Here is a 72089-nt window from a genome sequence, read left to right as displayed (position 1 = left end):
AGATTCTTACTAGGAAAGCATATCAGAATAAACTGAAACAAATAAGAATCTGAGAATCCCTGCCTCCAGGCCAATTATTTCTTATTTTCAAATTGAGTAAATGTAGCACTTACACATCAGCTTTATGATTTTTGTAATCATAGTTTGCCACTGAAAGATGAATCAATTCGTAGAGGATACAGAGAACATCATGTGTCTGATTATATGAACTGGAAGCAAAAAGCAGCAAATAAAGTCTACCTTTCAAGGCTTTTGAAAACATATAGTCTTTCTCTTGAAGATCCTCAACCCTGTCTGACACCATCCCATTCCTCTGTATGTTTTTCACTGGAAGGGTAAGGATTTTTCAATATATTATCTTTTCAAGTTATTCAATATTATTTTTTTTAACTTTTCAACTTTCTCATTCAGAATTCACAGGCAATTTTAATGGCAAGTAGCATTCGTAACATTCACCAAATTCAATCGGATCTTCAATAATATGGGATATTTTTCTAGCATAGTTTCAAACATTTAGACAATAAACAATATTTCGGTATTTTGGACATAGCTAAATGGAATTCGCAAACATTAATACTCATACTACTATTTCAGTAGAAAACTTTTAAATCATAAACATCAAAACAATGCAAAGCCCTTAGAAGCTGCATTAAAATTCTCCACTAGGACACACCTATAGTGTCATGATAGGGGAAAATATTTACTCTTTAAATCACTTAGGAGCTCCTTACATCCTGGAAATAGAAAAGCAAATAGGAGGAAAATGCTGATCTTCAAAAAATTTACATAATGGAGATAAAAACATAAAATAATTGAAGAAGATTGATTCCAGTACTAAAATAGGAGTAAAAAATATAGACTGTTGTCTTAGAAGAGAGTGCAAGTAGGAACTGCTTGAGGGAAGCAGGAAAGGCTCGTTCAGTTTTCGGGCAACAACGTGTTGTTTTTTTTAAAAAAAGGAAAGAAAAGGGTGTGTAGTTTACAAGATACAAAAGGCCTTCAACAAGTTTGTGGAAAAGTGGAATTGAAAGGTAATGAAAATACTCCACCAATTCTTTGAAGACCCTCTGTAGATAGATTGTTGTGGTTATTGGGCACATCCATGTTGATTCCAACTAACCACGACTGTAAAACAGAGCAGAGCACTGCCGGAACCGGTGTCTTCCTCCCAGCTGTACGTGGGAGTTCAGTGTGGAGCTACTGTATCAGTCCAGCCCAGCAAGAGTCGTCCTCTTTGTTTGCTGCCCTCTATTTTAACCTAGCATGATGCTCCTTTGCAGGGTCCAATCTCTCCACGTTGACACATCCAATGCTTCAAAGGCAAATTATTATAATCCCTGCTTCTAAGAAACACGTAGACTTGGGGACAGTGAAACCTGTAAGAGTCAGAACTCAGTGAGACTGCCTTCTTATGAGGTCTTAAAACATTTCACCTTTGACATAGTGCAGTCTTATTTTCCATAGTTCCTTTAAAGGGAAAACATCCGAGTTTCATTCTCTGAATGACTTCAACACTCTATAGGTTCTAGCTTTTACAGGCTTTACTCTCTAAATTTTTTACTCATTTAGGTAAATCAATATTAATATTGTCTTTTGAATAAATGTTTTATAGATTCATATTTTTAATTAAAATGTAAGTTTTTAAAATTCCAGTTAATATAGTAAGGCACATCTTTTCTCTAGTCAACACTATGAAATCACCAGCCAAGATATGGGAGAAAGACAGGAAGGACTTTCTCCTCCCCTAAATAGCTACTGTCCTTGGAAACTCGTGGGGAGTTCTACCCTGTCCCATCATTCCCCCAGAAAACTCCTAGTAACGCTGTATTTAGGTCATCACCAAACGTGTTTTCCCCTGAATACATATGGTGCAAATGTCAATAACTTTTTCAAGCTCGCTCAAGTTGGTGCTGATTCATAGCAACTGTGTTAGGCAGGGTTCACTAGAGAAACAAAACCAGGACACCTATGATTATAGATAAATGATAAATAGATAGATAGATAGATAGATAGATAGATAGATAGATAGATAGATAGATAGATAGATAGATAGATAGATAGTATACAGCAGGAAGGAACACAACAGGTAATTAGTCCACACAGCAGTACAGGGGGCTCAGTTCAACTCACTTCCATGGAGCATTTAATATACTGGAAGTCCTTCAACTCACCAGGGCTGCTGGGTCCAAGGTCAAGGAAGCAGACAGCTGAGTCTTCCCTCGGGCAATACAGGCACTCTGTCCACAAGCAGCATACAGCAGGCGGATCACCAACCATCAGCAGCTTAGAGAAGCAGACCCATTTGGATACTGAACTCAAGCAATGCAAGATCCACCAACCTCACGCTAAAGCGATGTAGACACCAGAAGCATAGCAAAGCAGGTCTTGAAGGAACCTCGAGCTCTAGCGACATGATCCATGGGTTGGCTATCACACAGGTAGTGTAGAGAACTTGCCAATGCAGCTACATGCTGGTCTAATCACCAGAGAGCAAGAGAGAGAGGTATGGGCCTGGTCAAGCCATTTATCTCTTTGCCCTCGAATCAAATGCCACCTGATTAATCTCACATTTTCCTATTGGCTAGGTTGGCACAATAAACCTACCAATCATAGCAACCCGATAAGACTTTGCTGAGTAGGCCCTATGAATTCCCTAGAGTAACTTTTCAGGACAATAGAATACCGCATCTTTCTCTAGTGGAGCAGATGGTAGTTTCAAACTGCCGACTTGCAGTTAGCAGCCCAATTCATAACTATGATACTACCAGGAATCTGAAGTATAGCTAAAGGAAAAAAAGTTGGAAACAAACAAGAGATTTTGGTGTTTACTTCCAGTATAAATACTTGGCATTTACCATAGGTATATAAGTAAAGTGGTGACCAAACTGGAATAAATAATTTTTTTGTTTGCCTTTATCAAACAAAAATTTGAAGGTATATTTTTGTCTCACAGCCTGGTGGAAGAGATAACTACAGAGGACTATAGATATCTACTTACTTGCAGTCGAAGCAGTTGGAATCAAACACTAATTCTTGTGGTTGTTGTTAGGTTTATGGAGTTGATTCCAACCCATAGTGAGCCTATGTACAGTAGAACTAAATACTGTCCAATGTTGTGCCATCCTCACAATGGTTGTTATGCTTCAATGCACTGTTACAGCGCTGTGTAAAGTGCATGATATGAAGCTTTGCCATCCTGGTTGTGCATCCTCCAAGGAACATCCTGGTTGTGCATCCTCCAAGAGAGATATGTTTGTTCTTTGTGGTAGTTATATAACCTCATGTCAACGTGAAGGTATATAAAGATGTAGGAGTGGTATTCAACTTGCCAATCTGGCTACAGCCTGATGGTACCTCTTTGTGGACATGGCCTTCTCATAAGGAATCCTGGGAACCTCCTGCTGGCTGACTCTGCTGCCAGAGCCACCGCCATTGGATGCATATGACTTTGTACCCATGGGCCTGTGTTCTTCCTGCACCCTGCATCATTACATGTGACTGTGTGAGTCTGAAGAAGGAATTATAAAACTCGTATCACACTTATGGCCTTGAGCTGAACAGGACTGGGATGTTTTCATGATATATCACTATGCTTGATATAAAGTTTTCTCTTTTTTTGTTTGTTTTTTAAAATAAATTTATTTTGTAGTTTCAAGCTTGTTATTTGATTCATATTTTATACTTTCTAAATCTCTCATAACATATTTTACATTTATGTCCATTTTACCATTTTCCTGTATTTTCTTTAAAGTGGTACTAGTAGTTTAAAATGCCAGACTTTATCAAATATACAGGCTACTTATGAGTCTTTTGCTGTTACCTGTTCTTTTGTTGTTGCTTTATTTTCTCTGTCCTCTGCCATCTCCTTTCCTGCAGTCATTTTTTTATTGCCTCTTCTATATTTAATATGAACATGTCTAAAATTTCTTATGCTGGTTATTTTCCACTCTAGAAAGTTCACTATTTATTCTGCTAAGAAGATAGAATGAGAGGATGATCTTTTAATCCAATAAATTTGTAAGCTATTTAAACCTGGATTGCCTTGTTTTTATTAAATACTTTTGTTGGGGGCTCTTATATCTCTTACTACAATCCAAGCATTCACCCATTATGTCAAGAACATTTGTACATATGTTGCCATCATCACTTCCAAAGTATTGTCTTTCTACTTGAGCCTTTGATATCAGCTCACTTTCCCCCTCCACCCCCCACCCTCCCTTCCTCATGAACCCTTGATAAATTATAGATTATTATTTTCATATCTTGCATCATCCTGTCACCTTTCACCCACTTTTCAGTTGTTCATCCCCCTAGGAGGAGGTTATATGTTGACCCTATGATTGATTCGCCTTTCTCCCCCCACCTTCCCTTTATCCTCCTGGTATCTCTATTCTCATTGTTAGTCCTGAGGGGTTTATCTATCCTGGATTCCCTGTGTTGTGGGCTCTTATATGTAGCACTGTACATATTGTGGTCTAGTATGATTTGTAAGGCAGAATTGAAGTCATGATAGTAGGGAGGGGGTGGAGGAAAACATTAAAGAACTAGAGGAAAGTTGTATGTTAATCGGTGCTATACTGCACCTTGACTGCCTTGTCTCTTCCTTGTGACCCTTCTGCAATGGGATGTACAATTGTCTACAGATGAGCTTTGGGTCTCTACCACCCCCCACCCCATTCACATTGGGTATGATTTTTGTTCTGGGTCTTAGATGCCTGACATCTGATCCAATTGACACCTCACAGAGGCTGATGTGAGCTTTGTTGCTTTCAGCTAGATGACCACTTGTTTATCTTTAAGCCTTTAGGAACTCAGATGCCATATCTTTTGATAGCTAGGCACCATCAACTTTCTTCACCACATTTGCTTATGCACCAATTTTGTCTTCAGGGTCATGCTGGATTATTAGAACAAAGTGTTCTTGTGTTGAAGGAGTACTTGAGTCAAGGCCCCAAATCCATATGCAACTTTAATTCTTAATATATATATATATCAAGATCTATGTTCCTATATATATTATATATAAATATATTTTATATAACTATATACAAATATATGTAAATATATTTACATATGTACATGCTTGTATTTTGACCTCTATAAATGTGCTTTGTCTCCTGTTTCTTTCCTCTATTTCCTTTTACTTTTCTCTTGTCCTACCATCATGTTCAGCTTTCATTCGGGCCTAGTAATTCCTTGCCGTTACATTGCTCTTGATTAAGCCCCACTTGGCATCCTATACCCTTCTCTCCATTAATTTTAGTTCACTTGTTGTACCCTTTTCCCTGGGTTGGTTGACCCCACCTTCGTTTCTCCCACCTCTCCTTCTCCCGTGTCCCCCAGTACCATTGGTCCATTGTTTTCATCTCCAAATTGTTTATCTTATCCTGCCTATCTTATCTAGGTAGACATGCAGAGACATTAATAAGCACAAAAACCAGGCAAAGCCAAACAAAACAATAAAGGAAGACACAACCAACAAAACAACAACAAAAAATGGAATACAAACATATGTCACTGGTTTGTTTCTCTAGTCAACCCAGCCTGACACATTATTTTAGTCTATTGTACTTTCAATATTCTTCCTGGATGCAATAATTTAAATGCCTAAATTCTGCATTGATTTTCATTACCCATTGTTCAGCTTTCACGTGCATATGAAGATTGAAAATTGCCCAATTCTGGTCAGGAGCATCTTAAGACTCAACTTCACACCTTTACTCTTTAACACTTTAAGGAGGTCTTGTGCAGCTTGTTTGATTTCCTGACTCTTTTTTGTAAGAATGAGGATAGTAAAATTAAACCTTTGATAATTTTCTCCATTTAAAAATTATGTCTTCTATTGGCCCAGTTGTAAAGATTTTTTTTTCTTGACAATAAATTTTAATCCATACTAAAGCTGTAGTCTTTGACCTTAATCAGTAAGACCAACAAATCCTGCTCCAGATCTGCAAGGTTGGGTCATCTGCGTATCATTCATATTTAATGAGCCTCACGTGCACAATGAAATGTTCTGCAATTATTCTTCTTCTCAATATTACCCAAACATAATTTGTTATGATCCACATAGTCAAATACCTTCCAATAGTCAAGGAAACACAAATAAAAATCCTTCTGACAGTCTCTGATTTCAACCAAGATACATATGGTATTAATGATTTTACTTGTTCTATATTTTTTTCAGAATATAGCTTAAATATCTGGCAGCTCCTCTTGATAATGTTGTAAATATTGTTTCAATTTTCTTGAGCAAATTTGACATACCTTATATGAATGATTTATTAATTAATCTCTGAGTTAAGTTGGATCCCCTTTCTTTGGAACAAGTACACAGATGCATCTTTTCCAGTCAATTGGCCAAGTAGCATCAAGTGCAGATGGTTTCCCTGGTAAGTTTCATCAGACATTTAAGGGAGAAATAAATCCAGTTTGCCAAATTCCTTTCCGAAAATGAAAGCAAACTAACTTCCCAATTTGCTCTACAAGTGTGTGCTACCCTAATACCAAAACCAGGTAAAGACTTTACAACAAAGAAAAGTTACAGACTAATATCTCCCATAAACATTGAATACACAAGTTTGAATAAAATGTTAGTAAATCAACTCTAATAATGCATGTAAAAGTTCTACCTGAAAAACAAGTGGTAGGTAGGCTATAAGTAGACAGGGATGCTTCAACATTCAAAAACAAGTTCATATAATCTACCATATCAACATTCCAAAGGAGAAGAATAAACGAATTATACTAATTTTAGAACAAGCATTAGACAACATCCACCAGTACTTAAAATTAAAAACTCTAAGGGAATAAAAAGCAAATAGAAGGATAGAGGGTTCCTCAACTTTATAAAGAGCATTTGCAAAACACATGTACACGACAGCCCCCACCCCCCAAAAAAAATCTGCAGCTAACATTATATAGTAATGAAAATCTTGGTGTTTTGCTTAAGGTAAGGAATAAATAATAATTTCTCGGTTTACCCTTCAATTTGACATCATACTGAAAATTTTAGCAGTAATACAAGAAAAGTAAACAAAATGTTTTACATGAGAAAGTAAAAATACTGTTAGTGCAGTTCCGGTTCAAACATGCATGGCTTTATTCCTTAAACATGCATTATTTTATTCCATATCACACTAATAAGTGCATCACTACAGACAAGTCCTCACAGTTAGACACTTGCCTCAGTTCCATTAAGTTGCCTTCAAAAAAATTCAAATACAGCCATCTAGAGGAATCCGTTGAGCCAGTTGAATTCAAGGCAAGAGGTCAGCTCAGCAGGTTATGAAAATTTTGTTTGGAAATTACAAAGGTAATCTTCATAGATTTTCTTAAAAGACACAGGGAAATCATGGGATCTTAATAGGAAGAAGTTTTAAGAAAATTGAAAACCTCATTGTTGAGAAAAATACCAGATTGGTTCCAAGATGTTTTGGATTCCTTCATCACAGTGCACCTGCTTATTTGTCCAGGGCAGCAAGAGCTGTGCTTTAAGAAAAGTAGGGGACCTTAACTCATCTACCCTAATGTCCTGATCTTACCCCTTCGGATATATTTCTGTATTCATAACTCAAAAGACATTCAACTGGAGCATGATCTGAGTCCCTTGAGGATGCCAATATTGCCATTTTGATGTGGAATAAATCAAAGAATGCAGAATTCTTTGAGGTAGGGCTAGAGAGATTGAAAAATTCACTTCAAAAGTGTATAGACTTATAGGGAGGTTATGTTGAAAGTTTCACATTCTGATATGTTTATTAATAGAGTTTCTTTGACTTTGTAGATGCCCTGGTGGTGTTGTGATTGTGAATTGGTCTGCTAAACACAAAGTCAGCGGCTCAAAACCTCCAGTCACTCCAAGAGAAAAGGAACTTTTACTCCCATAAAGATGTAGAGTCTTGGAAACCCATAGGGGCAGTTCTACCTACAGGGCTGCTGTGAGTCCAGATTAAAATCAATGGATGTGTGTGTATGATTTTGTAGCAATACTCTGACTTGCCCTCATGAAGATTGAGAATGAAGAAATAAACTACCTTTGCTTGCAGATGACATGTTTGCCTTTGTATATAATCCCATGGAGTCAACAGTACCCCCCCCCAAAATCTGGAACTAATAAGCAATAAAAGAAAACCATAGAAAACAAAATTAGTAATCAAGATAGAGGGAAAATATGTGAAAAGCACATATTTGATTAAGGAGTATGTTTGAAAAACATTCAAAGAATTTTTAACTTTACAAGAAAAAAATATGTAATAGATTTGAATAGACACCTCACAAATAAGCCTATGTGGTTCACTGGATTAATTTTTATGGCTCTTATAACTTAGTCTTTATTGCATATCAAATTGGGTGGAACACAAATAGCATGTATGAAACTCTTTTGAAAGGATTGATCTGTTTTGCCATTCCACTAGGTTAGAAATTAGTCATCTGAAATGCGGAAACGGGGGTTTTATGACCATTGAGAAAGAAGAGCAAGAGCGGAAGTCATCCTTGTGTGCAGATGAGCTCAGTCATGCGCTCCTTTGATGCAGTAGACAGATCTGTGAGACTGTCAGAGAAGAGACGTGGCAGAGGAGCAGCCAAAGAACCAAGAGACAGAGTACAAGAGAGGGATGGGCCTCCCAGCCCCAGAGTAAGTGAGTAAAATAGAACACCCCCAGGCAGGAGATGGTTTTGGAATAGGGTGACTTCTAGGCATTTTTCAGCCGTGCTAAAGGAGTTTTGTGGCATATCCTAGAGCTGGACAGATGCCATGGACTGTGTGGGTGATAGGCCAAGAAGCAGACAGAGGCATACCTACAGGTAAAGCTGAGAAAAGGTGCTGTGGACCAAAGAACTGTATCTTTAGCATTTCTGCTCCTTAAATATAACTTGCTAATATTCCCCCCAAAATCTTATAATCTTGCGTATTATCTATGAGTTTTCAGTTGCTGTTACAATTGATTATTGACCAGAGTGCACAAGTAGTGAGTCCCTTGGGAGAGACAGTTGATGTAAAGGAGGAAAGTAGGAGGCATGCCTGACCTCGGCTTCATAGTGATTGGCCAAGAGCTGATGCTGATGGTGACTCTCTTTGCCTTCCTCCTTTGAGATATCATAATGAATCAGAGCCCCCCTCCACACCATTTGTATAACCTATGGAAGGTACTCAACATTGTTTGTCATTAGATAATTGCAAACCATACCAACTATGAAGTACCATTATATGCCTGTTAAAACAACTACAATTCAAAGCATTGACAATAACAATTTTGGGTTAGAAGGAAAAATAACAGTTTTCATCTATTGCTATTGAGAATACACAATGGTACATTCATTTTGGTTTCTGAAAAAGCTAACCTTGGACCTATGACATAATCTAGGAATAACACTCACAAGTATTTTCCCAGAGATCTGAAGACTTATGACTATAAAAATCTGCATGCAGATTTATAAGTATTTATAGCATCTTAATTCTTAATTGCCAAAATCTAGGAAATTGGCATGCCCTTCAAGGTCAGCTGTTTGAAACTGCCAGCTGCTCCTTGGGAGAAAGACATGGGGTTTTTACTCAAGTTAACAGGTACAGTCTCAAAAACTCATGTGAGCTGTTAAACCCTGTCATATAGAGTCAGCATCAACTAATGGCAGTGTTTGTTTTATAGTTTTTAGTAGTACAACAAACAAACGGGTAAATATAAACATTGGAATATTATGCAGCAATAAAAATAGATGAACTATGAAGCCATAACAAAACACAGAAAAAGTTTAAATGCTTATGTGGATATTAATAAGTGAATGAAGTAGTCTGCAACATCTACACATTATATACATTTAATGATATGACATTCTGTCGAAGGGAAAACCTTAGTAAGAGTGAAACATTATTGATTGTGCAGGTTCAAAAGTGGGATGGGTGAATACCCAAAATATCAAATTTTTATCAAGGTGAATCTATTTTCCACATGACCTGTTAGTGGATATATGTAATTACGAAATTTTCTTCAGTGCCTGTACAACTTTATAGCCAAAAAACAAGTTCTTTAGCATATTAAATTGAAGATGAAAGTCAAAGAAACTAGGAGATCCTAGAAAAGATTGTGCACCGTCTTAAGAGAAGTTCAATGTTTTAAATGGTATGAAACAACTTTCCTGAAAGAATTGGAGGGGAAATGCCAGCCTAAGTAATTAGGAATGAGTGGATTGTATAAGACTAAAGGCAAAAGAAATTATGTATGTGATAGCTAGGTTTTGTGTCAACGTGGCTGAGCCAGGATTCTCCTTGCTTTGTCAGCAAAGAGCAAGTAGTCTTCCTTGATGTGATTTGACAATATAATCACCTGCACAATGGGACCTGCTGAGCAGCCAATCCTTGTAAGATTAGGTGGGAATGCAACACCCTCACTCACAGCACATCCCTGACCCAAGGCTCCAGCCCAACAGCTCACCTATATAATCAGAACTTCTTTGTCTCAACCACGGTGTGAACTAATTCTTGGATATAAATGTCACCATATGTACACATATAAAACGTCTCTGATTTTGCCTCCTTAACCCAAAACAACCTAAGAAAACACAAACCTTTTTCACTGAACAGTTAAATAAGTATAGGAGGGGTGGTAGTGGCCATGATTTTTCACTATTGGGTTGAAGTTTGCAGGTGAGGAGGTGAAAATGATCAATGTTGAATTGAATAAAGTTAAAGACATCATTAGAAACTTATACTTAGCTTGATATACACACAGATTTTATACATTTATATATTCTAAAATCAATGACATTCTAGTAGCAAAGGTAGCCAATGATTACACCTTCCACACAGATATATACTACTCTTCAATAAAATAAACCTGAGCTGCTTGGAGAAATATCTGGATCTATTTAAAGGAAATATACAGAATGAGATTGGGGCACCTTGTGGAGTAAAAATGTAAGGAGATTTTCCAACAAAACCTCATAATTATGGCAGTTTAGAAAAGGTATACAGGTGCCGGCTAAAAGCACTCTCAAAGTCTATGTTTAGAATAGAAGGAGAAAAAACATATATTTTAAGTAACAATCTATTACAGTTCAGTGTGTACATATACACATATATTCATAAATGTATGCTGATATAATAAAAAGATAGAGTAAGTTATCAAGGATAGAGAAAAACAAATATTCCATACAGATGAATTAAGATAGACCTTTCTTTACCCTGAAGCGGAGGATCATAACTCCCTCTGCCTTTGAGTGTGGGGAACCCGTAGTGATGGACAGTGCGGAGTAACTCTGATGGAGAAAGCTAACAAACCATGCCTTGGCTAAAATGAACAATGTTCTACCAGCAGCATACTGATAGTACATACTTTTGCACTAATATGGTGTAAATGGCCCTTTTCTCCTGTGATCTTTACTCAAAAGTGCATATTAATATATAGCATGGAATAAAAAGACAATAGAAAGACATCCTAAAAAAACAACTGACGAATACTTCTCAAAGCTAACAGAATCACCAAACCCGAGGAACTTCTAGAAATGGTCAAAGTGAAGAAGAGTGGAAAACGGCGTGGCAACTAAACGGGATGCAGTGTCCAGGGGAGGATTCAAAAACAGAAAAATGGCATTAGGAGAGTGACACAAGAGCAGCAATCTGGATGAAATGGACATTAGTAATAATTATAATCGGTTCATCAGCATGTATCATACTACTGTAAATTAATAAGAAAAATGATAATAGAGTATATGGGAACTTTCTGCTTGCCTTAATTTTTATGTAAATCTAAGATGATTCTACAAGATAAACAGTGGGTAAAATCAAACAAGCAAGCATACAAACAAAAAAACATATATCCAAGAATGGGTTTGGGGATTGCACTAAATCCTAGGTCCAATTTAAGAGCAATCGGTTCTTACATCATGACCCTGCTCAATACTCCCCTCCGAAAGGGACTGCAGAATATATGGATGCGGTGTGGTGAAGAAATTAGGCGGTGTCCAGCTGTAAAATAGCCTCTGGGTTCTTAGAGGCTTGTCTCCAATGGAGCAGCCATCTAAGTGAGATGTTAACTAAGTCCATGTGGAAGAAGCACAGCATCATCAGTCACTGAAGGATTGTAAATCAAATAATCTGAAGTTAAAGAAGGGATTAGTAGCAGAACCTAAATTGTGAGAATTTGGTGTGCAGAAGGCTATGGGTGATCATGGAAGCCTAAAATATATCTGTGAGAACGCCATAGGACATAAGTCTCCAGTTAAATCCCTCTGTCCATAATTGAGGGACGGGAGGGAAGTGATGACTAAACAGAGTGCACTGGGGAGATGAGGATGACAGAAATCAAAGGGATAAACCTGACTCAAACAGTTAAAACTGTCAGGTGATCCCCCTCTGATGCACGCTGGACCTGATCTGGTTTTCAACATTTTCTGTATTTTGTGGGATGGGGGGTTGGTCATATTAGGGTTTATCTCCAAGGTGTAATGACATTAGGTGTCACCCTCTTTAAGTTGTGCATACATTTTTCTGTTTTTCAGTATATGAAACCCAGGATAGGACTGATGAACCTACAGGAACAGCAAGTAAAATGAGAGTTGTTTATTTTTTGTCTGTTTGTTTGGTTTGGTTTTCTGGGAGGCGGTTTATGGTGAGAAGGGTGTGGGGTAAAAAAAAGATGATGTCAAGGTGTCCAAGAAGGAAAAGAATGTTTGGAAACTGAATGTGGTAACAATTGTATAATACTGTTTGACGTGATTGACTGTTATGATATGGTTTATGTATTAACCCCCAATTAATAGTATATTAAAAGAAAGCAAACAATTATTTTAAAGAGTATGAAGAACACTACAGAGCATTATTACAAGAAGGCAAAGGGAAGCTTTACACATGGAAAAATATCCCATGCTCATGGATCAGAAGACAATACTGTAAGGATACCAGTCCTACCTAAGTCACTGTATAGGTTCAATAAAATCCCAATACAAATAGCAGCAGCATTTTTCAAAGAAATGGAAAAACTGACTACCAACTTCATATGCAAAGGGAAGAAGCCCAGAGATTTCTTTTCTTTTGTTTTTGTTTTTAGTTTCAATCAGACTGTATTTTTTAAAAAACATTTTATTAGGGACTCATACAACTCTTATCACAATCCATACATGTATCAATTGTGTAAAGCACATCTGTACATTATTTGCCCTCATCATTTTCAAAGCATTTGCTCTCCACTTAAGCCCTTTGCATCAGGTCCTCTATTTTTTCCACTCCCTCCCCGCTACACCCTCCCTCATGAGCCCTTGATAATTTATCAATTATTTTGTCATATCTTGCCCTGTCCGACGACTCCCTTCACCCCCTTTTCTGTTGTCTTTCCCTCAGGGAGTAGGTCACATGTAGATCCTTGTAATCAGTTCCCTCTTTCCAACCCACTCGCCCTCTTCCCTCCCAGTATCGCAACTCACATTCCTGGTCCTGAAGGGATCATCCGCCCTGGATTCCCTGTGCCTCCAGCTCTTATATATACCAATGTACATCCTCTGCTCTATCCAGACTTGCAAGGTAGAATTTGGATCATGATAGTTGCGGGGGGAGGAAGCATTCAGGAACTGGAGGAAAGCTGTATTCTTCATTGGTGCTACATCGCACCCTGACTGACTCATCTCCTCCCCTAGACCTCTCTGCAAGGGGATATCCAGTGGCCGACAAATGGGCCACTCTGCACTTCCCCCTTCATTCACTATGGTAAGATTTTTTTTTTTCTGATGATGCCTTATACCTGATCCCTTCTACACCTCGTGATCGCACAGGCTGGTGTGCTTCTTCCATGTGGGTTTTGTTGCTTCTGACCTAGATGGCCGCTTGTTTACGTTCAAGCCTTTAAGACCCCCGATCCTATCTCTTTTGATAGCTGGGCACCATCAGCTTTCTTCACCACATTTGCTTGTTCATCCGCTTTCTCTTCAGCAGTTGTGTCAGGAGGGTGAGCATCATAGGATTCCAATTTAATAGAAGAAAGTATTCAGGCATTGAGGGAGTGCTTGAGAAGAGGCCCAGAATTTTCAAAGATATCCTCAAGAAGAATAAGGTGGATAGGCTTGCATTACTGACTTTAAAACTTATTATACAGCCACAGTTGTCAGAAAGCATGGTACGGATATAATGATAGATGATTGGACCGATGGAAAATAATAGAAAATCCAGTAATAAAAACAACATAATTCAGGCAACTGATCTTTGATAAGGGGCCAAAAAATATCAAATGGAAGCAAATGCTCATTTTAACAAATGGTGCTGGAAAAATTGGACATCAGTCTGCAGAAAAACGAAGCAAAACCCTTACCTCACTCCACACACAAGCACAAATTCAAGGAGGGTCACAAGCCTTGAGGTAAAACCAAAAACTCTCAGGATCATCAATAAGAAGTTTGGGACAGAGTTAAGAACTTAGCACAGGGAATACATGGGCTATCAGAAATAAGAAAGAATATATACCCAGAGGAAGATGAAATAGATGAGTGGGACATACTAAAGATAGAATATTTGTGTACACCGAACACCGAAAGACTTTATCAAGAGAGTAATAAGAGAGCCCACAGACTGGGAAAGGTATTTAGCAATATCAAACAAAGGGTTAAGTATTCAAATCTGCAGAATCCTTCAAGCTTACAATAAGAAAAAGTTAATATCCCACTGAGAAAGTAGGCAAGACTTGAACAGAAGATTCACAAGGGAGGAAACCCAGATGGCCAATAAACAGATGAGAAAATGTTCCTAATCATTAGCCACATGGGAAATACAAATTAAAACAATTATGAGATAACATCTAATACCTAAAAAGATAGCTCAATTTAAAAAATCAGAAAGAAACAAATGTTGGAGGGGGTGTGGTGAGATAGGGGCTCTCATTCACTGCTGGCGGTCTTGCAAATACATGCAGCCACTGTGGAAAATGATTTAGCAATACCTAACAGAGATGGAAATTGAGTTACCTTATAAACCAACAATTCCAATAATGGGTGTATACCCAGAAGAAATAAGAAACAGATCACAACCATACATTTGCTCTCCAACATTTGTTGTTGTGCAGTTCACAATCATGAAAAAATTGGAAACAGCCAAAATTTCCATCAATATACAAGTGGATTAAAAAAAACCTAGTATATACATACAATGGAACCCTATGCATCCCTACAAAATAGTGATGAAAAGATGAAACACCTCATTTTGTGGAAAGAGTTGGAAGATAGGCTGAGTGAAGTGAGCCAAGTACAAAAGGTCAAGTACACATGCGTCCACTGAAGTAAGTTCAAACTGCAGAATAGGCATAAGGGAATATGCACTCAGCATACAACTCTGGGGCTGACGACCATGAGCCAGACCAAACCCAATGACTCACATTCATCAAAAGCATATGCAGATAGCATCTGTGCTGAAAGGTATCTTCCCCACCCCCTCTTATATGCCTACAGATGTGTGAGCTAGACAAACAAACGATGGCAATGGGGGGGCGGGGAGGGCAGGTCACTAATCCACCCAAGGGGAAGGTATTGCGTATACCTCCACAGGAAAGAGAGCAAGAGTAGACCTCATTATGGTGTGCCAATTTTTTAGGGTGATTTTCCTGTTCAGAGCAGCTCATTCTCAGGGATGACTGCAGGGCTGGCTTCTTTCCGAGACCTGGTATCCTCTCCCTAGATGATAGCACTACAGAGGACAGCCCTGAAGATACAGCTTGGGAAGAGTGGCTGGCCTGACCTGCCCATATGGAAGCAAACCAAGAGGGGAGTGCAACAAACTAGCGTTGGGAGCAAAGCCATGAAGTCCTCAAGAAAAACCAATTGAAGATTTTGACTTCGGGGTTAGGGGCAGCACTAGGGAGCCCATCTGAACTGGTTTGGGGTTACTCACAAGGGGGCCATACTGAAAGTCGAAAGGTGTAAGGGTGGAGGGGAGGCACAAGCCCACCCCATCCCTGACGTCAGGAATGGCAATGGGGACTTTTAGGATGCGTGCCTTTCAGACAGAAGGCTTAAGACCAAAAGTGTGTGTGTGTGTGTGTGTGTGTGTGTGTGTGTGTGTGTGTGTGTGTGTGTGTGTGTGTTGTTAGGTAAGTGGAACCTGGAATATGGAGTCCTGAAAGAAAAGGGGCCTGTAATGATGGATTATAACATGTCTTTCTCTATATTTAATAGAGAGATATGCATCTGATTTGTGTCAGGATCCCTTATAGACTTGTGACTATTGTATGTTCTTCTCTTTTCTCGTGTGTGTGTGTGTGTTTGTGCGCACGCGCACGTGCGCGCTCTATACAAGATAGGCAAGATAAGCAATCCTACAAAGACAGCAACTGGACCAGTGGCTCCTGGGTGTTGTGGGAGGGGAGAAGCTGCGATGTAGAGAGCAGTGAGCCGATAATGACAGGAGAATAGTAAGAGTCCAGGTCCAGGAGAATAGTAAGAGTTCTAAAATTGGTGATGGGAGGATGTAGCTTTGCTGGTTGTGTTTGATCAACAGAATTGTATTTGAGAGGAATTACTAGGAGGTCAATGATGAGTAAGCATGATAATGGAGCAGGAGGAAAGAAAAAGAGGAAAGGCCAAGAAACAAACACATACACACATGTGCATGTGTAAATACATACATATAAAAAATTTAAATATAGGTATTTTTGTTTATATATAGCTATATATGCAAATGTAACAAAGAAGCATATGGACTTTGGGCCTCTACTTAAATCTTACCTGAGTACAGGAACAGTTTGTTCTAATAATATGGCATTGTAGGATATTCACCTTCCTGAAATGATCACTGAAGACAAAATGATTGCATAAGCAAATGTGCTGAAGAAAGCTAATGGTACCTGGCTATTAAAAGATATAGCACCTGGCGTCTTAAAGCCTTGCAGTCAAGCAAGTGACCATCTACCAGGGAAGCAACAAAGCCTACATGGAAGAAGCGCACCAGTATGTGTGGCCATAAAGTGTCGATGGGAAAAGGTATCAGACTTTCAAAATCAAGCAACCAATTGGATGTGAAAGGGTTGGGATACATTGGAGACCCAAAACCCACCTGCAAGACAATTGGACACTCCCTCTCAGAAGGACCACATTGAAGCGATGATAAATTCAGGGTACAGTATAGCACTGATGAAACATATAACTATCCTCTAGTTCTTTAATATTTTCTCCCCTTACTATTATAGTTTTTATTTGTTTTACCTCATTAACCATGTTAGACTTGCTTATGTTCATTCTTATAATTAAGATAATTCAATACATGACAGCCAAGACAGACAAACCTTCAGAAACAGTAACACGAGTAATAGTTCCCTGAAAGTATGGTAAGGGCATGGGGGGTGGAGGCGTGGGGGAGGGAGGTGGTAGCATTGATGATTGGAGAGCAAACCACAGAATTGGATGTGAATGGATATATTGGATGGCATAAGATATGGCAAATAGATAAATAAATTAGGGTTCCTGGGGAGGGAGGGTGAAAGAGAGAGGGGATAAAGGGGAGCTGATATCTAAGAGTTCGAGAAGAAAGAATATGTTTTGAAACTGACTGTGGTAGCCATTGTACAATACTGATTAATGTGATTAATTATGTTATGATATCTGTAAGAGCTCCCAATAAAATGATTTTAAAAAGAAAAGAAGAAACCCACTCCTAATCCAAAGATAAGACTCTATAATTACTCTATTTAGGAACAAGAGTGAATCAAGCACTAAATCACTTCCATTTTTCTTTTCAATGCTTTCCTATTTTGGACTTTTTCCCCCTGAAAACACCTGAAATTCAAGGAGATGCTTTACATGAGTACTCAAGCGTTTTTGTCTAAAGCAATGGCTTCCAAGAAGAGTAGAAATCAGTCACCTTTGGTGAGCTTAACTGTCAACATAGCAAGAAAAACATACATTCTCTACCATCAATGTGTGAAAAATATTCTTTTTTATTTTCCATAGTAATCTTGAGGTATTTTTATCTAGGCATGTGCTAGTCCTACAAAATAAATAAAGGATGACAGAAGATAAACGATTTGATTTTAGTTTTGTTCCAGTACAAATTATCTCTACATAGTTCCATTAATTAACTTCCTCATTCATAACAGGAATACTTGAATTTTAATCCTCCTTAGGTTGCATTTGTATTTTATCTGTATTCGTTTATATTAAGGATAGTTTAAATACAATTTTCTTAGAAAAAGTAATAGGGAGTGAAATAATATACACAACTATTAAAAGAAATAAAAAGGAGACTTGAAAATGTGATTGATGGTTGTAGGCATAAAATTATTGGTGTAGTTATACCAAACCTTAATGTTATTATCAATAACAGATGGAATGACAAATGATCTTAAATGCATGTATTATTTAATAAAATTTGTATAGAATAAAATTTATCTTCATCAATCTGTTACACTTATGATTATTCAAGGAACACATGAGTTAAGGGGATTTTTAACAGACATAAATGCATAAATGGTCAATTAGACTATTTTTAAGAGGAATGTGAAGCAAATTACTCTTGATGTTCCCATTCTCTGAATATAACCTTTTCTGCTTGCTCTCATCGGAAGTCTACCTAGTTTTTGAGGCCCAATTCTCAATCCACTTAATCTATAACTATTTGTCTAAATGCTTAAGCATTAATTGAATTCATACAGTTTCTAAAGCTTGTAGCAATCATCCCAGTAATTGCTATGCACTATTAGGTAGTACATTGTCTGGCAATATTTTAATTTTTAGACATTATGTGACTTATCACTTTTAAATAACTATATTCACTGATAATCAGAAAAATGTCAAGTATTTCTTTGATCAAACTTCCATTACCTAATAAAATGCCAAACACATACTGGATCTTAAAAAAGATGCTTTTGACCTACAAAGAAACACTATTATATACTACATGTATGGAGACAAGAATTTGTAAATAGTAACATTAATTTATACATTGGTTTTATTTATAAACTTTAGTCTTAAGTATTTTCCTAATTTCTTTAATGGAATTTCTTCTTAAAATTTTTTTAGAAAAAGTCAAATTGTATTCAAATATTTACATTCTAATTTAGCATATAAAAACTTGTCACACAAATTAGATATTGTATTCAACAAATAATGTATTTCCTTTTGATGATCAAGTTAAATATTAACAAAAGTAAAAAAATGTATTAAACCAACATAATGCAGATTATGTTCTCTGGCCACAAGATGCAATAAAATTAGAAATCAATACCGACAGGCTCCTCAAAGAGTTAAAAAAAAATCTCTAATTTCTAGCTTCTGGTTGTATCAATATTTTTATTGATATTGTTATTGAAAGCAACTAAAACATAAGACTATCACGTTTATGAAGGTAGCATCAGTGTGATAAAAAATTAAAAGTATAAACAAATAACTGATGGATTTTGTTATCGATTTAATTGCACCCTCTCAAAATTTTGTGTCAATTTGGCTTGGTCATGATAGTCAGTATTATGTAAAAGCATACCAGTGGTTTATTTTGTTTTTGTATGTGTTGCTTTATTGCACTATGTAGATTTTGTGCTTTTTACACATTGAAGGTTTGTGGCAACCTTACAAATAACTATCTATCAGCACCATTTTCATAACAGCTTGAGCCAGTTTTATATTTCTATGTGAAATTTGTTGATTCCCACAATATTTCTAACTTTATCATTATTCTCTTGCACACATACCATTTCAGGAGGTGGGATATGTGCAAGAACTAATAATGCTAAGGAAGAAGGTCAAGATGTACTGATAGTATTAGCAAAAACAAGTCTCCAGGATTTGATGGAATACCAACTGACATGTTTCAACAAATTGATGAAGCACTAGAAGCACTTACTTATCTCTGGCCCAAATTTAAAAGAGAGCTACTTGGCCGACTAACTGGAAAAGATCTATATTTGTACCCATTCCAAATAAAAATGACCCAACAAATGTTCAAATTATAAAACAATATCATTAATATCACATACAAGTGACATTTTCATAAATATCATTTAACAATAGTTGTAGTCGTACACTGACAGGGAGGTCCTAGAGGTTCAAACTGGATTCACAGGAGGACTTGCAACAAGGGGTATCATAACTGATGACAGATGAATCTTGGTTGAAAGCAGAGAATACCAGAGATGTTTACTTGTCTTTTTGACAATGACAAGGCATTTGACTGTGTGATTCACAACAATCTAAGGCTCGCCTTGAGAAGAATGGGAATTCCAGAACACTTCATTGCACTCCTGTAGATCTTGTACATGGATCGAGAGGCAGTTGCACAAACAGGACGAGAGAACACTGCATGGTTTAAAGTCAGAAAATGTGTGAATCCAAAGGGTTGTATCCTCTCATCACAAATGTAGAAAAGTTAAAAATAAATAAATAATAGATAATAAACAAAGGAGAAAAGTTTGATGATATGAGAAGAATGGGGCCTCAGGATTAGAAGAAGGCTTACTAACAACCTTCAGTACACAGAGAGCTCACTGTGGCCTGATGAAAGTGAGGTACACTTGAGGCACTTGCTGCTGAAGATGAAGACATGCAGCCTTCAGTATGGATTGCAACTCAATGTCAGGAAAACCAGAATCCTCAGCCTGGACCCCTGGGAAACATAGTGATAAATGGAGAAAATATTTAAATTTTTGAGGATTGTGTCTCTTTTGACTCAACAGTCAATGCGCATGGAGGCAGCAGTTCAAAGATCAAAAGGTGTGTTGCCTTGGGTAGATTTGCTGCACAGGCCTCCTTAGGCTATTGAGAAGCACAGATCTTACGTGGAAGACGAAGGTGACCCTGATGACGTCATGGTATTTTCAATTGCCTCACAACAATTTTTCAATTGCATTTGAAAGTTAGACATGGAATAAGGCCAGTCCAAAAATAATGGAAACCCTTGGATTTGGGTGCTAGTGAAGAGCACTGAAACGAACAGATCTGTTTTGGAAGAAGTGCTGCCATTCAAAGAGGGAAAAGGCCAGCCACTTGATGCTGTACAACATGGAGACAATTCTGCAACCAATCAACAGGACCGCACAGAAATGAGAGGAGAACCTAACTGGAAAATCAAGTTAAGACTAAGGGAGGGGAGCATCTACATTTAAGAGGAGGCATGGCTATTTCTGTCAATAGGTAAATGTGTAGGAGTAAATTCATGTCAGGAAGGGATGCTGAACTACCTGATTTTATCATCCTGGGCAGACACTAGGAATATGTTCCAACCCTCAGGGACCCATGCCATTGACTAAGCACTGTGATGACCTTAGAATCTGGCCTTACAAAAAACATAATATCCCCCAATGGCCACACCGAAAGGATTCAACGTAGAAGCCCAACTGGGCCCTACCTCAAAACTACTTGTTGCCTTGAACTTAGGATAGAAATATCTGAGGGAAGAAAGTAAAGGAAGGTTACTCCAAGATTGTGGAAATGGTAGTCACTGAACCCTGAGTGGGACCCATGGCTAAGTGAGTGCCCAATGAAGGGACACCCAGAACCACCATATATTTAGTACTTCAATGATCCCTTTGCATTAATATGACAGGTTTTAATCTGATAGGTGAAGATTTTCACTTGTAAGAAATGACACAGGAAATTTTCACCCAGCCCCAACCCCCATTTTCAGTGTAAACAGAGCTCAATTGTGAAATAAATCTGTACAAAGTAACAACTAATGGATTTCAGCTCATAGTTACACTATACTCACATAACCTCCTCATGTCAACAGTTTTTTTAATTCTATGACATTGGATAAATTATTGATGTTATTAATGCAATTGCCTTATATCCCAGGAGATGATTGACAATGTTTTTCTTTTTTGTATCTTTGGGTTTGTTTGTTTGTGCCTTTCCTTTGTTTGTTTTTGTTTCTAGTGGTGGTGGTGGTGGTGGTGGTTTTTGTTTTGACATATGACCACCAAAGTAAACCAGAGTTGTTCAGAACCCATGGATAAGCAGATGGATTCTGGGCTCCAATCCAAGAAATGCTACTTCTTATAACATGGCCCTGCTCACTGCTCATGTTCATGAGGAGATCACTGAAGATAAGGGTTCTACAGCAAAATATGGTAGATGGTGCCCAGCTATCAATTGGAACACTGTCTGGGATATTAATAGTGAAACAAGTAGCCATCTGAGTGAGGCATCAACTAAGCCCATATCAAAGAGATACGCCAGCCTCTGTCTTCCGAAGACGATGATCCCAAAATGCAAATATGATGAAGGGAAAAGTATCAGAGCATAAATTGTGAACAGCCAATTTTTAGAAAGCTATGGAGGAAAGTGGGAGCCAAAAAAAACTTCCATCTGCAGAGTATCTAGTCAGTTAAGGCGCTGGCAGATCCCCTTTGACCACAGGAAAGGGACATAAGCACTTTTACTATTAGACAAATATTATTTTAAACTTTAATATAGTGGATCAAGCTATGGTGCAATACATTTTATCTGTTGACCCCACCTGAATTTTCTTTAAGATGAAGTATTTCTCACTTATTTCTAGACAGAAATCTCTTCTCTGGTTTTTTAAACATTGATGGTGGTCTTTTCCCCCTTGCTCTTTATTTTTATCTTTATATTATTATTATTTTCATCTAATTGTTTTGTTTTGTTTTAGTGTTTCCCTTGGGTTTCTCAGTTTGTGAAGCACAAAAGGAGGGGGCTCAGAGAGACAATAACTGGTACAATGGTTTATCAGGGTAGACCCAGGTGGCTTCTTCTTAGGGATGTCTCACAGGAAGTGAGCCTTGCCAGCTGAGGCAGAGAACTAGCTAAGGCAGCAGCACACTGGTCTGATCATCAGAGAACAAGAGGCAAGAGAACTAGAAAGGCAAGGCTCAAGGAGCCATTTATCTTTCCATCCTTCAATTAATCCCACATGTGTTTATCGGCCAGGTTGGCACAATAAACCTTAACTATCTCAATCCACTCCTTGCCAACTTGGCTCCTGTACACAATTCTTTAGCCTAACAATTGCAGTTAAGTAACACCTACACCTTAATCCCATAATCCTATGAATATATTTCCCCAACTATGAAAGTTTGTAAGCCAACCACTTCATGCATTTATCCCCACAATTTCGAGTATTCAGTTTCTATATTCCCACTTACATCAGCCCAGTGCTTTGAGGAGACAATCATATTTTTTGATGTTAAGAATCTTCATTCCAGTTGGAACCTTGTGAAGTCTGCATCGATAAGCAAAGTCAAATCAGGACAGGCCATCCATAAGTCAGCCACAATGTGCACCAGTTCACAGGCTCAAAAACCTCTTCATCTGGTCCAGTTCTGATCAACTCAATGTGGGGTGTCTCATTTAACCTCCTCAGTGTGCCCATTGGTCGCCTTGCCTTTAGACCAGTGGTTCTCAAACTTCCTAATGCCATGACCCTTTAATATAGTGCCTCATATCGTGGTAACCCCACAACCATAAAATTTTTTTTGTTGCTACTTCATAACTGTAATTTTGCTACTGTTGTGAATTGGGTGACCTCTGTGAAAGGGTTGTTTGATGCCCCCAAAGGGGTCATGACCTATACAGGTTGAGAACAGCTGCTTGAGACCATGGACTCTCACAAACACTCAACAAGCCTGGCTCCCTCATGCTAGGTCATGAACTGTACACCAGTCAACCCATTCTCATCTTCTCCTCTTTTTTCCTGTAAATCAAGTCCACAGGTGTCAATGGCCAGAATCAACCTATCTCTTTATTGCTGCATTTCTCCCACTTCCACTCAACAGGAGGATCCAGGTGGTCTTGTAGCAAGCATTTCATTTGCCCACAGGCTCCCTGTAATGTTCAGTCCCAGAGAGGAGTTTTCTTCAGGTTCCAGTTTTCCAGCTACTGGCACAAACCACTGGTTCAAAATTCCAAACTCTAGAGTTTCTTTTTGCCTTCAATCTGTCAATCTTGTCCTCAGGCAAGTCTCTTGGAATGCAAATATCCTGAGCACTCCAAAGCATGGGATGGGGTCTCTCTGCCCTTCAATTAATCCCATTTGTGTTCATCAGCCAGGTTGGCACAATAAATCTTAACTACCACACCCAGTAACCTTAAAGTTAGACTCTCTACTCTGGCCTCTTTTCCTCGTGGCAGAGTAATACTTTACATTTCCTTCGGAAGAGTTCTTGGGTTTGTTCTATGTTCTTCATAAGTCACCTCCATTTGTATTATAAACACAATTAGATGCATCAAGAATCCCGATACTAGTCAAAGTTGTACCTGTGATAGCCCAGGGGAGCTAATCTCTGTTGTATTCTGCCTCAATCAAAATTCTCCACCCTTTTATCTAAACTCTATCAGCCACTGAATGGCCATGCAGGAATTACAGACAACATTCATAACGAATGGGTTTCTTAAGGATATTAACAGATTACAATGTGGTTGAGAAGTGCTCAGGGTACAGTTGTTCGACAGGACACATTACGAAGTCATTTCAAGGCTGCTAATAATGCCCAAAGCCAATCCACTATTCTATAAGCCTCCACTCAAAGGCATTCCAGCTTAACTCTGTGGTTCAGCAAAACCAGCTCCTTGAATTAAGTGCCAAGGCACCTCACTCCAGGGATCCACAACCCGGAGGCACTCAGTTCCACGCAATTGAGTCAGCAAGCCAAGTTCTCCCAGTTAAGTGTCTAGAGGGAACCCAACTACACAAAGCAGCCTCTTGCCCCAAATCACTCAACTTTATTTGCTGCGTGGTTTTGGAAGTCTACTACTCTGTCTCCTGGTGCTGTTGCTGCTGCTCCTCTGATGTTACAGCTGTCTGCTGGATACAGGAAGTTCCCTGTGCAGGGATCTGGAGCTTCCAGGGATGCGTTCCACTTCTGGTTCTTGGTGGTAGTGAGATCCTCTCTCCTGCTTCTCAAAGCCACTTCTGTATACACACCAGGGTGGCAATCTTATCAGTTACTCAGAGTGAAAAATATTAGTGTCTTTCCCCACTTTCTTACCCAAACTCATGCAAGAAAAGGTTGTTTGATGAGAGTTAAAGAGACTTTGACCAGAAGAACCTCATACACTAGTTCACTGTTCCTGTACTCTCTTGAAGTTTCCCCTACAAATGTCAGCGCTTCCATAAAACATCAAAGAGGTACTGTAAAACAACTGAAATGTTTTACTCTCACCTCCGAATGAATTAGGGATATATGTAATTGTGGAAGGTGCTGAAAAGTAAGACGAGTGAGCTGTTGTCATTCTTCCTTACTGCATATGTGCTTGTTACTCTACTAAACCAGCAAACCACCTAAGTTTTAATGATGTGCTTGGTTTCTGCCACAAAGATCATGGAGAGTCCTTCTTTCACCTGTGTGGGTTTATATCTCTGTTAGTGTTTTCTGAAGAGGGTTGAACGATCTGCCTCCTTCCCACCTACAACAAAGCTTAGTACCAGTTCTAACAATAAAGTGGACCTGAAGGTGGCACTGAGCTTGGTGGAAAAACACCCCCATGTCAAGAACAGTTATCAGTTAACAAAGTAGCATTTTGATTCACATCCTGATACTCTTCCTTCAACTCTTCTTTCCAATTTCTCCCCATCATTTAACAATAAAAGAAAAGATCATTTCTTTCTTGTTTGATCATATAATTGGGTCAAAATGTTACCATTGATTTGCTTAAACCTTACTCAAGTGTCATTAATAAAGCTACACAGTTTTCATCTTTCTTTTCAGAAAGCCATGTCTTTGTAAGCATAACATCTACATGTATATTGAAAAAAAATTCTAAGGATCAGACTTTGCATGCCAACGCATGGATAATGGCTGATGACATAAATGTCCCAGGACAGAAATAAAAGATGGTTTATTACAATAGCAGTACCCAGAGTACCAACATCTTCCCATTTTCCTGAGCCCAATTTCTCAGAGTTTGAGATGAATTGGGCAATATGAATCCTGCACACAAAAAAACAACCTTGAAGTAAGAGACCGGCATTTTACCCTGGTTGGTAAGCATGTTTGCCCTTTGCCCCAGAGGGAGACAGCCATCTTCATCTTCCAACGCTGTAGGCATACTTGCTGCAGAGGAAGACATTAATTCTATCATCCAAGGTTATTCTCTATTAAGACATTCTTTAAAAGATTATCTAGAAAAAATCAGTGTCCTTGCTTACAAGATATGTGCACATACAAGGAACTCTTGGAGAATTTCTCCCAATATACTACAGAGTAAAGATTAGAATTATAGGAAAAATTTGATTTACTCAATTTAGCCATGTTTAGCCATATTCTTCTTGTTAAAATTATCTGCTGGGGTATCGAATCATATGTGTACAAATATGATATGAAATGTGAAAATATTCCACTTTTTCCACAGCATAGACATTTAAATTCTACCTTTGCCGCTATTCTGGAGCCTTGATGGCATCGTGGTTACTCATTGGGCTGTGAATCACAAGGTTGGTAGTTTGAAAACACCAGCAATTTTGCAGGGGAAGCACAGGGTTTTCTACTCCTATAAATAATTACATTCTCAGAAACTCAGAGGCAGTTCTTTCCTCTCCTATAGAACCTCGATATGTCAGCATCAATTTAATAGAAGTGAGGTGTATTTTTTTAAAATATTCAGATTTTCACATTTGGGACATATTATCTATGTCAAATATTGAAATAGAAGAAGAAAGTATGAAACTAGTAAAGTGGAGTAATAGCAAGTACAAAGTTAACATTATACACAGCCAAGAGTTATGGAAGGATATAAACACTTAGATCAATACAATGGAGGCAGAACTAGAAGTGCATGGAGCTAGAATATGTTTTTGACTTTCCAGCTTAAATAAGTTAGCTAAATTGTATTTACAAGTCTCAATTGTGCCTGCCTTTGGAAAATATATATTGCAGATGATTCTATAATGTTGAATTCTATTGCAATGAATTCTATAATGTATCAAAATTTTCACAGTAGTTGAATGAGTAGAGCTAGTTCAGCTTTAAATTTCAGTGGTAAAAAATGTAAATAGAGTATTAAAGTGGTACAAGAAATAAACTAAAGAAAATGTGAATATTGCAACATGAATCTTTAAGAGGGAAAATATGATTCTACTATTTTACGCATTAGCAATATATATCTTGAAATCATGAATACTGGGGTGTGAGGTGGGAGTAATGCTGGGTGTGATGGGGAAAATTCTTTGTCAACTTATCTGGGCCAGAATTGCCCATGGTTTGTCATTAAGTAATGGTATCGTTTGAAATGTATGCATTGATATATTTGACAATGATGCAATTATATAGCGATCCTCCATTTTGTGACATGATGTAGCCATTTTCTACTTTTGCATAATGCCAATTTTAACAATATGACCTTTCAAAATTATTTGGAAGAATTTTGGTAAGTGAGGAGTGGCTTTATATGAAAAGAGAAGATGAAAAAAGATCTCCTTCCCAGCCACTTGGAAAATTTTCAAACTCAGATACCCAGTTAATGTGCCCCAAATGATCCCTAAAAAGAAACTCATACTTTGATTTTGCATAAACTCAGATTAACCAGGCAACTTAATATTAAAAATATGTTTAAGAGTCATCACTCCAGTTCAATACATCCTTTTGAGTTATGAGTAATATGAATTGGAGAGAATCCATAGGAACGAGATGGTGGGGGAGAAATGATAAAGAGGAGAATGGAATGGAGGGGGATGGAGGGAGGGAAAAAGAAGTCAAACAGAAATAATAAAGATGTAAGGGAAGACAAAGAGCAAGAGGGAGAGAAAGACAGGAAAGAAAGAGCCTTTAATATAATTAACTAAAGAGCCTTTATATAATTAACTAATAATTATTCTAGTTGATTGACTTGGGGGGAAATCTGTATTTCTTTTTATAGTTTATAATCCTAAAATACAGTAAAATGTAGCTCTTGTTCAGGAAGTTCCCAGTTTACAAGAGTTAATTTATGATCAAATACTACTTTTTAATGCAGAGTTTGATCGCAGGTGCCATCATCTTTGAAACCTGCTTTCATGTCATGGAGAGGTGTCCTACTTTGAAACTATTGAACCAACTCCTACATGCAACACATTCTTGATCACCATCACCTCGCTTGCTGCAGGTGCAGATTTTTTAAACATTGAAAAGACTTAGATCCTTCTCTTATGTTAAACCCCACTGGATGTTGAGTTGATCCCAATTCTTTGCAGCCCTGTAAAACCAAAACCCAACTCCCTGTTATCAAGTTGATTCACACTTATAGTGATGCTACTGTAGGGCAGAGTACATCTACCATTGGGTTTCTGAGACTCTACATCTTCGGGGGAGCAGGCAGTCTTCTCCTATGGGGTGTCTGGTGGACTTCAACAGCTCACTGTGTGGTTAGCAGTTCATGATGGCATCAGGGCTTTGCAACCCTATGGGGGAGAGCACAATTGCTCCATAGCTTTTCTGAGGCTGTGAACCATCATGGAGCTAACTGTCTCCTGCAATTGCAGTTCCTTGTTTTAAAGAATGAACTTGTCAGTTGTCATCGTATCAGTTACCCCATTGCACCATGAGGGCTTCCTTTTCTTGCACTAAAGCTTTTGCTGTCAAGTCAGTTCTGACACCCACATGACAGGGGCAGAGAAGAATGGCTCGATAGGGTTTCCAAAACTACAGATCTTTACCGGAGCAGATAGCCTCATATCCTCCCTGTGGTGTGGCTGAAGAGTTTGAACCACAAATCTTGCATTTAGCAGCCAAACACTTAACCCACTAAGCCATCAGGGAGCCTTTATTTGTCCCCAAATGAGGCAAAATAAGAATCATATGCACCTCTTCTGATTCACCTATAAACTTTAAAGGATGTGTTGTTGGTGTGAGGTGCCATCAAGTTGGTTTAAATTCACAGGGACTCTAGACACAACAAAACACAGCACTGCCCAGCCCCAAACATCCTTGACTATTTCTATGCCGGAGTCCATTGCTGCAGCAACTGTGCAAGCCCATCTCCTTCAGGGCCTTCTTCTTTCCCCCTGTCCCCCTGCTTTAGCAAACATGATGTCTTCCTACAGGGACAAGTCTCTCCTGGCATGTCGAAAGTATATAGGACAAATTCTCACCATTCTATCTTCCAAGGAGTACTCTGGCTGAACTTCTTCTAAGACAGCCTTGTTTGTCCTTTTCTTAGTTCATGAGACCGTCAACGCTCTTCACCAGCACCACAGTTTAAATGCATCATTTATTCTTCTGTCTTCTTATTCAGTGTCCAACGTTCAAATGCATATAATGTGATGGAAAATATCATGGGTTGGGTCAGGTACACCTTAGTCTCAAAGTAACATCCTTGCTCCTAAATACTCTAAAGAGGTCTTGTGCATCAGATTTACTAAATCCAGTGCATCTTTTGGTCTCTTGATGGCTGCTTCCAAAACATTCACTCTAGATCCCAGCCAAAAACAAAACAAAACAAAAAGCCTTGACAACTTCAATCTTTTTTCCATTGAGCATGGTGCTATTTATTGGTCCGGTTGTGAGGATTTGGGTCTTCTTTACATTGAGTCATAATCCACACTGAACTCTACAATCCTTGGCCTTCATCGGCAAGTGTTTCAGCTCCTCCTCCCTTTTAGCAAGCAAAATGCGTTATCTACATATTGCAAGTTTTAATAACCTTCCTCCAATCCTGATGCCACATCATTAAGCTTTCCTGATGCTTTTTGCTCAGCATACATATTGAATAAGGATGGTAGGAGAATGCAACTCCAATGCACACCTTTCCTGATTTTACACCATGCAGTATTCCTTTATTCTGTTTGCACAACTGCCTCTCTATCCATCTATGAGTTCTACAGGACCACAAGGAAGTGTGCTAGAATCACCATTCGTCTCACGGTGATCCATACTTTGTTCTGATCCACACAAATGGCATGGCATAGGCAAGGAAACACAAGCAAACATCTTTCTGGCATTTTCTGCTTTCAGCCAAGCTGCATCTGACCTCAGCAATGATATCCCTGGTTCCATGTCTCCTGAATCCAGCCTGAACCTCTGGCAGCTCCCTGCAATGTGTTGTTGCAACCATTGCCGGATGATCCTCAACAACATTTTACTTGTGTGTGATATAAATTATACTGTTCTATAATTTGAACATTCTGTGGGGTTACCTTTTTTGGAATGGGTACAAATATGAGCCTGTCTAGTCAGTAATGTGTGGCAGCTCCATAATCTCCTGTCAACTTGAGTGAGGGGGTGTTGTGTTAGTCTGGAGTGACTAGAGAAACAAATTCATGGGCACTCACATGTGTATAAGAAAGAGCTTTATATACAAGTGGGTTTGAATATTGAGAAAACACCCTAACCCAGTCCAGATCAAGGTCCCAGCTTGACATTCGCCCACATGTCTGATACCAATCTATAAAGTCCTCTTCAGACTCAGGAAACACATGCAATGACACCAATTGCAAAAGGATTACAGGCCAGTGGGTGGAGAATCTTGTAGATCCAATGGAGTTGTAAGCACCTCAGGACTGGCAGGAGTCTCCAGATTCCCCAGTTCCAGAAGTCTTGCTCCATCAGCCTCTCTCCATGTGTCTTCAACACAGGGATATCTCTCAGGGAATCAGCACATGTCCCGCCTCCAGCAAACTATTTATCTCCTTAGCACCTCCAAAGGAGGTCATCAGGCTACTACCTTATTGACAGGCTAGACTCCACCCATTCACTCAAATGGACACAAGAATATGTAACTACCAGAAGTGGAGTCTAGCCTGTCAATCAAGTTGAAGCTCTATGACTTCATTTGGAGGTGTAATCCAGATAAATAGCTTACTGGATTCCAGACCCAGTCTCTCTGCACTCCCTTTCCTGCTGTTGAGACACTCAGAGAGCTGAAGCAGACATATGGCGACCCATGCCGATGTTGAGACACTTTCACCGCCACTGGATACACAAGAACTGTGATCTTCCTCTGGCCTGTGCTCTTCCTGCACCCGGCATCATTATATGTGCTGTGAGAATCTAAAGATGAATTTATGGACTAGTAACAGATATATGGGCTAATATCAGATCATAGATTTGATCTAGACTAGGCTGGGAGGTTTTATTAATGATATAAAGATCTTTTTATACACATATGAGTGTCTCTGATTTTGTTTCTCTTGTCAACACACACTAGCACAGTAGATCACAGTAGCTGTCTTCCAAATTTTCTAGCATAGATGAAGGAGTGCTTCCCGTGCTTCATCAATTTGTTCAAACATTTCAATTATTATTCCCCCAATTCCTGGAGCCTGTTTTGGCTAATGCTTTCAGTGCAGCTTAAACTTTTTCCTTCAGTGCAATTGGTCCTTGCTCATATGCTACCTCCTGAAATGGTGGAATGGTGAATAATTTATTTTGGACCAGAACACGGTCTTTCCTCCATCTTTTTAGAATGCTTCCTGCATTAGTAATTACTTCACACTTCAAATAAAGATTGCAATATTGCAAATTGAAGCTTGAATTTTTTTTCTTTAGTTATTCAGTTTAAGACATATTCTTCCTTTTGGGTTTTCTAACTCTAGAGCTGGGAAGATTATAATATTTTATATTTATTTTTTGCTTTGTCTTCTTGAGTTGCCCTTTAATCTATTTAATTTTTAACTTCATCATTTCTTCCATGTTCCTTAGCTACTCTACTATAAACCACAAGTTTTCAATATTTTTTTGTTTTTTCTTATTGGAATTTATCTCTGATGTATGTTGTCACTGGGGGTAGCCCTCTTGACATTTTGTTATGTATTTTTCTGGTTTTTAGTATAGGAAACCAAGGATTGGTAAACCTATAGAGACAACAAGTAGAACAGTGGTTCCTGGGGGTACAATGGTGGGGGGAGGAGGTGAAGGGGAGTTCATATCAAGGAGTTTAAGAAGGAAGAAAATGTTTTGAAACTGATTGCAGTAACAATTATGCAATGCTCCTTTGTGTGATTGAACTATGAAATGGTATGATGTCTGTAATCACTCCTGACCTCCATTTGCTGTTACCATTGATATTCTCCACCATCTCTTCCCATGGATGTTGCCAATTTTATTTCTATGTATTCCTTCTGGAGAAGTACATGGATAGTCACCATTTTTGTAACTGAAAAACAAAATTTTCTATGAACAAATTTTTCAAATGACCTTGAAAAATTCAATCATGTGATCTCCAGCTTCATTTCTTTTGCAGAAACCATATTGCTGTTCCTTCCTTTTTGTTTCCAATGTTTGCATTCCAATTGCCAATAACTGTCAATGCATATTGATTCTCTGCTTAATTTCAGAATGAAGACTGGTAGAAATTCTCAATTTCTTCACTAAATGTCTGCTGCATAAATTTGAATAATAATTGTATTGATTGGATTTCCTTGAGTTCAGATAGATATAATCCCATTACAGACTGCATTGTACTTCAAAATATATCTTGAAATCTCCTTTTTGACTATGAATGCATATTTCCTCTTCATTATATCTTTCCAGAAATAATAAACCATATGACTTTCCAAATCAAAATGGCCAATACGAGTCCATTTCAGCTCACTAATGTGTAGACTATCGATTTTTATGCATTCTATTTCATTTTTGACAACTTCTAATTTTCTTACATTCATTCTTTGTCCAATTCAAGTTCTGATTTTTTAGATTTTTCAACTGTTTCATCTCACTTTGACTTGTACCCATCAACAAATGGTAACCCCAAAGGAGCCACTTGCACAGACTTTGTTCCATCATGTCACCACAGACAGCTCTGCTCCCAGAGAGCAGTTCCTCCTCATAGATATTTCATGGGCCTTTGGACTCAAGGGACCATCCACAGGCACTGTCCCCAAAAGGTCCTACTTCCACACGCTAGGCCTTCAGTAGCTGACAATCACTTGAATCTGTGCACAAGCACATAGTAATAGATCTTGTTCATAATCCAAGGAATGCCTATATTACAAAAAACACAGTCTTCAAATGATAAGAATAAATATAATCATGATAAGAATAAAAGGAGACAGGTTATCAACCAGCTTTATTCCAGCAAAAGCTCTTATCATATTGGTCAATACTAAAGTTCACTGAACCTCAGCTCTTTTTCATTGATCCTCAACTTCACTCCTCTAGGCAGAAAAGAAGGGAAAATATTGTCAAAGTGTGTCCTGAATATTAATATTAAACTTCTTTTAAAAGTTAAATCTAATTAATGAATACAGTATTCAAATGAATTGATTGCAAAATTGAATGTCAATAGCTTCAAACCACATTAACATTCCTTAAAATTTTTAGTAAATTTATTCAAATGCATTCATTTGTTTATATTATTCAAGGACTTTTGGGACAGTAATGTAAAAGCTAAATTGTCTTATTGTTGATTAATTTTTTTAAGAAGACAGTTTTAAAAGATGTAATGAACATCAATTTGTTCTATAAAAATAATTTTAGACAGAAGTTTTTCTAGAAATGCTATTAGAATATAAAAAGATTTGTTTATAAAGCTGAAGTTCACTTCAATATTTGTCTTCCCTTTATGTATTTTATAAAAGCAAACAATGTACTTTCAGAAAGGCTGAATTAATATTAATGTCAGAAGCAGAGGTTGAAAGTTAAATTGTATTACATTTGATATTCTTTTACTGACTACAACTTTGAATTTTGTATCACTATTCAAGTGATATACAATATAAACTGCTTGACATAAAATCCCTTTAATAACTTGAGCCTGTCAGAATTCAGATATTCTGTCTGTTGCCTGCTATTCAAAGAAAAATTATTTTCACCATTTTGGTGTATTTATTTGTTTTTTGTTGTTTCCTGATGAAATTCTATTATTGAACTGAAAGAAATATTCAACAAACACTTTGCTCTGATACTCAATAAGGTGGAACTGTCTTAAGATGATTACAAATTGAAGAGTAAAGGGAAATTTGCCATTCCTTTCTTGAATAGTTCAGTTATATTTTTCAACTGAAGCAATATTCTGAGAACCTGCACAAAGCATCAAATACCTAGGAACATCAAAGTTACAGGAACATTCACTTTCCTTTTAAAAGATAGCAATTCTCATAAAATATTTTAAGACACATACTCAAATGTTATGTTGCTCCTTACAAGACTTTTCTATCAATATTAAATACTGGGTAAATACAGCAGATAATGGTGGGTTTGAAAACATTTGTTTGATTTCATATGCTGCTCTACAAAACTCTCTTGGAAACAGAAATCATCATTAAACCTTCTGGTCCAATTAGGCCAAATCCTGTATACTTGCTAGGCTTTTAAAAAATATTATACTTTATTTTTTACCACCCAAAATTGAGTATTTTAGGCTGTATATGTGAAACAGAAAATTATAAATTTAAGATTTCTTTTGCTTCTATTAAATGTTTGCAATAATTTTCTTCACTAATGTTTAAACAGTTCTTAAACTTAATCTAAAAAGGAAGCCAAAAGAGAGAAAAACACAAACGTCTTTTTTAGGGTCATGAAGGTCTTGTCACCTTTAAAACAGGAGGGTGGAATGTCAGCTGCTCAGTTCCTTCATCTTCCTATCAATCTAGCAAGCAGCATGGAGCAGTCATTTACACACCAGGAAGAAATAACGTCCCTGAACAACTGCTTGTTCGGTGTGTTATTTAAGCTTTCCCAATGTCAGTCCAAAACGTTTTCATCCTTCAATGTTTTCTCAGCCTGGCAGGAAAATGGATGATGGATGATTATGGGAATGACTAAGTGTGTGGACCCTGAAGCTGAGGAAGAGGAGAACAAATTTGAGAAGAAAATGACTCTTTTTTTGTTGAGAAAAGCACTTCTAAGGCCACTGCACTATGAAAAATCTCCAATAAACACATAAGTGGAAAGTGCATGTTTATTATCAAATATTTAAGTGTTCTTCTAAAATTCTACGAACCTATCCATTTGTTTAGATATAAAGTTAAAATAATGCATATATACAAATCATGTTAGTCATAAGAGTAATTAATATTTCCCAGGAAGTGTTTACAACAGCTTTCAATTTTAGTATTTAAATATCTGAGATCTCTATGAAGAACTATTATTAGTAGTAATTTGTATCCTTTAATTTATATAAGAAGACATTAAAATGGAGGCGCACTGAAATGTTGGTAAGTTATCATGATGAAATATATTGCACATCTCTTTAGGAAAACAGGATAAGAGATTTCATAAGATAAGTTATATAATGTCAAGAGCACCAGATATTGATTTAAAACCATAAAGAAAATACTTTTGTTTCTTTTGATACTGAAATGTTCATATGCTCAATGAAGCTAATGTCTTCCTCTTTATAATATGATGAAAATAGTGTTCAACCTACCTCAAAGAATTACTGTAATATATATGTGATATGAGTGCACACACTTTATGGAAAATATACAGACAACTGGTATAGCCTGAATCCCACGCAATGCAGGAATCACTAGTAAATAATAAAATGTTTTCCATTTTCATATTGCACCCATGAAGTCCACAGACTTAACTACTTTATTGCTTCATTTTTATACCTTCCTTATCTTATTCAGATTTCAGCACAGGGGAAGTTCATACAAAGTGTTACATCAAGTATTTGAATTTAAGAAATAACAGACTTTGGTAAATACTGGGCGGGAAGCAAAGGAAAACAACAACAGCGTGCTCTAAGTACACATCTAATAGGAAACGCATCCCACTGGGCCGGGTATAAGGGTGGGGGAGGAGGATCTCGGGAAGTCCATCCCATTTTTCGGTAAACGTTTTGACTATACTACATTCTAGCATGTGTTCAATAAGTGCCCTCGTAGATGTACAAATGAGACTAAAGGCAATGACCGTGACATGAAAAATAGCAAAATCAACAACAAAAAATGAAGTTGCCAGGAGTTTCATGCTAATTGGTTTGCGATCAATGCCCATGGAAGCAACATTTGAGAAATCAAAAGATGCTTTGTAGTGGGAACATCTACTTCAAACACCTCTTTAAAATGTTAAAAACCAAAGGTGTCACCTTGATTAATGAGGTGCAATTGCCCCAACCCCAAGTATTCTCAATCAACTCATCTGCATGCAAAAGCTGGATAATGAAAATGGAAGATCAGAGGGGAATTGAAGCATTTGCAGTGTGATATTGGTGAAGAATAAAAAAATAAATTTGTGTCGAAGTTCAGAAATGCTCTTAGACACAAGGAAGACTTGGCCATGCTAACTATGAATTGCATTGCTAAAGATGCATTGCTAAAAAGGGACACTATGTTTGGTCACCTGGAGAGTTAGCAAAAATCAGAAGCACTAGATGGATTAAAACAGTAGCTGTAACATTGTCTCATACAAAACCACTCATTGTGAATATGGTATAAGGCCAGAAATTGTTTCATTCTGAGATCTGATGGGATGACAACTAATGACAAAAACCAGCTTAACCCTTCTAGACAGTGTATCGCATATTCTCATCCAAAGACCTCTGCTCCTACCTCTGCACTGTGGTCGTACTGGGATTCCTTCAATTCATAGACGATATTGCATTCTAGTGTACAAAACCTTGAGTATACTCTTCAAACTGAAGTGTTTTTCTTTCGCATATTTACCTAGTTATGGTCTATCATTGTTTCAATTTTCAGCTATAAAACGTATTTTTCCAAGAAAATGTCTTAGAATCATTAAAAGTAGGCTAGATAAATTTGCTAATTGCACCTATAAAACCTTGTCTGTAAAATATTTGACTTAGTGAGCACCAAATTTCTAGTAACGAATACATTTTCCAGAAAATTGGTTCTCAGTATATGATCTCATTTTACTGAAATTAAAGAACTATGAACTGAAAATAGAAAAGGTAATTTTTTTCATGATAGCTTCATTTTTGTGTTTCTAAAAAGGATCAAACATATTTAGAGCTGAAAAGGATAAGCATATACATGATAGGTTTATATCCTATAAAATATATATCGATCTCTTATACCACTCTTCTTTTACATCATTAGATAAATATCAAATTATGAAAGTTCTAAAAGAAAAGATATAGAAAAATCCATTACAATGACATTTTGTCTATTGCATATTAGAGCATTTAAAGGAAAACAATCTGACTAACTGAAATAGAAATTATACAAAGGTGAATAATGTATGTATTTATGTAGCATACTTTAAAAATGTTTACTACTTACCTAGCCCAGCTTTTCAAATTGGAAAACCATGGGTAGGTATTGGCAATGAAGAATTCACTGGTCTTGCAAAATGCTATTAAGTGATCTCCAACTTTGATTCTCTTGCCAAAGACAAATTTTCCAACTACTTTTCCTTTCTTGTTTGTTTCTAATTTTCCTATTCCAATCACTAATAATTATCGACGAAACTTGATTGCACGTTTGAGCAATATTAGACCAAACTCTTTGGTAGAGTCCCTCAGTTTCTTCCTCGCCAGCTTTAGTAGTCGGTGCACACATTTAAAAAATAGTTCCATTAACTGGATTTCCTTGTATGCGTAGAGACATTCTCCTATCACAAGCAGCAGTGTACTTCAAGACAGATGTAGAAATGTCCTCTTTGGTGCTGACTGTGATGCCATTCCTCCTGAATTTGCTGTTCTCTGCATAGGACACCATATGATTATCTGTTTAAAAATGGCCAAGGCCTGTCCATTTCAGCTCACTAAAATACCTAGGATATCAATCTCTATGCCTTCCATTTTATTTTTTACAACTTCCAATTTTACTAGACTCTTATTTCAGACATTTCAAGTTAAAATTAGTAATAGATTATTACAGCTGGTCCTTCTCATTTTGAATCATGCCCATCAGCAAAGAAAGGTCCCCAAAATGTTACTACATCCAAATCATTTTATGTGACTTCATTTTGTGAAAGCAATTCTTCCACAGTCATATCTTGAATGTTTTCCAACCTGGGGGCTTATCGTCCAGAAATACATCTGACAGTGTTCTGTTGCTGTGCGTGAGGTTTTCAGTAGTTGGCAATATTCCACTGTCATTCAGAAGGTTTTCAGTGGCTGTGTTACCTTCTTCATCTCCAATATTTTTTTTCAAAAACATAACTGACTATTATACACAGGACTTCCACATAAGGAATACACAGAAATAAAATTGACTACGTCTTTCAGAAGAGACTATGGGGACGCTTGATATCAGCTGCTAAAAGGAGACTCTGGGCCAACTGTGGAAAAGACTACAAATTGCTCATATGTGAAATCAAGTTGGATGTAAAGAAAATGTAAGCAAGTCCATGAGAGACAAAATAGAACTTTGAATATATTCCATCTGAATTTAGGAACATCTCAATAATAGATTTGACTCATTAAACACCCGTGAGAGAAGACTGATGAGCTGGGACATCAAGAACTTCTTACATAAAGAAAGCAAAAGAGCATGAAAAAGACAGGAAAGAAAGAAAATATCAAAGTGGATATCAGAAGAGAGCATGATACGTGTTCTTGATCATAAATTAGCTAAAGCAAATGCAAGTAATGATGACCTAAAAGGCCTGGACAGAAACTGTCCAAGAGTAGCAAGAGTAACTTATTGTGATAAAATGTAGAGAGACCTGGAGTCAGAAAACCCAAAAGGAAGAACATATTCAATATATCTCAAGGTGAACGAACTGAGGAAAGACAATTCAAGGCTTGAATTACAATGTTCAAAGATTCTATGGGCAAAATATTGAGTAATGGAAGAAACATCTAAAGAAGACAGAAGGAATAAGTAGAGCCAGTAAAAAATTAGTCAGCAGTGAAGCATTTTAAGGGAGAGCATTTGGTCAAGAATCAATAGTTTGAGGAAAGAATTCCGAGGGTCAGTGAAGGCATTAGTAAAAAGCAAGCCTCCAGACATGGACAGAATACTGTTCGATTTCTGGAGTGGGCTGTACCTTGGTATTTTGCTTTGCACACTGAAAGAATTCACACCAAAACACATGGTGTGATCCAGGTTAGATTTTATGAAGGACAGGACAAGTTTCAGGTTTTATAGTCTCAAAAGGGATACGCTATCTCTGGAAAGCACGCTGAAGCCACCTAGAAGAGAGCACTCATGTGTGCAAGACTGGGAACTCCCAGGAATTGAGAGGTCAGGAGAGCAAGTGGCAGGAGCACAAGACTGCAAGAGAGTGAGCCAGCACATGCTCCCTGTCTATTCTAGCCCACCCCTAGCTGGAAGAGGTGTGGGAGAAGGTGTTGATCATCCTCATTGGCTGAGTTAAACCCTCATGGGTGATGTCATGAGCCTTGGCCTAGTTTGGGCTCCCAGGTGTACCTCCCACCTGGCCCAGGGTTTTGAGTATAAGCATGCTTAGTTTGGGGTCTTTATAAGTGTCTAATGGTTGCCTGGTGTCTCTCCAAACTCCTCCATGGGGACTTTTGCAGGCATAGGAGGAACAATTCCCCCTGGCCCTAAGCTAGCTACCTAACAATAACTGAAATATTTCAATCACTGAAACCACTTATTAGTCTATGCCAAGAAATTTGGAAGACAGCTAGCTGGCCAGCCTACTGGAAGAGATCTCTGTTTGTACCCATTCCAAATAAACGTGATCCCATAAGGTATAGCAATTATATTGCAAGTGAAATTTTACTGAAGATCATTCAACAATGATTACAGAATTAAATTGACAAGAATTTCCAGAAATTCAAGCAGGATTCAGAAGAGGACATAGAATAAGAGATATCATGGTTGATGTAAGATGAATGTTGGCTGAAAGCAGGAAATATGAGGGAGAAAGTTTGCTTGTGTGTTATTGATTATTCAAATACATATAGTTATTGATTATTGAAAATACAGTTTTATTGATTATTCAAATACAGATAGTTATTCAAATAACCATCAGTAACATTGACAAGAATAGGATTACCAGAACATTTCATTTTTTTCATGTACATGGATCAAGAGGCAGCTATTCATAAACAAAAAAGGGATACTGCATGGTGTAAAATCAGAAAAGGTGTGCATTAGGGTTGTATCCTCTCACAATACTTATTCAATAATTATGCCAAGCAAATAATCTGAGAAGGACACAGTTTCAGATCTGGAAAAAGGCTTATTAACTACTTGCAATATGACACAACCTTCCTTACTGACTGTGAAGAGTGTGACTGGAAGCGCTTGCTGATGAAGACACAGGGCTGTATCTGTTAGTATGGATTAAAACTCAACACAAAGAAACCACCGCCCTCACAATTGGACCAATAGCTAGCATTGTGATAAAAGGAGAAAAGGTGGAAGTTGTCAAGGATTTTGTCTTGCTTGCAGGCACAATCACTGCTTGTGGAAGCAGCAGTTACGAGATGATATATGGGGTAAAGCCGCAACACAACAAAAATGTTACCTTGATGACGACAGTTCACGTGACCCCAGCCAGGATATTTTCAGGAACCTCATATGCATATGAAAGTGGATTATGGTGCTAGTAAAGGAAATTGAAAGTATCCCGAACTAAAAGAAAATATATATATATATATATATATATATATGTCTTGGAAGAAGTAAAACCAGAATACTCCTTAGAGACAATGGTGGCAAGACTTCTCATGTACTTCAGACATGTCCCTGGAGAGACCAGTCCCTGGGAAAAGATATCATGCATTATGAAACAGGAAGAAAGAGAAAATGAGACATACCCTTTGGGGTAGTGACATAATCTGGTGCCAATTTGAGACTATAAGAGTGAAGGCAGAGAGTTTAGTCTGTCAATCGGGTCGCTGCTTGATGACCTCATTTGGAGGCACTATGGAGATAAAAAGCTCACTGGAGGCAGGACACGCACACTCTACTTCTTATTCCTGATGACAAGACACATGGAGCTGCCCTAGAGCCCTAGAGCTGGAGGAGCCACACAGAGACCCACGCCAGTGCTAATCTTACCACCACCGAATCCGGCCAAATGCCGAGGCTGGAGTCCTAAGATCAGGCACAGCATATGTGTTCAGTGCCCAGGACACCTTTTTATTAGTTAAGCAGAAAATTTTTGTTTGTACTATTATCTCAAATTATACCTGATTGCACATTCCCTTTATATTAACCCCAACAACAATGATTAGTACTTACTATTTGAATAGATTTTTCTGTCTGTCCCTTGCATCTTCAAAGGAGACATCAAACATTCTCCTATGTTCAGTCATGATGAATGAAGTAAAACCTGAGTGGATATAAATTTATAAAATATAGTAATGCTGGATAACACCCAAGTGGGCAGGAAATGTGGATTTAACCCTCCTAAAAACTTAAGCTCCCTCTTTAAAACAATGGCAACATGTAAGTTGCACATTTAAAATTAGATCTCAGTTGCTTTACTGTAAGAATTAAACTCACTGCCATTTAGTCAATTCTAGGCCTGGCAACCATTAAGACCCCTGTGGGTTTGAGAGATTGTAAATCTTGACATGAGCGGGGAGCCTCATCTTCCTCCTGGTGGTTTCAAACTGCTGACCTTGTGGTTAGCAGCCCATTACACCACCAGGTCTCCATAAATGTTGAAATAATCCAAAAATGTTTACTCCCAGATCACTTACTCTGAGTCAGGAACTGATTTTCCTTTTTTCTTTCTTTTTTAAATATAATTTCATTGGGGGCTCATACAGCTCTTATTACAATTCATACACAAATCCATTTTGCAAAGCACACTTGGGGTACTGATTTTTCAATGTGTGAACATGTTGGTGTGACATTGAAGTCTCAGCAGAAACTTCATTCCTGTTACCATGGACTTACAGTCTAGGAGAGAAGAGCTGATACCAAGGCTCAGTAGAAACTAAATGTCTAGAAAATAATGATGGCAACATCTGTACAAATATGCTTGATATAATTGATGTGTGGATTGTGATAAGTGCTATAAGAGCCCCCAATAAAATGATCTTTTAAGAATAATAATAATAGATCAAATCATGCCTCCTCCCTACCCCCATCTCACTCCGAAACAGGAGTGATTGGCTCAGAGCTATCAACCAGCAGCAACTTCACCACAAGTGTGGTCTGTTCTCCATAACCCTGACAAGAACACAACCAATAATACATACAGTGTACCACACCAGACTCCTGAAGAGGTCTATGCCTATCCTCAGTCTAGTTGGGTCAGGTACCTGTTGGGGGGTTGTGGATGGACATGGCTTACAGGCCCTGCAACTTCAACTCCTACTTCCTTCTGCCTTGTTTGCCTACCTGCAGCTTCTACCCCCTCCCTTTATTGTTTACCCTCCAGACCAGCTTAAAACTTGCCCCCTCCCCCCACTGGTTCACCGCTCCCTTCTCTCCATCTCCCATCTCTCTACTCCTCTCCCTCCATGGGTGGTGACTTGGCTGACTCCTTGCCTGAGCCCATGTATCTCTCCCATGTTCCTTCTCTATGACCTGGATTCTGTTTATCTTTGCAGTGAACCTATTAAGTCTTCCATTCTAGGGCTTGAAACTATAATTGTTCTGTTGTGGTTCTGATTCCCTTTCACCCACACTTTACCTATTCCACTCTATTTTGATTTCACTGCATTCCCCCTGGCTACACTGATTCACATAGATCCAGAGCCTTGGTTTGAACAAATTTAAAATTCTGCTTTAAAAAATTTATAGACTCTAATCATGAAGAAATTTTTCTCTTTACACAGACATCATTCACTATATGTTTTTCTGGCCGCATATGAGCATGTACAAAATTAGCATGTGTGCTCATGAAAACCTGTTGGGGAAAGGACACCATTGAACAAAATGCATAATGTGTGCATTTTTGTGTGTAAATTACAGTACTATCTGGACAGTTAAATAAGAGACAATGTTGATTTCATTCATTTGGCTCTTCCGTCTGCTGACAAAACAGAAGGTCTATAAAAGAAATAAATTATTAATAATATAACAATATTACTAGTACTATGGAAAACAACATGAACTGTGAGGTTAAATCAGTTCCATTTGTGTGTAAGCTCAATAAGAAATGTGTGGTGCTAATACACAGCAACTGTGAATACTATATATTTTTAAGTCATAATTTAAAAAAGAATGCTTGACTTTTAAACAGAAATATTGCCCTTTAACTGTACATGACAATCAAAATTTGCTAAGAGAAAGTTAGAAAATAATTTCTAATTTTGAAAAATGATTTTGTAATACAGTCAGTTCTAAGGAATAATATATATGTAAATATATACTTCATACACTTATAAATTAATAGTATCTATATTATAATATTTATAATATAAATATTTATAAAATAATAATATATATTACTTTGACAATGACTGTAATGCAAAAAGAACTCATTTTCTGATTTGAATCACTAAAATTATCATATTATCATATAATAACCACTTACCTTTATTATATAATAATATGATACATTTAGCACTCAGATATTTAATTAAACCTTCAAATTTAAGGGACTACTCCAGGATATAGGTTTCATGGTTTTCAACACTAACACATTTTTCAAGGTAAACCAAACAAATGCATATAGGAAGTGATATATGTTCAATTTCAATGACAATCTTTTTTCATTGACATTTATCTTGGGGCCTCTTAATGTTTCAGATTTTCCAAACGAGAAGTACTATATTTCATCTGCAACTACAGTCTATTTAAGCATCATTTATACATCATTTTTTCAGAACAATTGAAGTTAGTTAAGAAAATTATACTTTATCTCTCAAAAATTTTCCTAGATTTTTTCTAACAGACTATTATTGAATATAGATTTGAAATAACATGTTGACCAACAAAAATCAAATCAGTTTTAATTCCAAATTTTTAATTGTTTTATAAATTTATAATGTATTTCATAAGAGTTAGCATCTTTCACAGTGTTTACCACACAGCATTTATAAAGAAATTATCCAAAACATGAATTGCTGTGGGTAAAGGAGTTTTTCAAGAAGAAAAAAAATAAAGTAATTTGAGACAGCACTATACTTCTTATCTGCTACTCTCATCATATGATGTGCTTCAAATAAACAAAGTTAATAAACTAAGGGTCACAGATTAAAGGAAATCGAGTCTGAACAAAGGGCAGGCAATCTTATGCTTCTATCTGGCCAGGTTCTTCTTTCATCATAAAAGATCTGGGAAGGTCACTTAGTCAGGGCAAAACTTTTATGGAAATGCCACTTGTGCATATCAAGTACATAGCTGACATGAATAGTATTTCTATTCTCAGAGACTAAGCAAAACCTTGTGATTGCCATATAGCTCTAAAATGTGAAGAAAAAAATGAGCGTTTTGTTTCATAGTTGCTAGTGTTGGCAAAATGAAATGTTACTCCCACAGCATAAAATTGACAGTATCTTCACCTTCAAAAAATGCAGACTCTTATTAATATTTTGTATAAAATGTGCAAAATGTAAGAGTGCTTTGAAAAATTATGTCTACAGATGAGTACATATATAAATAATTGCAAATTATGCAAATTGCCTAATAGGATAACATTTTCTGATGGCCTTTGTTTGATATGACACCCCCCCAAAAAAAATAAAGTGCATATCCTTCATCTAACTTTTATGAGTCACTCCAATATTCTCATCTAAGATTATGAATCTTACCTACCTTAAAAGGCTGGCACCTATTATGACGCACAACATTTCAAGTGATTGTGTATGTTTTTAATGGAAAAGTAGAAGGACATGTGGACATGTTGGAACCAAATTATAAATACAGAACAGAATTCAGACATTTTTCTCTGATTGTTTTGAATCAGGTCTTCAGGGCCATTTTGATTTTACCCACAGTGGACCCGTGCTCTGCCTCTGAGTCAGCTGCAACATCAATGTTATTTATCCTGGATCCACAGCCTCTGTTTTATGGTACATCCCGACTACTGCCTGGGAAGGAGGTACCACTTGTATTCATCCAGAGATTAAAAAACAAAAAACAGTCCTTTGAGCTATAGTCACATGAGGACAGAGTGCTTTTGAGGTTTGAAATGGAAATGGAAACATAAAAGGTGGGTATCTTCTTAGTGGATACCACATTTAAAAATATGTTTAACATAATCACCCAATTTAACGGGAAATGCTGTCATTACAGATGTGAGATAGTAGCACTTTGTTCTTAACTATGCACTAATCTCAATGAGCAGAAAGCATTTTCGACTAAACCTTAACCTTACAGTCTTTTCACGAGAGGTTTCTTTCCTCCCCTTTGACTCCCTCATTTACTAAAAAGACCCCATATGGAGTTAAGAATAATTCAGGATTATAACAAGCCATTACAAACTGTCTGAATACATAGACTTGATCGAGTATGTGGCATCATAAAATGCAGCTACTCCTAGAACCTTAGTTTAACTGTACAAATAAATCACTATTTTCAATTGCAGCCCACAAAAAAGTTTCATTTTTCCACCAACTTTTCTTTTCCATTACAAAGTCAATAGATGTAGGTGGGAAGCTCTTTTGGCTATTCAGTTTCCTGATTGCTGCAGCTATATCAACTATTCACCTTCATGCGAGTGACTTCATTAAATTCTGATTTAGAAACTAATTTGAAAGGAGCCTGACCTTTGAAATACTGAGGGTGACAAGAGGGCAAAGGAAAGAGGTGGAGAAGATACTGCTGAGCAGATCTCAATCATATTTATGTTTGAAAAGCTAGCTTATAAATAATTTGCCACTCACCATTTAGCTTTTTAATCCAAATTTTAACTTGAAAGCATCCCCTGCTGACTCCAAAGTGTTATGACATGCAGTGGCCAGGTGGGGGAGAAGTGCAGCTTTATCCCTTTGAAGCTTGGCTGCTGGGATCAATAGGCCATCACAGGTGGCCCCACTTCAAAGGGGAAGCGCTGGTCTCTGTTAAGGTCCTGCCCCTAGAGCAGTTCTCCTCTCTTCAGCCCCCCTCTCTCAAGAGCCTGTAAAACCGGCTTTCATGTTACACTTGCACTTAAGAAAGTAAATGAAGAGCATTAGAGGTAGATCTTGATTAAAAGAATCTGAAAAGAATCCAACATCTTGAGAGGTTACTTTAAGAAGCACCAATTAAAAGGAAAGGTAAGTCTGCAGGAGAGAATGTAAAAGCAGGCCGTTTGTGGAGTTGCATCTGTGCTACGTCCCTTCCAATAGTTACAATGGCTCTAAGTAAATTTTCAATGATGATTTTGTAGCGAGCTGTTAATTCTGCATAGATGACAATTGAAAAAATGCTCCACACCACCAGCTCCAAGGGGAAAAGACTTCAGTGATTAGTTGGTCATCAATTGAGCCATTAAATATAGTTCCGTTACAACCAATAGATGCGAATATATTTCTTGTAGATAGTTGCACTGATATTCGCTTAAATGTATCTTCTTTATATACTACAGTTTATATAGATAAGCATCCAATGTAATGGGTAGTGTTTCTTTAGTCACAGATAAATAGATCAGAGGTATATCTAAAAAGTTTGTAAGTAATATGAAAACTGGAGACAATCTTTATAATCCGGGAGTGGGGGCGGGCGGGGGAATGTTTTGCAATCTTGGCCATATTATGTATTCATTCACTGGACCACTTTGAAAACACAATGATGCCTGGACCCTATAAGGGAGACTTCAATTTATTTGGTCTAAAATGGGTCTCCAAAACGAAAACAGATTCAATGCCTATTGTTGACTCTGACCCCTATTGACTCTGTAGAACAGAACACAACTGCATCTTTGGATTTCTGGGGCTGTAAATCATGGCAGGAGCAGACAGCCTAATTGATCTCCTTTGGGAGCTGCTGGAAGGTTTGAACTGCTGACAAGCTTGCAGTTAGTGTCCATGGCTAGCCCACGACACAACCATGGTTTACCAAAGATCTAGGCATAAGAATTTGAAACACTGGTGAGTCTCAAGTGCACCCCAAAATGTGAGAAATACTGGCCTAGACCAATGCACTTCACCTTACTCTGCATAGAAACCACCTGGAGAGCTTGTTAAAATACAGATTCTGATTATGTGGGTCCACAGTCAGGCTTGAGATTTAATATTAATAGAAAATGTCCTGATCAGGTAAAAACAGCTGATCTGTAGACCACACAATGTTGGAGAAGAATTTAGAGATGTATCAGTAAGTCCAGGAGAGATAATAGATTGCAATAAATAAGACATCTAGAGGAAACTACAAAACTAGGAAACCAATTGTTCTGACTCTTAATTTATAGTTATATATGGATTAAGTCTTAAACAAGACAGAGACAAAATCATTAGGGCCACATTCACGATGTTATCTAACATAATATAATCAATTCCATGATTATATTTTGAATTGAAATACATTTTGAAATGTTTCTCCAGTGGCTTGGCTCCTTTCCCCAAGAGTGACTCTTGGTACCCATTTTGGCGGGAGGGGGGGTATATTTATGCACACAGGACAGCTTTGGATTAGACACGTCGCTGTGTGCTATTATTACTTAAGAACCTAGCCTGTGCCAGTGATTTCCTAAGTCATATACCTCTAATCAGTACTGAGCCCAAGGAACTGCTTGCTATTGTATGTTCTATGTTAGGTTGGTTCTCTAGAGGAGTAAAACCAGTGATAATGATATATACATATATATATATATATATATATATATATATATATGAAACTGCTTACTTTAGATAATTTTTAAAAGCTGTATTGTTAAATTTGTACTGTATGTTGCTGCCCATGCTGCCATTGAGCATTGAGTTGTAGAGAAAACCCTGATGTAAAATTGAGGATAGATGAATATTCTTATGTTCTCTTTTTGGCTTTGTTTTGTTTTTGTGTTTTGATCTTTTATTTTGAGTGAAAGATGTCTGTAATTCTGGGATTTAAAAAAAAAGATTTGTGGTTTTCAATGTTTTTCCTCATAGAATATTATTGTTGAAGAAAACGCACCAAAAGTTGCTTTTCAAAAGTACAACACTTTGTTGAAACTTAATAAATGGCAATTTTTTTTCTTGGCTGTTCAAAAAAAATTTTTTTTGGTACTTTATGTTGAGCTTGAATTCTGAACTTGTCCCTTTAATCAAATTGAACCTTATACAGGACATTAATTCAAGAAAAGGACAAGTTAATTGCAAACCAACAAACATGTTAGAAAAGAACCAGTAGAAGTCAACCCATCCTGTGTGTACAGCAAGGGAACTGTGGAACTGACTCAAAGTATGCACATCCCAGGTGGTCTGTGTGGGCTCCAGACTTCCAGCTGTGCAGCATGCTCTAACTCCTAGGAAGCATCCTTTATTACCTTTTTGTATCATTCACTCGCCCACTCTCCTACCTAGTGCTAACCAACAGCTGCAAACATTACAAAATGTCTGCCATTGAACTGTAGACCTTTGGGTTACAAAATAAAATGTTAAAAATCTACAGTGGTACTTGAATAAAAGCTATATTCAATTGAAAGCATCCTTCAAACAGTGTTGAATTAAGACTCTTTTATAGATGTGGCTACTTTATCCTCACAATAGTCTTTTGAGAGCTGTGTGAATTAGAGTAACCTTGTATCAAAAATCAGAATCTCTGGAGGACTTATTATACTACAACATAGTTTCTTAAGTTTATTTGGTTTACTGTCACCTTTTCAGAAAAAAAACACATTTAAGTATGTTTGTAATATAACCCATCATCCAGGAAAAAGTGTAGCAACTTAGCAGCACTCCTGGACCCCACAAGCACCCCCAGGGGCCCGTATCACCCACTTTGGGAAACATTGAACTAGAGCAGCGGTTCTCAATCTGTGGGTTGTGGCCCCTTAGGGATTTAAAAGGAACCATCCCCAAATAGAGATGGTTATCATTAAGAGAGACAAGCAAGGAGTGGAGCACATCCTTTCTACCCTAGATGTCTGGAGGTACTGAGTTTGACGCAGGTAGCATGCACATGAGACAGGTATAAATTGCTGATGATCTTTATTCTAGCACACGAATATTCATTAACACAGTAAATAACAAAACTGTAAGAGAAAGGGGGAACACTTACCCAGAGCAGTGGTGTAGCACTTCTTGGTTTTCAGCAAGCAAAGCTGTGTTGTCTGAATTTTATAGATTGTTGATGAGTTTTCCTCCTGATGTGTTCTGATAGCCCAATTTTGTTCAGCATACATATTTAATACATAAGGTGAAAACACCCAACCTTAACACACATCTTTCTTAATATTCCACCATGAAGTATTGCCTTGTTCTGTCACAATGCCTGCCTCTTGGTCTATGCACGGGCTCACCAGGAAGCAATCTGGTCTTCTCATCCTTCTCAGTGATAACTACAGTATTATTACTCACACAGCAAAATACCTTTAGGAATAGTTAATAAAACCCAATAAGTAGCTTTCTGGTATTCTCTGCTGTCAGCTAAGCTCCATCTGACATTAGTAGTGATACCTCCAATTAAACATCGTCTTCTGTATCAAATTTAAATTTCTGGCAGCTCCCTGTGAATGTTCTGCTACATCCAATGTTGAATTATCTTCAGCAAAACTTTACTTGCATGTGATATTAGTGACTTTAAAAATAATTTCCACATTATATTTGGTCACCTTTCTTTGGGATATGTATCTCTTCCCGTTGGTTGGCCAGGTACCTGTCATCCAAATTTCTTGGCATAGATTAGTGAGTGCTTCCAGGATACATCCATTTTTTTAAACATTTCAATTAATGTTCCTTCAATTTCTGGAAACTTCTTTTTCACTACTGTCTTCAGCACAGCATTTTGTTGTTATTTTCATTTCTCTGAGCATGGTCAGCCAGATAATTTATTTCATATGAAAATTACTTAGAAAGACGAGGCTGAAAAGGCGAATACACCAAACCCACACTCCCATTGGACTTCAACCCAGGTTCATTGAGAACAGAATGCCCATATAAAAGCCTCCACCCAGACAATAGATGTGCAAATAATTCCCTGACAACTGGAAGGGTGATCCCCACTCTGGATAGTACACACTCATCTAAGAATCAAGAGTTTGGTTCTCTTGACTACCCATGGTGATGCATCAAGGCATCTGCTTAGGGAGTTTTCCTTAACAGTGGTAGAGACTCTGTAGGGTGAGGTACAGCTTAAGTTTTAGAAAATAATAAAAATTATATTTCTATCTATATATATTGTTAGGTTTCCCCCATGGGAAATACCTCGATCCTTCTCTTCCCGTGAGAAAGAATTCACACTGAAGCCTGGTTTGTGATGCAAGCGAGTTTTATAAAGGATAGAAGCAGCTTCAGGCATTACAGTAAACAGAACACAAACCAGAGAGAGAAAGGGTCAGCAGCCCAGCTCGCAGGACATGGCACAGCCCACTGAGATATGTGTAATAGCCACTGGGAGAGAGAGTGGTCTCAAAGTTTCTCACTTTTTCAGCGCCATGGGAGGCATGGGCAGCAATACTGGTTAACCCATTGGCTGAATTAAATTCACCTGGTCCAGATAGGTCAATCCAGGTGTACCACTGCCTACGTGTAGCACATCTTCCTGAATGTAAGCATGTCCTCCGGCCCCTTATGGCTGACTGGGCTCACCTGATTCTCTGCAGCAACGTCCTGTAGGGGTGCCTTGGCATAGAAAGGGACAGCTGCCTATCTGGCTATCTCTCTCTCTCTCTCTCTCTCTCTCTCTCTCTCTCTCTCTCTCTCTCTCTCTCTCTCTGCATGTTTCCATCCCCTCTCCTTCTACTGTGTCCCCAGGGGAGCTTTTGCTAGGTGACGCCACTTGCAGCTGTAAGTCAAGGTTCTTCTCTGTTGTTGTGGTTCAAAGGTGAGTAGAAGTCCCACTTCTTGACATCCAGTATCAGACAGGTTGCTACCCCTCTGGCTCAGTGCTTTCACACCAGTCTCCGAAGCGCACGGAGCCCAACAAAATGCGAGGACATCATGAGATCTTGCAGTTACCTCATTGAGGGTGCTGTCATTACACTGCTGACTCAGAGAATCCATTTAAAGGCTCTTCCTCACTTGAGACTTGAAAGAAACCAAACTGAAAAATGGGAGACAACACAGGATGGTCCATAATTGGTGGTTCTTTGAATTCAACCATGCAATGCACCCAGCCTAGCCCACTGCATAGTATGCTCACCACACAGACAGTTCCATATCTAAGAAACAGCTTGTCTGCTGATTGCAACACAGGAGCTACCATCTCAACACCACCAACCTCTCATCTTTTAGGCTTTCTGTATCACTCAATATTTTGCCAATAGAATCTTCAATATTGAAGATTTTTCTTTTGTCAGTTCTTCCCGTTTGAGATATGTTGAGCGTGTATTTCCCTTCTGGTTTTCTAATACCACATCTTGACCCATTTTGTTATAGTGCTTTGTCTTCTCAAGCTTCCCTTTGAAATTTTCTACTTAGCTCTTTAATTTCATCATTTCTTTCATTTGATTTAATTCTACCTCAAGAGCAAGTTTCAGAGTCTCTTCTGACATCTACTCTGGCCTTTTCTTTCTTTCTTTTCTTTTAAATTACCTTTTGCTTTCTTCATATAAGGTGTTCTTAAAGTTATTTTACAATGCATCTGGTCTTTGGTCATCAATGCACAGTGATTTAAATTTGTCCTTGAGATGGTCTTTAAATTCAAGTGAGATATTCTTGAGGCCGTGTTTTGACTGTCATGAACTTGTTTTTTTTCTTCAATTTCACCCTGGACGTGCTGCTGTTAGGTATCTAACATCAAGTTCATTCCAAGTCAAGTGACCCTGTCTGTGTACAACAGAGTGAAACTTTGCTTGGCCCTGAGCTGGCCTGGCAATCACTCTTAGGTTTGAGACTAAGGTTTCAGCCACTGTGTCCATCTGTCTTGTTGAAGGTCTTTCTCTTTTTGCAGCACCTCTTTACCAAACATGTTGTCCTTTTCCCCAGAAACTGGAAGAGAGAATTCCCAGAACCAGCAATGAAGAAGAGCCCCTCTTGAGCATTTTGTGACACCCCCCTCCCCACTACCTGAAGGTGGTGGAGGCAAGCGACACAATGCCATGCTGAGAACAGAAGCCAAGGCAAGGTCACCACGAGACAACATAGAAAGCAGCACAGCGACTGAGACTGTAAAGCAGACCAGCAGGTAGGCCTCCTGACCAACAGAAGCAGAGGTGAAGGGACCATGTGGTAGAAAGGCTAGGGGAAGAGACTTGACTTCTGGCTGCTGAGAGGTGGTGCTGTGGATAAGTGATTTTTACCTGGTGGTCACCTGTTTAACTTCCCTAATAAATCTCAGTAACCATATGGTGTGTGAGTTTTGTACAGCCAATGCAATAGATTAGTAGAGCAAGCAGAGGAGTAGAATGCCATGGGGGAGTGTTGGATGTCAGAATAAGGTAAAAGAAGGATGGATGATCGAGGCATTACTGACACCCACCTTGTAATCGGCCTCGGGTTGTTGTGGAGATGGATTCGCCACCCTACAGAAAACAGAAGAAGTTAGATGTGATCTCTGAATTTTTTCACACTAGCTTTAGTGGTTTATTCGTAAACTTGAATAATAATTGAATATTCCTTGTAAGCCCATAGATATTGTCTTATCATAGATACTGTCGTACTTCAATTGCCCGAATCAAAATCATCAATAATAATTCGCTTCAGTTCACTAATTTCCAGGATACTTATATCTATGCATTACATTTGTCTTTTGAGGACTTCCAATTTCTCTAAAATTTTGTACATTTTATATTCTGGTTATTAACAAATGTTTGCAGAATACCTGGCACAAAATACATGCTTAATTCAAAATGGAGCCTATTGGCATTGGCATAGTCCAGGCCAACTGATGTTGACCTGATGTACTTCAGGGTAGAATGATGGTTGATAGGGTTTTTTTTTGTTTTGTTTTGTTTTTTTGGTTGATAGGGTTTTCAATGACTTTAGATCACCCAGACTTTTTGGCTTTGGTGCCTCTAGGTGGATTCAAACGATCAATATTTCTGTTAGGAAACAAGTACTTAACAGTTTGTGCCACCCTGAAACTCCTGGTAACAATTAATGTCATAATTAGTCCAAGGAGGAGCTCTATGGCCCTGATATAATGTCCTTTACAGAATTCTGTTGCATTCCGCAACTACCATTTTCTCTTCTGTTCTGAATTACTTTTTTGTGGTCTTAATTTTACAAATAGCAGAGAGCATGCTGTTGCTGACAGGAGAGTGCCTGCAGTTATAAAAAGAAAATTTAGGCAATTCAATGCATTATTTAAATAATCTGTAGTACTTAAAATATTCTGTACTTTAATAAATCCATAATCATAAATAGATAAAATATTAATTTTTATATCTGTTTATAATTCTCAAATATAAAGTTAGTGCTATATTTGAATTAAAGTGATCATGGATTTATTACTCTCTTTTCTCCATTAAGAGGGGCTCCTCCTTCTTTCTCCTCTTCATTTTAAGTTTATGTATGTTTCATGCAATATTAAATATATACTAAAAATATTTGTTATTTATCTGGAATCCAAGTTTCACTGAACATACTTCATTTTATCTGACAATCCCAACAAAGGTTCTGGAACAGTGGTGAATCTTGTAAAGAGAGTTGTGTTATGATCTGATTTATGATTTTTAGATACGCTGTAAGTTTACGTTTTAGTGTTCTCCATTTTGTTAGGTGCTGCTGGGTCAATTCCAACTCATAGCAACCATACAGGCTTGACTAGCACTGCCTTGTACTGTTGTACTGTTGTCTAATCTTCAGAGGCGCAGATTGCCAGGACTTTTCCCATAGAGTCTACAGACAGGTTCGAACTGTGAGTCAGTCAGTGAGCAGCTGACTTCTTATCATTGACTGCCTTTTAATACAAATTTTATCTCTTCAGAACTCGAAACACTTTCACAATTGAGGTGTACCATGACAGGTGTATTAGGTTGATTAGGGCTCTAAAGGTATGTCCATATATAATTAGCAGAACTTCTGAACGTTGTGAATATTATTTTATATGAATACATTTTTGAAGATATGATTCAACTCAGGATTTTTAAGCTGAGGAGATTAATCTGTGTTATATAGATGATCCCAAATGCTATCACAGTTGTCCTGATAAGGAGGAGGAGATTAAACACACACACACAAATGGTGAAAGGAATATGATTGAGAAAGACATTAGGAAATTGGACTGATGCAGCACCCCCCCACACACACACACACACAAACAGGTATGTCACCAGAATATAGAAGAGGGAAGAAAAATTTTCCCTTAGAGCCTCCAGAGAATATCCAACCCTGCTGACACCTTGATTTGGGACCCTGACCTCTAGCACTCTGAAATAAATTGTAACAGGTAGTCCCTAGCTTATAATGAGTTTGAATTATGATGAAGCACATTCACAGCCATCTATTTTGGCTTTGTGTGCATCTAATTTTTAGTAATATGTACCACATACAGTATTGCAATGTAAAGTTTTCTGATTGTATAATTCTCAGATATTCACTCTCAGATGATTTATAAACATTCTGATAATAAAATACAATAATATTTGGGGTGGCAGGAAGGCAAAGTACTAGACGTATGTGAGAGCGAAGTTACCATAAGTTGTACCTGATAGCACAGTAGGTTAAACAAACATTGAGCTACTAACCAAAAGGACGTTTCAAGCCCACCAAGTTACTCAGATGAGCTGAGCTGCATTTGTCAAAATCAACAGCCTTGGAAACCCTGTGAGACAGTTATACTGTATCTATCAGATGGCGATGACTTGGGTTTGTTAGCCAGTCAGAACGGAACACCTGTGGGATGTCTAGGGCTACCTGCATAATAGCAGAGGGTTTCTTTTTAACTGAAAATGTTGTATTCAGTAGATGGTATATCTTTCAATTAACACCATTCATACAATTATAAAATAAGACTTTTCTAAAGTAATTAGAGAAATTTCAGAACAAAATTTTAAAATCCCCAAACTTTCTATCTGGTAAAGCAAACAAAATTCTCAGCCACAGTAGGGTAATATTGAAAAATATTTTTTGCTTGGTAACCTATATAGTAATTATACCAGGGGGCTTCAAACATGCCACAAAAAGATGCCATAATCTTTTAGTTCTATTTTCTAGGAGTTTCTGAAGTCCCTTCATATTAGATACATATTACATATTGTGGAAGTTCACAATACTTAAAACACATAACTACATGGGAAGTTCTGGAGTACTGTCAAAAGTTTAGTTTATCATTCTATTTAGGAAGAAAAAAATATTTAAGGCCAATGGTCTCAACAAAGATATCACTAAGGATGTCTGTGGTCCAAATTTTACTTTTTAAACCATTTTATTGAGGACTCTTACAGCTCATATAGCATTCCACACATAAATTGTATCAAGCATATTTGTACATATATTTCCATCATTTTCTATACATTTAATTTCTAGTTGATTACTTGGTATCAACTCCTCTTTATTCCCTCTACCACCAACCCCTCCCCCCAACACACACACACACACACACACACTGTCATGACCCCTTGATAGATTTTAAATTATTATCCTTTTCATATTTTATACCGACCTCTGTCTCACTTATATCTCTGTTGTTCATCCTCCTTGGGGAGTGGGGATTATGCATTGATCATTTCAATAAGTTCCCTCTTCCTCCCCTCCTCCTTTCACCTTCCCCCTACCATCCTGGTATCTCTACTCTCAATTCTGTTCCTGAGGGTTTTATCTGGCCTGGATTCCATGTGTCATGAGCTCTTATCTGTACCAGAGTACATGCTCTGATCTAGCCAGAACTGCAAAGCAGGATTGGAGTCATGATAGTTGGGGGTGATGAAGCCCCAGAGAACTAGAGGAATACTGTGTTTTTCATAGGTGCTATGCTGAACACTGGTTTACTCATCCCTTCCTTGTGACCCTTCTGCGAAGGGAATGTCCTATTGTCTACAGATGGGGTTGAGGTTTGTACTCCTGTGCCACTCATGCTTAACAATGTTTTTTGTTTTGTTTTAGGTCTTCTGGTGCCTGTTACCCAATCATATTGACAATTCATGATCACACAGGCTGGTATGCTTCTTCCATGTGGGCTTGTTGTTTTTTTGCTGTTTGTTTAGCTTCAAGCCTTTAACACCCCAGACATTTTATCTTTAGACAGCAAGGAACCATCAGCTTTCTTCACCACACTTGCTTAAGCACACATTTTGTTGTTAGTGATCATGCTGTGAAGGTGAGCATCAGGGAATGCAAGGTTGTTAGAACAAAATGTTCTTGCATTGAGGGAGGGCTTCAACAGAGGCCCAAAGTTCATCCACTTCCTCAATGTATTGCCATATAAATATATATATACATAGGCCAACACCTCTATTTTTATGAATTAATATATTTATATAAGTTCACACCTATGTTTACACCTCTATCCATTGCTTCCTAGATATTTTCCCTGTTTATTTTTACCTTCCTCCTGCCCCACTATCACACACGCCCTTCTCTGCCTCTTAGTAATTCCTCTCAGCTAGATTACTGTTGCTCCAGCAGTACTAGAATCTCTATGTCCTCCTCCCTGTTGCTTTTAATTCCCTAGTTGTTCCCCTGTCTATGGCATTGTTTGCTCACCACTCCTTTTCCCTGCCTGCTTCTCCCCCAGGTCCCTCCAGAACCTTCATTCCCATTGCTTTCTGCTCAGCCTTGCTTCCCATGATGGTTTTATACTGTTTGGCAAAACCACAATAACAGAGACAAAACAAAAGATTGAATAAAAAGAAAGAGCATTAAAAAAAGAAAACTCCCCCCAAAACACAGAAGAATACATAGATAAAGGTCTTTCCTCTGACTTTTATGACAGTCTCCCTACCAGCCCTAGGGGGGTTCCGGGAAGTGACCCTCCTAGCCTGAAGCTTATTTGGGGGGCTCCTCAAAGGGTTTGTGACTTGGCTTTGCTCCTTTGCTGGCTGGTATGTTCCCTTCTTGGTTTGCCCCATGTGGGGTCAGGGTGGACTTACTCCCCATCATGTGTGCCCAGTATTGTCCTCTGTTGCGGTATGCTTCAGTGAAGGGACATCATGTCTCAAGCTCTTTGGGGCCCAACAGTCCTCTGTGTGCCTTAGCAGCTCCATGTCAGAATGACATCCATAGGACTTGGTGTGCCAGTATGGGGTCTAGTCCCTTGCTCTCTTTTTCCTTCTTGTTTTACTACCCTCTCCCTAACTTTTAGGCTGCCCCCTCTCGCTAACTTGCAGGTTTAGTATTGTCCTCTGTAGCACATAATTCTAGGGGTGGTGGTGGGGAGGATGGTCAGATTGGCTCAGATTTGGGCCAGCCCTGTAGATCTCTTCTGTTCATGAGTTGTTCGATGTGGTTACATTAACCTCAAGGTTTGTCATGCCATGGTGGGATATGTACTCATCCTCCCATCTCTGTGGAGAAATAAACAATACCCTCCCCCTGGGTGGATTAGTGCCCTACTTCCCTAGAGCCATTGTCTCTCTCTTCCCCACCATACTTTTCTCCCTCCCCTCCCCCCTTTCCCCTTCTTTGTGTTGGAATGACATGTACATCCTTCAATTTGGTCTGTCCCCCACCTGACGTCCTGTACCTCAACCTGTATAGTGTGAGACAAGTGGCTTTTATTCTATACCTACTGTGCTGATTACACTTACCTCAGTGCACTCATGTTGTATTTGTCTTTTTGTGATTAGCTAACTTTGCTTAGCATAATTTCCTTCACATATTCCCACAAGACAATATGAATCATGTGATCATCAGTGTTTTTCAGTGATTCATAGTACTCCATTGTGTGTTTGTGCCAGTTTTCTAATCCACTCATCTATCAACGAAATTTAGGTTGTTCCCAATGCTTAGCAATTGTGAATTGTGCTGCAGTAAACATTGGAGTGCAGATGACTGGTCTATTTCTTACAGATTCTCAGTGAGGATTGCTGGGTGGTAAGGTATCTCAATTTTCATTTGCTTTAAATATTACCAGATGGTTTTTCACAATGGCTGCACATATTTACATGGCCGCCAGCAGTGGAGGATGGTTCCTATCTCAACACATTCCCCTTCACCATTTTTAGATCACTGATTCTCTGATTTCAGCTTTCCTCGCATGTATTAGGTGGTATCTCATAGTTGTTTAAATTTGCATTTCTCTAATGGCTAATGATCAGGAGCACTTTCTCATATGTTTATTGGCCATTCCGGTTTCCTTCCTAGTGAAACTTCTGTTTAGGTCTTTTGCCCACTTCAACGGTTGTCTTCTTTTTGCAGTCTAGGGGGGAATTGTAGATTTAAGTAATAAGCTCTTTGTATGTTGTGTTTTTGCTAAAAATCCTCTCCCATTCTGTGGGTTCTCTTGTTACTCTCTGGTGAAGTCTTTCAATGCACATGAGTGTTTTATCCTTAGTATATCCCATTTGTTGATTTTAACTTCATCTGTGTGTGTACCCTTTTGTATTACAGTTAGCCTGATAACTGCTTTTACTGCATTTCCATAGGTTTGGGAATGTTGTATTCTCATTCTCACTAGTTTCTAGAAACTTTCTGATTTCCTTTCTAATCTGGGCCAGTACTCATTTGTGTAGCAGAACATCGATATTCGTACTTCAGTTGTTTGCCCTTGTTTTTCTGGTTGTTCTTTTGTTGATCTCTGACTTTATGGCATGATGGTCCAACGGAGATGGCTGAGTACTCTGTGTTTGAATTTACTCAGGCTCAACTTGTGTCTCAGCATGTGATGTATTTTTTAAAATTAGCCATGTGCACTTGAAAATATGTGATTTCCCCCCATTTGGATGGAGAGCTCTATAAATCAGGTCCAGTTGCCTAATTTTAGTGTTTAGCTCTGTAGTCTCCTTGCTGTGCTTTTTTACTGTTGATCTATCACTCTCTGATAGCAGTGTATTAAAGTCACTTACTATGATTATTGAGTATGTGATTTCTTTTTTTCATCTTTTGAATAGTTTGATAAATTTTGTGGGTCTCTTGTTAAGCACGTGCATATTTATTATGCTTACTCGTTCCTGGTGACTGAATTTTTAAATATTTTCTAGTGCCCATTCTAGCTTCGTGTTATGATTTGCACGTTGAGGTCGATTTTGTCAGAGATTAAGATTGTCACCCTTGCTTTTTGTAAATTGCCATTTGCCTGATATATTTTCTGCCAGCCTTTTATTCTTTGTCTATTATAATCTGTGAGCTTAAGACGTGTCTCTTGCAGGCAAAAGATTGGTGGGTTATGTTTTCTAAGCCAGTCTGCCAACCTACGTCTTTTAATGAGGGAATTCGGGCTGTTGACATTCAGAATTGACATGCAAGTGGCTTTCAGAGTTATTACCACCATCACTGGATTTATTGCTGTCAACTCATACCTTTTGTGTTGGGTGTTTTCCTATCACCCTTTGTATCACTTTGCTGTGTTTATATGTGTGTGTGTGTGGGGGGGGGGGACACTTATCATTCTTGCCTCCTTTTCCCTCTGTGGTAATGTTATTTCCGTAGTTGTTTTCAGTGAGTTGGATTCAGGATGGAGTTGAGATATATGGCAGTCTCCTGCTTATGTTTGATGGATGTTATTCTTTTTATCAGAGTGAGTTGGCAAAGATTTTCTACAGGGTTGGGTGTCTTGTGGCACATTCTTTGAATTTTTCCTTGTCTTGTGTACTCTAATATCACTGTCTATCTTAATAGATTGTTTGGCATGGAAGAAGATTTACAAGTTGGTATTTTTTTCTTTTAGTTTTCAGAAGATGTTACTGCACTCTAGCCTCTTCTTCATGGTATCTGATGGTAGGGCTAAGCATATTCTTACCTGAGCACCATTGTGTGTGACCACATTTTTTTTCTGTTGCTGCTCTTAAAATTTTCTCCCTTTCCCCAAAGCTGGATAACTTATTATGTGCCTCAATGAGTTCTTCGTGGGGTTTAGTCTAATTGGATTCCTCTTTGTTTCCTCCACCAAGAATGTCTGAACCTCATTCATCAAGGCAGGATGTGCTTCTAAAATTTAGCATATGAAATAGTTTAAGATGGTAGTCATTTCCCCTCTTGACCGCCTCTCTATGATCACATACATCATTGTTTTCACGTGGTTTATTTTCTGTCATTCTTGCTTTGTTTCTTTGCTGTCTTCTCTATGTAGACTCTATTAAAAATAGAGCTATTGTGCATGGAAACTCATCACAAGTTCTTTGCATTACAAGTATTATTGTTGTTATTGATTGGTGCTACAGCACTGGTTCTGACCTGTGTTAGGCAGGGTTTTCTAGAGAGACAAAACCAGGACACTTATGATTATAGATAGATGTAGATTTAGACATTTGTAGTTATAGAAAGAGAGATTTATAGAGCACAAAGGAATATAACAGCTATTAGTCACCAGAGACCAAGACAGAGAGGGACAAACCTTGCCAATCCATATATCGCTTTGCCCTCCAATCCAATTGTGACATTATTAATCCCACATGTTACTATTGGCCAGGTTGGCACCATAAACCTACCTGTCACGTGACCCATAATGACACTCTGCACAACAGAAGAAACATCACCCAGTCCTGTGCCATTCTCACAATTGTTCCTATGCTTGAGTCCATCTTGGCAGCTACAGTGTGGATCCATCTCCTTGAGAACCTTCCTCCTTTTCACTGACCCTCTCCTCTAGCAAACATAATGTCCTTCTACAGGGATTGGTCTCAATTGACTACATATCCAAAATATGTAAAATGAAGTCTCAACATCGTTGTCTCTAAGAAACACCCAGGACATACTTTTTTCAAGACAGATTTCCCTGATTTTTTTAGGAGTTCGTGGTACTTTCAGTATTCTTCTCTGGCACCATGATTCAAATTCTGCTTCAGTCTTCTTTAGTCAATATCCAAATTTCACATGCTTATGAGATAACTAAAAGTACAGGGCTTGGGTAAGGTACACCTTAGTTTTCAAAGTAACATCTTTGCTTTTCATTATTCTTAAAAGCTCTTGTGTAGCAGATTTACCCAATGCAATGCATCTATTGATCTCTTCACTGCTGCTTCCATGAAAATTGATTATGGATCCATGCTGATGAAATCCTTGACTTCAACCTTATCTCCATTTATCATGATGTTACCTGTTGGTCCAGTTGTGTGAATATTGGTCTTCTTTACTTTGAGATGTAATCCATACCAAAAACTGCAATCATTGATCTTCATTAGCAAGTGTTTTAACCCTGTTTTGCTTTAAGTTAGTAAAGTTGTATCATCTGCATGTCGCAAATTGCTAATAAGCCTTCCTTCAATCCTGATGCCACATTCTTTTGCATATAATACAGCTTATCTGATTATTTGATCAGCGTTAATAGACTGAATAAGTATGATGAGAGAATATATCCCTGTCACACACCTTTCCTGATTTTAAACCAGGCAGTGTTCCTTTGTTCTATTTACTCAACTGCTTCTTCATCTATGTACAAGTTCCACAGGAACACAATGAAGAGTCCTGGAATTTCCATTTTTTTCAAGGTTATCTTAGTTTGTTATGATCCACATAGTTGAATTCCTCGGCGTATTCAATGAAACCTAACTAATAGACTTTCTGATCTTCTCTGCTTTCAGCCAAGATCCATCTGACATCAGTGATATCCCTAGTTCCGTGTCCACATCTGAATCTGCCGTGAACTTCTGGCACTTCCCTGTCCATCTACTGATATAATTGATGTTGGATTATCTGTAGCAAGATTTTACTTGCATGTTTTATCAGTGACATTGTACTATAATTGGATATTTTCTGTTTGGTCACCCTTCTTTGGAATTGTAGAGATGGGGATCTCTTCTAGTCAGTTGGCCAAGTAGCTGTCTTCCAATTTTCCTAGCATAGATGAGTAAGTGCTTCCAGTGCTTCATCTGCCTTGAAACCTTTCATTTGGTATCCCTTCAATATCTGGAGACTTGTTTCGGCTAAGACATCCAGGACAATTGAACTTCTTTTGGTACCTTCTATTGGTCCTTGCTCATATGCTACCTCCTGAAATGATGGAAGGTGGACTAGTTCTTTTTGGTACAGTGATGCTGTGTATGCTTTCCGTCTTCTTGTGATGCTTCCTGCAGCATTCAATATTTTTCTCATGGAATCCTACAAAATTGTTACTGGAGGCTTGACGTTTTCTTGAGTTATTTTGGTTCATGGTATGCTGAACATATTCTTCATTTTTGTTTTTCCAGTTCTCTGTCTTTTACATTTCATTATAATATTTCACTTCATCTTCTCAAGCTTCCCTTTAAAATGTTCTGTTCAGCTCTTTGATATCATCCTTCTAATTGTTTTAGCTTCTCTACAATGAAGAGCACGTTTCAGAGTCACTTCTGACATCCACTTTGATCTTTTCTTTCTTTCCTATCTTTTAAATGAATGTTTGCTTTTTTCATGAATGATGTTCTTAATGTCTACTGTCATTAGTATTTAATGTGTCAAGTCCATTCTTGAGATGTTCTTGAAATTCACGTGGGTTGTATTTTGGTTCTCATGGACTTAAATTTTTTGTTTCCTTGTTTTGTTTTACCTGCTTATATTGACCACCTCAGTGTCTCTCCTCACAGATGTAGTCAATTTTATTTCTGTGTGTTCCATCTGGAGAAGTCCACATATAATCTCATTTTGTGTTTTTGAAAAAAAGTAGTTGCTATGCAGAAGTTGTTGGTCTTGCAATTCCATCCGGTCATCTTCAGCTTTGTTTCTATCATCAAGTCCATATTTTCCAACTATTCTGCTTCTTTGATTCCAACATTTGCATTCCAATGACCAGTAATACAAATAAGTACCACTATTTAAATGTATTGTCTCAATTTCTAATAGTAAAGATTTTCTGAGTTTTTTATATATATGAAATCCAGAAACAGAGCTTCTTTAATAAGTGAAATGATTTTCCATTGTAGAAGGAGGATTTCCTCCTCCACACTTTAAATGTTCTAGTCATGATAAGGAATCATGAAAATTGCTCAATTAGCATTAATAGTTAAAAATAATGATACTTTTACATATTATTTTATATTTGTGTCTAGTACTCAAGGCTACTCTGAAAGGATTTGTATAAGCTCATTCTTCCATTTGAAAGACATTGCAAATGATTGCTACTCATTCACCACCCCCTTAGCTGAAGCTTAATATAAACGATTAATTATATAATGCTTCATAAAATATATATACAACATTTAAATTTTCATGTTCCCCTTTATGTCTATAATGTATGTCGTAATTCAGTATGAAGAGCAAAATAGAGTCCTTTTCTGCCAGGCTCCTATCCTAGGTTTGAATTTTTCCTTTGATTTTCCCTGGAGAAGCCTAAAACGAAGATCAGAAAGTAGCATAGATTAGAATGCTGAGTCCTAGGATAATGGCTGTGCTACTTTAACTCAACCATTGAATTAGTTCTTTCCCTCGACAGCAGTGGGTTTTGCTAGAGAAAATAAATGGGCTCATTACCTATGCCGTGTTTTAGGAGAAAAAATAATGGAGAACTACCTGACATGCTGACTTATAGCTTTTACTGGAGATGCCAGCAGGAACATTAAGAGGTTGAACACAGAAAGAAAAAGAAAAAAGAAGAAGAAAGCAAGCAAGATTTGAGCTATAATGGAAAGAGTATAGAATACAAAAGCTTTTTTTGCCAATAAAGTGGAAAATGTAGCTTGCTTGCTGAAAGCAGAGGACTTGAAACGCCTACTAAAGAAGATCATAGACTGCAATTTCCAATATGGAATACAGTTCAACATAAGAAACTAAACAAAAATTCTCACAATTTGATCAATAAGTAACATCACAATCAACAGAGAAATGACTGAAGTTGTTAAGGATTTCATTTTACTTGGACCCACAGTCAACAACCACTTTAGCAGCTGTCCGGAAACCAAATGATGGCTTGCACTGGACAAATCTCTTACAAAAGATGTCTTTCAAGTTGTTGGTTGTTTTCAAGATCCCAACAAACTTCATTTTCTCATCTTTTAAGTTTTAAAGAACAATGATATCACTTTAAACATTAAGATGTACTTGACCCAAGCCACATTACTTTCAATCACCTCAAATGCATGCAAAGCTAAACGGTAAATATGGAGGACTGAAGAAGAATTGATATTTTTGAATTATGGTGCTGGAGAATATTAAATATATGATGGGCTTCCACAAGAATGGACTGATCTGTGTCAGATGAAGCACAGCCTTCGGAGCCATGACGTTGAGACATTATTTTATGTATTTGGGGTATGATATCAGGAGTGACCAGTTCCTGGAAAGAGATATCCTTGGTAAAGTAGAGGGTCGATGAAAAAGAGTACGACCCTCAATAAGATGATGCAATACTGTGACTGCAACGATGGGCTCAAATATAAGACAGATTGAGAACATAGTGCAGGATTCAGCAGTGTTTCAATGTGTTGTACAGACGGTTGGTCGGAGTTGGAATTGATTGAATAAAACCTAAAAACACAAATAATGTCATGCAAAGCTACACTTTCTTGCTTGCTCTTATAGATAAGACTATAAGACTTATCCTCGCAGCTAGTCTTTTTCCCATTCCTGTTTCCAAACTAGGTCCCATTCTCCACTGTTCATTATCCCTGGTCCACAGAGAAGGCAGAGATAATTTAATTGGACATTCTTACTTTCTCTGCATTAATTATCATTAATAATTAATCTCATGGGTTCAATGATAACCAAAAACAAATCAATTGAGTGGAATCAATTCCAATTTTTATTAATGGCAGTTGGAATAAAATCCAAATTATTTATCAATGCTTCAATCACAATGTAGCCCAGTGCCATATTCTACTATCTTTAGCTCACACCTACCTCCTTTGCCTTTTAATGAGTATTCCTTGAATACACAAAACGTGTTTCTACTTTGAGGTCTTTGCCCCTGGCAGTTTTCTACCCTGAGACATTTCTCCTGATATTGGCACCTCCCTGGAAACTCTTTGTCCAGCTTTTTCTTGTCTTTGGGGTCTCAGCTGAACCTTCCCCTATCAGAAAGACTCTCCTTTAATCCTTCATCTAAAGTGACCCCTGTCTCAATTCAGTGCATTATCCTTTTCATTTCTACTCACAGTTTTTTCTTTCTTCTTTACTTATGTTATTGTGGTTGTTTTATTCTCATGCAGCCCCCTCCCCTACATCTACTTACTAAGTAGATTATAAACCCCATGAGAGCAGCGATCTTATCTCTGCCTGATATGCATTTTGTTCCAACTTTAGACATGGCAGAATCCCTATTACACCAAAATGATTTAATAGATATTTATTAAGTAACTGAAAAGCATTTCCAGCTCAACGCGACCCTATGTATAACAGAATGAAACAGTGACTGATCCTGCTCATCCTCACAATTACTTTTATGTTTAAGTCTATTGCTATGGCCACTGTGTCAATGAACCTTGGTGTGGGTCTTCTACTGCTTGGCCACCCTGTATTTACCAAGAATGCTGTGCCTTTCCGGAGACTGTCCTTGGAAAAGCATGTGAGACAAAGATCTCTCCATCATGACTAATAAGGAGCATTTTGGTTGTATTTCTTCCAAAACAGATTTGGTTTTGCTTCTGGCAGTCCATGATATATTCAAAGTCTCTGCCAACACCATACATCAAAGACATCCATTCTTCTTTGGTCTTCCTTATTCATTGTTCACCTTTCATATGTATATGTGGCTATTTAAATATTATAGCTTAGGTCAGGTGAACTTTAGTACTCAAAGCGACATCCTTAAGAATTAGGTTAATTTCATTCTTCATTTGATGTCATTCTTATATAATCAAACAATTCACAAGTGTACACACTCCAAATATAGGAATCTTTGAGTGTTTACAGCATTGTATGATTAACTTGAATTTTTAAAAATGCATTCCTTAAGTTAAGCAAAAAATTCTAATCTTGATCTGCCAGAATTATATATTGAATATGACAAAACTGTAATTATTGGGCCAGAGCCTCCATAGTACAGATTAATAGATGACAGAGACAGAATCTGATTCAACTGCAACTGATTCACTAGTTTATTGAAAATTATCAATCATATATGTGGTTTTTGCTTAACTGAATTGACAATTTATCCTATGTACCATATAGGGAAATATTATTTTTGGGTTTACAGCTTTAGCCAATTGTACATAAAACCTGGCACAATTCTCACATCTGCCTTTTTGAGTCATGGTCAATGCTTTGGCTCATAAAAGCTCATCACTTCATTTCTGGTTTGCCATGCTAGATAGGTCCCTCAGCTATTGTTTCCCAGCAGGTCAATGCTATGTGGCACCATTTAACACTAAGGGGTGTGTCAACATTGTCAGTCCTCTATGTTTATGAACTATTGCATTCATGATGATGAAACATGGCCAAATCCATGTCATTGCCAATTTGTGCTTCCCATAACTGTCATGTATTTGGCTTGAAGTGAGTAATACTTACTTTCCAAGGAGCAATGTAGCTGCCTTTCAGTGATATTTGGAAAGGAACTTATATTCTCACACTAAGCAGAGTTCCTGATTTAAGAATACAAAATAAGCCAGCAAGAATCAAAGGCAATACAAAGTGGACACAAAAGTCCAGAATGTTTCTGTGTCTTTAGAAACAGTACTGTATAATGCCTTATGATATTAGCATATACATGGCATTTTATATATTTGCTATCAACTAGGAATTAATTGATTTTAAACCTAACACTAGTTGAGTTCTGAAAAATATATATATGATGCTCTAATAGAGATATGACTTCACAAAATGGAACTAAATAACTACTTCAATGATATATATATGGAGTGCACGAAATTATAAGATATATAATGGGGGGGAAAGTGTACATTCAGCATTGTGGATAAAGAGCATTTCAAAATCAGACTCACTGCCATTGAGCCAATTCCAACTCATAGCATCCCAAACTTTACTCATCATGACTGCTCGAGTAATTATAGGGAAGTAACTATAAAAGAGAAACATCTCTTTCTTTAGACAACATCCCAAGAATGCTAAATCACAAATCCACAAACCACTGTAGGGCAAAGCACACCCATTTGACAGCTTTTTATTTGTGCATACCTGGAGTAAAGAATGTCAAAAATGTCCTAACTCTTACTTCATGATTCAAATGCTATTTCTTGTTGTTGTCTATCAAGTTAGTTCTGCATCACAGCAACCTCATATACACCAGAATGAAACACTACACTATCTTCATAATCGTTCCTATGCTCAAATCAATTGCAACTCTGTTTTTATTGAAAAATATTTCTTTTTAATTATTAATAATAAAATGACTTAAAAGACTACAATGTGTTTAAGGATAGAATACAACGAATGGATATTTGTTTATTTGCCTCGTGAAACGAACAAAACCACAGTAGATGTATCGTGTGTATGAAGTAAGCTCAGATGTTTAGTGAAAGAAAATGTAGAGTGGTGTATTAGTCTGGGTAGACCAGAGAAACACATGTATAGACTCGCATATGTTTATAAGGAAGACCTTTATATCAAAGAGTAATTGTATATAAAGAAAACATCCCAGCTCAGTCCAGATCAAGTCAGTAAGTCTTAAATCTTTCTTCAGTTTCACACAACACAGGCAATGATGCAGAATGCAGGAAGATCCAGGCCAGTGGGTGAAAAGTCTTGTGGATCCAATGGCAGTGAAAGCATCTCAATGTTGACATGGGTCTCTATGTCACTCCTCCAGGTCTAGGGCTCTAGCTGCAATCAGTATACCACCATGTGCCTTGTCAGCAGGAAGACAAGCAGAGAGTGTGTGTCCCACTTCCAGGGAGGAAGGCTGAGGTCCCAAAATCCTTAAGAGATTGCCAGGCCCACACAAGAGAACCATTGGCTATGACCTGGATGACAGGCTAGACTCCACCCCCTTGCTCTTATTGACAGAAGATTATGTAACTGCCACGAGGGGTTATACTATTGCAAAAATAATTAAATAGTACTCCACCGTTTCAAACAATGTCTTTAAATCTACATTACCAGTATGTTAGAATGAAAATAATTTAAGGGTGATATATTTGTTATATGGGTAGTCTTTTAAAAATTTTCCTAACATAACTTTTCTTTGAGATATTGTGCTTTCAATTTCACAATTTCATGCTTATTTTGTTTAGAAAATGTTTTTAAAACCTACAGGTGATGCAGGACAATTAAAATGTAAACATTATAAGAACATTAATCATATAAATAGTTCAGCAAATGCTCTCTGTACTATTGCAACTGTATCTTCCTTTTTGCTGTGTTTTAAATCACTGTCTTATGATAAACTGTGGTTTCACATCATTCATCAGCAATTGGATTATAGCTGTATTGCAATTTGCCTAATTGGTATCAAAGCAAAAATTATGCTGTACCGGACAGGTTGTTAACAGAATGTAACAAAGGGAGAAAAATGTCGTCTCCAGCAAATCTGAACATCACAATAAAATGTTATGCCTGTCAAGGCCAGTGGATTGGTTTTAAATGTCATGATGAATAATTAGGACTACAAGCATGATCTGTGATCATTCAGAACGTGTGCTATTAAGACACCCTCTTTCCTAGCTGGGAACTTTAAAACTTCAAATCACCTATTAAGAAAAAAATACAAAAGAAAAGAGATAATATTATGCCCTCAAAAGTAGAAATGTAAATGTCCCTGTCTTAGAAACAAAAAGGATATTTTTCTTTTAACTAAGACACTAAATATGTTGAACTTTGTTTTCCATAATTGAAATGAACATTTCTATCCATTTTCAAATGTAATTTGCAAAGGTTGTGGCTGATTTGAACTTGGCCATGCTCAAGTTACATTCTTCACTCCCCTCCCTTTTTTCTTGACCCCCTTTTTAAAATCAAATAAATTCTTAATATGCATTAGTTAGACCAAGTCATAGATTTTAGGGTTTATTTCACACACATACACATGCATGCACACACACACACACACACACACACCTACATCTTCACTTATGACACATGCAAACATAAATGTGTGAGATCTTTTGGAAAATGCAATGCCAGAATGAAAGTGAAACAATAAAATAATAGATTTATTACACATAAATATAATTCTTTAGAATAAAGTTTGCTTGTCTAATTATATTTTCAAAGCCTAATTTGAAATCAATTGCATTCTTTCATCCAGAGAAATGAGATAATAACAATCAGCTTGGAGACAACTATAAATCAACTTTTACTTTAAAAAAATGGAAATGACAATCTATAAATGATATTTTTCATGTACAATCCTTACCAATTTCACAATAAAAAGTGAGTATATTTGTATATATATAAAATTTTGAATCATGTAAAATACCCCATGAGATTTCTGATCCATTCTGTTTACCTTTTAACTGGACATGTGCTGATGTGTGGGTATCTCCATTATGTGTCTCCATAGACTAAGTAGGCAAGGTTAAGTACCAGATGGCAAGGATAGAATGTTGTTGTGACTCGGGTCAACCAAAATGGGCAGACCCTCAAGAAAATGGATTGTCATCGTAGCTTCAACGATGGGCTCAAATGGGACAATTGTGAGGGTGGCACAGGACGGGCAATGCTGCATTCTGTTGTACACTGAGTTAGAGTTGACTCCACCAAGCATAATGTACTTTTCCAGGGACTGGTCTTTTCTGACAGCATTCGTAAGTATAGGATGGAGAATCCTATCCTGACTCCAAAGGAGCTTTCTGTCTGCATCCCTTTTTCCTAAAGAGATGTGTTTGCTCCCTGGTAGTTCATGGCATCTTTTATAATCTTTGCCAACTCTAAATTCCCAAAGCTTCAACTCTCCTGTGACTTTCCTTATCCACTGTTTACTTTCACCAGCAAATGAAAGTGACTGAAAAATACTATGGCTTCGGTCAGGTGTACCTTCGTTCTGAAAGTGAGATCTTTAGTCTTTAAAAAGGCCTTTTGTAGTGGAGAGGTCTGGGAGACTGGCCCCAGTACCAAATACTAACTAGATGCCTGTCCCTCCCCCCAGAAGAATTTATTTCAAAGGACAGTATTGAATCTGCAGCTTCGGGAGAGGGATATGTCTGATCCGAGCACACGGGAGCAAATGGAGGGGGGGGTAGGAGAGAGTGAAGCACATCCTGGCCCACCAGGCCCAGAGGTCGATAACCCCAATTACAGCAGCCAGTCCACATGGCCAGCCTCACTATGAGACATGGCGTCCCTCACTGACCCATGGCCCTGCAGGGGACAGCACTGGAGACACTGTGGGAATTGGGCCCAACCTGATTCCACCACACCGAGGCAAAGCACTGGGGGAGTGCAGCGGAACAGCAAGGGAATGGAGCGACAAGGTCCCCAAGGAATGCTGAAGGTGGACTTTGGGGCCAGAGCATGGTGCCCCAACAGACTGAACTGGAAAACACTCCTGAAGGCCTACAAACGACCATTGAACTAACTACAAGTTTTTCTTAAAAAAAAAAAAAAAGCCTGTGCATCGAATTTGCCTTGTGCATCAAAATGTAACATATCATTTAATTTCTTGACTAGTCCTTCCATGGATATTGATTGTGTATCAAAGTAAGATGAAATTTTTAAACAATTTCTATATTTTCTCCTTTTATCATGATTATGTATGTTGGATTATTTGTGATGACTTTGTTTCTGTCACTCCCCAATTCATTCATAATTTTATTGATGGATGAAGTATTTTATCTTCATCAATAGCTGCTTCAAGTCCTCTTTCCTTACCCTTGTGTCATCTGAATGTCTCAGGTGTTAATGAACATTCTATCTCCATTCTTAATTCTGTATTTATTCCTTTAGTCTCAACTTCTCAGATTATTTTCTAAGCATAAGCATGCAAATGAGTATGTCTAATGAAAAGATACACTCCTGACACATATTGTTCCTGATGATAAAGCATACAGTGTCCATTTGTTATGTTGGTCTATGTAGATGTTACACATGAGCACCATGAAGTGTTCTAATGCTCCCACTCTTGCTACTATAGTTTCCTATGAACCACACAGTTGAATATCTTTGCATGCTCAATGACACACAACTAAAGATCTTCTTAGGATTTGCTCCTTTCAGTAAAGATTCATCCATAGTCCTCATTCCATAGTCCTCATTCCATAGTCTCATTCCATAGTCCTCATTCCATAGTCCTCATTCCATAGTCTCTTCTGAATCCAGCTTGAATTTCTGGAAGCTCCCTGCTGATGGACTGCTATAACTATTTTGAAATATCCTCTTCAAAATTTTACTTGCTTATGGTATTAATTATATTGTTTGATAGTTTCTGAACTTCAATGAATCTCTTTTTCATTGGCATGGTCAAATATATGGCTTTCTTCCTGTCAGTTGTTCAAGTGGTGCACTTCCAAATTTCTTGGCATAAAGAAGAGTGCTTCATGAGTTGCATTAGTCTGTGGAAATATTTCAATTGGTATTCTGTCAATTCCTAGAAATTTGTATTTGGTAACGAATTCAGGGTAGGTTGGACTTCTAACTTCACTAGCATCAATTCTTGGTCATATGCTACCTCTTGAAATGGTTGAATGAATGTTGACCAATTTTCTTTTTGGTTATAGTGACTCTGTATTCTATTTTAAGATGTTTCCTGAATTGTTTAATGTTTTGCCCACAAAATTGCAAACCAAGTTTTACTTTTTTCATTTATTCTTTCAGTTTGACATAAGGTAAGTATATTCTTTTCTATCAGTGTCCATCCCTAGTTGTTTGCATATTTCATTACAATGATTTACTTTGTATTCTCAGGCTGCTATTTGAAGTTGTATTTTCAATTTCCCCCAAAAATCATTTTATTGGGAGCTATTATTCCATATTATTGCACAGTTCAATCACATCAAGCAATATTATACAATTGCTACCACAATCAGTTTCATATCATTCTCTTCCTTCTCAAACTCCTTGATATCAGTTCTCTTTTGTCTTCCCCTCCACTGTAGCTCCTACAGCGCCCTGCACCAAAATTTTTATTCTATTTGCTGTCTCTATAGGTTCATCAAGCCTAGGTTTCATATACCGAAAAAAAATAGATATAACAAATTTCAAGAGGTTCACCCCCAATGACAAATCACATCTAAGATAAACCCCAATATGATAGACAAGCAAACAAAAAACCCAAACACAGAAAATGTTGAAAATGAAATCAAGACCAGTATGCATCAGAGCAGGGATCATCTTACAAGATTTTAACTGTTCAAATCAGGTTTATCATTTTGATCTCCTATCAGCATCTCTCCACTGCACTCTGTTTCATAGCCAGGTTCTTCTCATCCCTCTCTTATGGATAGAGGGAAATCACTGGAGGCTGTTTCCTATGTAGATCTCACAAATGTATCTTGGGTTCCTATTGTCATCTATAGCATCTGCAAACCAGAATCTCCCAATATAGGTGCTGATACTGTTCCCTCCTTCGGTTTTGGATTATATAATTTACAATCTTCAATCACTGGGGTTGATGTACTTCATGGAAGAATCTG

The sequence above is a fragment of the Tenrec ecaudatus genome, chromosome 7, assembly GCF_050624435.1.
Source record: "Tenrec ecaudatus isolate mTenEca1 chromosome 7, mTenEca1.hap1, whole genome shotgun sequence".
Lineage (NCBI taxonomy): Eukaryota > Metazoa > Chordata > Mammalia > Afrosoricida > Tenrecidae > Tenrec > Tenrec ecaudatus.
This window is presented reverse-complemented; position numbering follows the sequence as displayed.